The 66310-nt window shown below is 70.9% G+C and overlaps 4 protein-coding genes across 7 annotated transcripts; 2 read left to right on the forward strand and 2 right to left on the reverse strand.

The window, feature by feature from the left end:
- Positions 1 to 254: 254 nt before the first annotated feature.
- Positions 255 to 25823, reverse strand: SEZ6L2 (seizure related 6 homolog like 2). Its single transcript, XM_089778991.1, has 18 exons — positions 25634 to 25823; positions 23346 to 23537; positions 22743 to 23036; positions 22460 to 22593; positions 21945 to 22137; positions 21097 to 21282; positions 14970 to 15138; positions 14475 to 14638; positions 13880 to 14074; positions 11808 to 11946; positions 9984 to 10180; positions 9636 to 9830; positions 8746 to 8937; positions 8335 to 8526; positions 8185 to 8223; positions 7260 to 7377; positions 6914 to 7016; positions 255 to 1922 (listed from the first exon to the last, which is right to left on the reverse strand). Exons 1-18 carry the CDS (start codon positions 25698 to 25700, stop codon positions 1893 to 1895), a joined length of 2799 nt encoding a protein of 932 aa, XP_089635117.1. The 5' UTR covers positions 25701 to 25823; the 3' UTR covers positions 255 to 1892.
- On the forward strand, positions 13964 to 36341 carry ASPHD1 (aspartate beta-hydroxylase domain containing 1). Of its 2 annotated transcripts, none has more exons than XR_016349766.1 (3): positions 13964 to 14102; positions 34183 to 34296; positions 35879 to 35904. XR_016349766.1 is itself a non-coding variant. In XM_089779084.1 (3 exons), the coding sequence occupies exons 1-3, from the start codon at positions 33350 to 33352 to the stop codon at positions 35986 to 35988; spliced, it is 933 nt and encodes a 310-aa protein (XP_089635210.1). In that variant the 5' UTR covers positions 33266 to 33349; the 3' UTR covers positions 35989 to 36341. The 2 variants fall into 2 exon arrangements, 1 of the variants encoding a protein (XP_089635210.1); XM_089779084.1 differs by lacking the exon at positions 13964 to 14102 and adding an exon at positions 33266 to 34058 and having other exon boundaries at positions 35879 to 36341.
- A 150-nt stretch (positions 36342 to 36491) lies between these two features.
- Positions 36492 to 41822, reverse strand: KCTD13 (potassium channel tetramerization domain containing 13). Of its 3 annotated transcripts, none has more exons than XM_089779068.1 (7): positions 41678 to 41822; positions 40677 to 40938; positions 40221 to 40390; positions 39407 to 39496; positions 39179 to 39231; positions 38611 to 38806; positions 36492 to 38010 (listed from the first exon to the last, which is right to left on the reverse strand). In XM_089779068.1, the coding sequence occupies exons 1-7, from the start codon at positions 41726 to 41728 to the stop codon at positions 37771 to 37773; spliced, it is 1062 nt and encodes a 353-aa protein (XP_089635194.1). In that variant the 5' UTR covers positions 41729 to 41822; the 3' UTR covers positions 36492 to 37770. The 3 variants fall into 3 exon arrangements, with proteins under 3 accessions (XP_089635194.1, XP_089635193.1, XP_089635195.1); XM_089779067.1 differs by having other exon boundaries at positions 41568 to 41726; XM_089779069.1 differs by lacking the exon at positions 41678 to 41822 and adding an exon at positions 41068 to 41528.
- A 5992-nt stretch (positions 41823 to 47814) lies between these two features.
- LOC149524446 (uncharacterized) lies at positions 47815 to 51698 on the forward strand. The gene is made up of 4 exons (XM_089779081.1): positions 47815 to 48164; positions 49905 to 50702; positions 50933 to 50965; positions 51390 to 51698. Exons 1-4 carry the CDS (start codon positions 48035 to 48037, stop codon positions 51437 to 51439), a joined length of 1011 nt encoding a protein of 336 aa, XP_089635207.1. The 5' UTR covers positions 47815 to 48034; the 3' UTR covers positions 51440 to 51698.
- The last annotated feature ends 14612 nt before the right edge of the window (positions 51699 to 66310 follow it).

Consider the following 66310-nt stretch of genomic DNA (forward strand, 5'->3'; position numbering starts at 1 on the left):
TGGGGGGAGCAGGGAGGGAGAGGGCCTGGCTCTGGGCCCCTCCCCCAAGCTGGGCTGCCCTGGCTGCCCCAGGTCCCTGTGGTGCCCAGTCTGTGCTGTGCTGGGTCCCTGGGAGCCAGTGATTCCCCCCCCCCGTGCTCCCTGCCAGCTGGGAGCCCCCCGGCTGTGGGTGGGGGCAGGGCCCCAGGGCTCCCCCGTGCGTGGCCGGGGCCACCGGCTCCGCCACAGGCACCCGCAGACGCAGACGCCGCGGCTTTTACAAACGGTGCAGTTTTATTTATTGCTCCAAAATAAAAGCAAATGGAAACCGGACAAGCGGGGGGGGAGGGGGTGGAAACGGGGCGGGGGCAGGACTCCCCCGGAAGTGCCCCCCGGGGCCTGGGTGTGTTGGGGAAAAGCAGATCCCCCACACTGGGGTGAAGGGCAGGTAAAGGGGCATGGGAGAGGAATATGCATCCCCCTCCATTACTCCTTAAAGGCAATGTCACTGTCTCCCACCTCTCCTGGTGGCCATGCCCCTTTAAGAACAAACCAGAGAGGGATGTACCCATCCCCTTAAGCACCACAAAGATGGGCAAAGGTTGGCTATCATCCCTTTAAGGACACATGTCCTCCAGTTCTTTATCCTTAAAGGGGTGAGTAAAGAAGTAATTACCCTCACCTGGACAGTCTTAATCTCCTCCTGCCTTTTACTCTTTAAAGGGGAAGAGTTCGTGTTTTACCCTTAAAGGGATGGCGTTTAACTCTGGGGCCTCCTCTCTCTGTTTGGACTCATTTTACTCTTAAAGGGAATGGTTAAGAATGGTGTGTGGCCTTAAAGGAGTACGGAGGAAAGAAATGCCCTCCTGCCTTATACTTAAAGGGACGGGTTGCCCCTGCATCTCTGCCTGAAGGGAGGCGTGGGGGTTATTCCAGCCCTTGCAGACCTACAGCCAAGGACTAAAATCCAGCTGTTTGAGCCTTGCGGGGTCGCCAGGGTACGGGCTGGCATGGGCGTGTCCTTAAAGGGATCCATTCAAGGGCACAACCGCACAGCCCTACACCCAGCTGGCCAGAATATATCGCCTCCTGCATTTAATTTCCTTAAAGGGATCGGCTCGGGAACAACCCACCTCGGCCCTTGCACACCCTGAAAGGGATACTGTTCACCATGGGACCGTCTTTATCGGTCCTAGGGATCCCGCCAAGGAGCAAGGGGGGAATTTTTGCTGCCCTCTTCCTTAGAAGGGAAAGGCTAGAAAACAAGGTGGGAGCATGGGGAGAGGCCTGGGGTGTTACTGGGCGGTCTCTCAGGAGGTCTAGTAGATGCTCCAAAGCTCTGCATGCTAATATATTATTGTAGGGTCTCCTGCCAACCACAAGGCAGCTACCTGCCCTTCCTTACTACAGGACCCCATGAGCTGCAGGCCTTTGTGCATTGGTTGGCTTATGTTATTGTAGGGTCTCCAGAGAAATCCAGGTTTTTAGTGTAGGATCTCCTGAGAGCCACGGGGCTGTGGGCACAGGGCTGGGATTGTAGGGTCTCCAGTGACGTCCAGTTCTTTTCGGAGCATCGGCAGGTCGCACCACCCAAGCAAGGGGCTGGCGTGGAGGGACGGCGGGACAGGCCCCCCATTGCCAGCCACGGCTGAGCAAATAAATAACTAGATAGAAAACTGGGGTCGGGTTATAAATTAATGAACTAATTACGGAAGCAGAAAAGTGTGAGCGTTGGCACATGGACCGGGGTATGTACAAAGTGGGGGAAGGGCTGGGGGGAGCAAGGCATTCTGGGATGGTTGTGAGCAGAGAGATGGGACATGGCCCCTCCCTCACGTGCTGCTGCCCCCCCCGTCGGCTCGTCATTTCTGCAAGGCGCCCCCCCCCCCCGGCCTGGACAAGACGCGGCCCCTTCAGATGGAGACTTCGTATTCCCTGGTGTCCTGGGGACATAGACGGGAGAACCAGCATCACTTTGGGGTGCAGAACCCCCGCTCCTAACCTGCCCGCCGGCCAATAGCTCCCCCCCTGGCACCCCCCGGCTCCCAACCCCCCCGGCACCCCCCCACTCCCAACCCCCCCCCCGCCAATAGCCCCCCCCACCCCCCCGCTCCCAACCCCCCCCCGGCCCCTCCCTCCCCCCCCCCCGGCGCCCCCCCCTGGCCCCCCCTGCTCCCCCCCCCCCGGCTCCCTCCCGCTCCCAACCCCCCCCGGCCAATAGCTCCCCCCCTGGCACCCTCCCGCTCCCAACCCCCCCCGGCCAATAGCCCCCCCCACCCCCCTGCTCCCAACCCGCCCCCCGGCCAATAGCTCCCCCTCAACCCGCCCCCGGCCAATAGCTCCCCCCCCGGCTCCCTCCCGCTCCCAACCCCCCCCGGCCAATAGCCCCCCCCCCCCCTGCTCTCCCCCTCAACCCGCCCCCCGGCCAATAGCCCCCCCCCGGCTCCCTCCCGCTCCCAACCCCCCCCGGCCAATAGCTCCCCCCCTGGCACCCTCCCGCTCCCAACCCCCCCCGGCCAATAGCCCCCCCCCCCCGCTCCCACCCCCCCCCGGCCCTCCCCCCCGGCCCCCCCCCCCCCCCCCCCGCCAATAGCCCCCCCCCCGCTCCCTCCCGCCCCCCGGCCAACCCCCCCCCCGCCCCCCGGCCAATAGCTCCCCCCCTACCCGCACTCCCCCGCCCCCAACCCCCCCCCGGCTCCCTCCCGCTCCCAACCCCCCCCGGCCAATAGCCCCCCCCCCCGCTCCCACCCCCCTGCCCCCCCCCCCCCTGCCCAACCCGCCCCCCGGCCAATAGCCCCCCCCCGGCTCCCTCCCGCTCCCAACCCCCCCAGCCAATAGCTCCCCCCCTGGCACCCTCCCGCTCCCAACCCCCCCCAGCCCAGCCCCCCCCACCCCCCTGCTCCCAACCCGCCCCCCGGCCAATAGCCCCCTCCCGGCTCCCTCCCGCTCCCCCCCCCCCCCCGGCCAACCCCCCCCCCCCCCCGGCCAACCCCCCCTGGCCAGCCCCCCCCCCCCCTGCTCCCAGCCCCCCGGCCACTCCCCCCCCGCTCCCAACCCCCCCGGCACCCCCCCACCCCCCTCCCGGCTCCCAACCCCCCTGGCCAATAGGCCCCCCCCCACCCCCTGCTCCCAACCTGCTCCCTGGCCAATAGCTCCCCCTCAACCCGCCCCCGGCCAATAGCTCCCCCCCGGCTCCCTCCCGCTCCCAACCCCCCCCCCCAGCCAATAGCTCCCCCCCGGCACCCTCCCGCTCCCAACCCGCCCCCAAGCCAATAGCTCCCCCCCGGCTCCCTCCCGCTCCCAACCCCCCCCCCCAGCCAATAGCTCCCCCCCGGCACCCTCCCGCTCCCAACCCCCCCCCCCCAGCCAATAGCTCCCCCCCGGCACCCCCTCCCGCTCCCAACCCGCCCCCAAGCCAATAGCTCCCCCAGGTCCCCTGCTCCCAAACCCACCCCCCAGCCAATAGCTCCCCCCCCCGGCACCCCTCCTGCTCCCAACTCGCCCCCCCAGCCAATAGCTCCCCCCGGAACCTCTCCCGCTCCCAACCCACCCCCCAGCCAATAGCCCCTCCCAACCCCCCCGGCCAATAGCTCCCCCCCCAGCGCCTCCCTGCTCCCAACCCACCCCCTAGTGAACAGCTGCCCCCTATTGCCCTCCCCCCCCACACCTCCACCTGATCCCAACATACCTTCCCCCCAGCCCTGGTGAATAGCTCTCCCCAGACAGCACCCTGCCCACACTCACCTCCCCTTCCTGGACAGCAGCCCCTGCCCCTGGCTGCGGGGATATGGGGATACAGTTGGGAAGGGGCACTGGGAGGTTGTAGGGAGGAGGGGCCCAGCAGCAGGGGGCTGCAGAGGTGGCAGCTGGGCTCAGTGGGGGAAGCTACAGATATGTAACTCCTGGCATTGGGGTGGGGCTGCGGCGGTGCAGTGGGGGAGGGGCCCGGCGTGGGGGGCTGCAGCGGTGCAGTGGGGGAGGGGCCCGGCGTGGGGGGCTGCAGCGGTGCACTGGGGAAGGGGCCTGTTGGGGCGTGGGGGGCTGCGGCGGTGCAGTGGGGGAGGGGCCCGGCGTGGGGGGCTGCAGCGGTGCAGTGGGGGAGGGGCCCGGCGTGGGGGGCTGCAGCGGTGCAGTGGGGGAGGGGCCCGGCGTGGGGGGCTGCAGCGGTGCAGTGGGGGAGGGGCCCGGCGTGGGGGGCTGCAGCGGTGCAGTGGGGGAGGGGCCCGGCGTGGGGGGCTGCAGCGGTGCACTGGGGAAGGGGCCTGTTGGGGCATGGGGGGCTGCGGCGGTGCAGTGGGGGAGGGGCCCGGCGTGGGGGGCTGCGGCGGTGCACTGGGGAAGGGGCCTGTTGGGGCATGGGGGGCTGCGGCGGTGCAGTGGGGGAGGGGCCCGGCATGGGGGGCTGCGGCGGTGCAGTGGGGAAGGGGCCTGTTGGGGCATGGGGGCTGCGGCGGTGCAGTGGGGGAGGGGTCCGGCGTGGGGGGCTGCAGCGGTGCAGTGGGGGAGGGGCCCGGCGTGGGGGGCTGCAGCGGTGCAGTGGGGGAGGGGCCCGGCGTGGGGGGCTGCAGCGGTGCACTGGGGAAGGGGCAGTGGGGGAGGGGCCCGGCGTGGGGGGCTGCGGCGGTGCAGTGGGGGAGGGGCCCGGCGTGGGGGGCTGCGGCGGGGCAGTGGGGAAGGGGCCTGTTGGGGCATGGGGGGCTGCGGCGGTGCAGTGGGGGAGGGGCCCGGCGTGGGGGGCTGCGGCGGTGCACTGGGGAAGGGGCGTGGGGGGGGGGCTGCGGCGGTGCAGTGGGGGAGGGGCGGGGCAGTGGGGGAGGGGCCCGGCGTGGGGGGCTGCGGCGGTGCAGTGGGGGAGGGGCCCGGCGTGGGGGGCTGCGGCGGGGCAGTGGGGGAGGGGCCCGGCGTGGGGGGCTGCGGCGGGGCAGTGGGGGAGGGGCCCGGCGTGGGGGGTTGCGGCGGGGCAGTGGGGGAGGGGCCCGGCGTGGGGGGCTGCGGCGGGGCAGTGGGGGAGGGGCCCGGCGTGGGGGGCTGCGGCGGGGCAGTGGGGGAGGGGCCCGGCGTGGGGGGCTGCGGCGGGGCAGTGGGGGAGGGGCCCGGCGTGGGGGGCTGCGGCGGGGCAGTGGGGGAGGGGCCCGGCGTGGGGGGCTGCGGCGGGGCAGTGGGGGAGGGGCCCGGCGTGGGGGGCTGCGGCGGGGCAGTGGGGGAGGGGCCCGGCGTGGGGGGTTGCGGCGGGGCAGTGGGGGAGGGGCCCGGCGTGGGGGGCTGCGGCGGTGCAGTGGGGGAGGGGCCCGGCGTGGGGGGCTGCGGCGGGGCAGTGGGGGAGGGGCCCGGCGTGGGGGGCTGCGGCGGGGCAGTGGGGGAGGGGCCCGGCGTGGGGGGCTGCGGCGGGGCAGTGGGGGAGGGGCCCGGCGTGGGGGGCTGCGGCGGGGCAGTGGGGGAGGGGCCCGGCGTGGGGGGCTGCGGCGGTGCAGTGGGGGAGGGGCCCGGCGTGGGGGGCTGCGGCGGTGCAGTGGGGGAGGGGCCCGGCGTGGGGGGCTGGGGCGGGGGCAGTGGGGGAGGGGCCCGGCGTGGGGGGTTGGGGGAGGGGGGAGGGGCGGCGGGGGGCTGCAATGGGGGAGGGGGAGGGGCCCGGCGTGGGGGGCTGCGGCGGTGCAGTGGGGGGGGCTGGGGGGCTGGGCGGGGCAGTGGGGGAGGGGCCCGGCGTGGGGGGCTGCGGCGGGGCAGTGGGGGAGGGGCCCGGCGTGGGGGGCTGCGGCGGGGCAGTGGGGGAGGGGCCCGGCGTGGGGGGCTGCGGCGGTGCAGTGGGGGAGGGGCCCGGCGTGGGGGGCTGCGGCGGGGGGGGCAGCGGGGGAGGGGCCCGGCGTGGGGGGCTGCGGCGGGGCAGCGGGGGAGGGGCCCGGCGTGGGGGGCTGCGGCGGGGCAGCGGGGGAGGGGCCCGGCGTGGGGGGCTGCGGCGGGGCAGCGGGGGAGGGGCCCGGCGTGGGGGGCTGCGGCGGTGCAGTGGGGGAGGGGCCCGGCGTGGGGGGCTGCGGCGGGGCAGTGGGGGAGGGGCCCGGCGTGGGGGGCTGCGGCGGGGCAGTGGGGGAGGGGCCCGGCGTGGGGGGCTGCGGCGGTGCAATGGGGGGGGGACCGGCGTGGGGGGCTGCGGCGGGGCAGTGGGGGAGGGGCCCGGCGTGGGGGGCTGCGGCGGGGCAGTGGGGGAGGGGCCCGGCGTGGGGGGCTGCGGCGGGGCAGGGGGGGAGGGGCCCGGCGTGGGGGGCTGCGGCGGGGCAGCGGGGGAGGGGCCCGGCGTGGGGGGTTGCGGCGGGGCAGCGGGGGAGGGGCCCGGCGTGGGGGGTTGCGGCGGGGCAGCGGGGGAGGGGCCCGGCGTGGGGGGCTGCGGCGGGGCAGCGGGGGAGGGGCCCGGCGTGGGGGGCTGCGGCGGGGCAGCGGGGGAGGGGCCCGGCGTGGGGGGCTGCGGCGGGGCAGCGGGGGAGGGGCCCGGCGTGGGGGGCTGCGGCGGTGCAATGGGGGAGGGGACCGGCGTGGGGGGCTGCGGCGGGGCAGTGGGGGAGGGGCCCGGCGTGGGGGGCTGCGGCGGGGCAGTGGGGGAGGGGCCCGGCGTGGGGGGCTGCGGCGGGGCAGTGGGGGAGGGGCCCGGCGTGGGGGGTTGCGGCGGGGCAGTGGGGGAGGGGCCCGGCGTGGGGGGCTGCGGCGGTGCAGTGGGGGAGGGGCCCGGCGTGGGGGGCTGCGGCGGGGCAGTGGGGGAGGGGCCCGGCGTGGGGGGCTGCGGCGGGGCAGTGGGGGAGGGGCCCGGCGTGGGGGGCTGCGGCGGGGCAGTGGGGGAGGGGCCCGGCGTGGGGGGCTGCGGCGGGGCAGTGGGGGGGGGCGGGGGGGGGCCCGGGGCAGTGGGGGAGGGGCCCGTTGGGGCATGGGGGGCGGGGGCCCAGCTCACCCCAGCCTCGTAGAGCGGGTTGCTGAAGTCGGACTCCACGGTGATGGGCCGGTAGCTGTGGGCGCTGGAGAAGGAGAAGCCGAACAGGGACTTGCCCTGGAACCTGGCACCGGGAAGGGGGAGGGGTGAGAACACCACAAGGCCCCGCCCCCTGTGACCAGGTCCCGCCCCTTTACTCCTCTAAGCTCCGCCCCCACTGAGCACCATGCCCACTGGTGGCTCTTGGCCCTGCCTCCCAGTGGCCACCCTGCCCCTCTAACATACCCAAGCCCCACCCCAGCTGTCAAAGGCTGACTCCCATTGGCCAACCTGCCCCTTTCAAAGGCTCTCATTGGCTGTGGCTTACTTGGTGTAATAGACGTAAATGCCGCCAATCAGGAGAATGACCAGGATGATTGGCAGGAAGATTGCCAGAGCGATGTTACCCCCTTCCATCTGGTGGGAGGGGTCTGTCGTCTGGGTGACTGTGAGACAGGAAGCCAATCAGAACAGACAAAACCTATGACATCACAGCATCCTTACCCCTCCCTTTCCTGCAGCACCCCCTAGTGCCACACTAGGGTAGCACTGAGAGCCAGGGGACTCTCTGTCGCCCCTCTGCCCCACGGTGCCCCTAGTGTTTTCTCTGCCCCACAGCACCCCCTACTGATCCCTCCCCCCATGGTGCCCCCTAGAGTGCCCTCTGCCCCACAGCGCCCCCTATTAATCCCTCCTTCTCACAGTGCCCCTTACTGACCCCTTCACAGCGCCCCCTGCTGACTCCTCCACCCCACGGCGCCCCCTATTAACTTTACAGTGCCCCTCCTGACCCCTCCGCCCCACGGCATCCCCAATTAACCTTACAGTGTCCCTACTGACCCCTCTGCCCCACGGCGCCCCTTACTGACTCCTCTGCCCCACGGCACCCCCGATTAACCTTACAGTGCCCCTACTGACCCCTCCGCCCCATGGTGACCCCTAGAGTGCCCTCTGCACTAGGGTGCCCCCTACTGACCCTACAGTGCACTCTGCCACGACACTCCTACTGCACCCTCCACCCCATGGCACCCCCTACTAACCCTACAGTGCCCCCACTGTGCCCTCCGCCTCATAGCACCCCCTACATATCCTTCTGCCCCATGGCACCTCCTACTGAGCTCCTCACCACATGATACCCCCTACTGAGTCCCCTGCCCTATGGCGCTCCCCACCCCATTGCATCCCCACTGACCACTCTGCCCCACAGCACCACCTACTGAGCCCTTTGTGCATGTAATGTAAACAACCCCGACCTTCCAGTTTCCGGTCGTCCAGTAACTCCTCGTATGCCACTGAGAACAGAGCAGAGAGAAAGCCTCAGAAGAGACCCCGGAGGGGCTGGGCCGGCAGGGGCTGCAGGCGGACGTGAGGGGCACCGAACTGGGCAGAGCAGGGAACGGTACCTTTGCAGAGGGGCGGCTGGCTGGTCCACTGGGAGGGGTGCCCTGGGATGCAGGTGATGGTCACCTCCCCGATGAGCTCAAAGCCCTCGTAGCAGAAGAAGCGCAGCGACTCACCCGCCTGGTAGTGATGCTTGTAGAGCGTCTGGTAGCCATTCTCGGGCACACCGGGGTTCAGACATGGCTCGTACTTCACTGCAAGAGACAGAGCCCTCAACACGGCCCCCAGCCCCGCCAGTGCCCCCCACTCCCGCCCCGCAGCCCCTGCCGGCCCTGTCCCCCCCCGCCCCACTGATGCCCCCCATTCGCCCCGCAGCCCCCACCGGCCTGGCCCTGTCCCCCCCAGCCCCACCGGTGCCCCCCACTCCCGCCCCACAGCCCCTGCCAGCACAGCCCCGCAACAGCCTGACTCACAGACACACTTGGGAACACGATCACTCCATTTGGGGGTCCCTGTGTCACGGTTGTAGCAGGTCAGGGTGCTGCTTCCCTCCACCACGTAGCCCTCGTGGCAGAAATACTGGACATGGGAGCCGATGGAAAAGCGTCGGTCTGAGACACTTCGCTTCCCATTGGCAATCTCGCCTGGGTCAGCACAGTTCACAACTGGAAGGGGGAGCAAAAGGTTATGAGACACCCAGGCACATAACAGAGTTCCTCCAAGTCAGCCGCTACCATGGAGTAAAGCACTAAACTGGTGGCAGCGGTGGGATACCTTCCTCCACCAGCCACAGCAGGGGACCTTGTAAGGAAGGGATCCTTTTTTGATGCCGTGGTGAGAGCCAACCGAGAAGCTTGATTCTGAGCTTCTGAGAAGAGAGGGGCAGGTCCCTCCCTCCTGCTCCAATAGCATGGGCTCTCCCCACTGACAGGGTGAACCCTAAGATGAGTCTTGGCAATGGGAGTGGACTCCCCCTTTTCAGGCACCTTGGTACCAAGCCCAGGCCTGAAGCAGCTGAAGGCTTGGCGGCTGCAGTGGGGTGCCCTGCTGTGCTATTTGTGGTCGCAGGGGGGTGGCTGGCTATGCCCCATCAGCAGTGGCAATACCAGACAGTTTTACTGGCGATTGCTGTGGAATACCAGGCACAAAGCAGAGCGGACGGCAGTGGCAGGTGGATCATGGAGAGAAGTTGGGAGATAGGAATGGGAGAGACAGAAGGATACCAGGCCATGCCATTGGTGGGAGAGATGGGATGCAGTGGTGGAATGCCTTGCTGCACTGTTGGTGTCAGCGCTGGGATCCAAAGGCAGATACAAAGGACTAAGGGTTGGGGGGGGCAGGGCTGGGGGTTGGGGTCACTCACTCTTCTGACAGGTGGGAGGGCTGTTGCTCCAGGCCAGATCCCACTGGCAAGTGAGGATGTCGGAGCCCACGATGTCATACCCTGGCTCGCACTGGTAAGTGAGCACTGTGCCCCGGATGGCGGCCGCGTGCGAAGCTGTGCGCCACCCAAACTCCACCTCAGGCAGCTCCGGGCACGTGTCATTCCGGGGCACCTCTGTGGGTGCAGAGGAGGGGGGCTTAGGTTTCCCTTCCTGTCCCCCGCTCCAGCCTTGGCCTCCCCTCAGCTCCCACCCCTCTTCTGCAGATGCTTCTGAACTTCCCCCAGGCCTCCCAGCCCTGCCCCAGCTGAGCCCGTGTCCCCGCCTACCGGAGAAGCGGATGAGGAAGCCCTGGCTGAGGCCAAAGAGCGGGTTGCTGGGGTCCGACTGGAACTGCAGCGTGGCGGCGCTGGCCGAGGTGTAGAGGCGGAAGCGGGGATGGGCGCCCATGTACTGCCCCAGCACGCGGCCCGTCAGGTCCTCGCCGTCCAGCACCGTCAGCACATCGCTCTTCCGGATGTTCAGGCTGTGCTGGGCCGGGGGGGGGTGGAGCAGGGGGCAGGGGAGCGAGGGGGGTTGTGGAGCCGGGGGGGCAGAGGTGCGAGGGGGGTTGTGGAGCCGGGGGGAGGGGAGCGAGGGGGTTGTGGAGCCAGGGGGAGGGGAGCGAGGGGGGTTGTGGAGCCGGGGGGAGGGGAGCGAGGGGGTTGTGGAGCAGGGGAAGGGGAGCGAGGGGGGTTGTGGAGCCAGGGGGAGGGGAGTGAGGGGGTTGTGGAGCAGGGGAAGGGGAGCGAGGGGGGTTGTGGAGCCGGGGGGAGGGGAGCGAGGGGGTTGTGGAGCAGGGGGGAGGGGAGCGAGGGGGTTGTGGAGCAGGGGAAGGGGAGCGAGGGGGTTGTGGAGCCGGGGGGAGGGGAGCGAGGGGGTTGTGGAGCAGGGGAAGGGGAGCGAGGGGGGTTGTGGAGCCGGGGCCAGGGGAGTGAGGGGGGTTGTGGAGCCAGGGGGAGGGGAGCGAGGGGGTTGTGGAGCCGGGGGGGCAGAGGTGCGAGGGGAGTTGTGGAGCCGGGGGGAGGGGAGCGAGGGGGTTGTGGAGCCAGGGGGAGGGGAGCGAGGGGGGTTGTGGAGCCGGGGGGAGGGGAGTGAGGGGGTTGTGGAGCCAGGGGGAGGGGAGCGAGGGGGGTTGTGGAGCCGGGGGGAGGGGAGCGAGGGGGTTGTGGAGCAGGGGAAGGGGAGCGAGGGGGTTGTGGAGCCGGGGCCAGGGGAGTGAGGGGGGTTGTGGAGCCGGGGAAGGGGAGCGAGGGGGGTTGTGGAGCCGGGGGGGCAGAGGTGCGAGGGGGTTGTGGAGCCAGGGGGAGGGGAGCGAGGGGGTTGTGGAGCCGGGGGGGCAGAGGTGCGAGGGGGGTTGTGGAGCCAGGGGGAGGGGAGCGAGGGGGGTTGTGGAGCCGGGGGGAGGGGAGCGAGGGGGGTTGTGGAGCAGGGGAAGGGGAGCGAGGGGGTTGTGGAGCAGGGGAAGGGGAGCGAGGGGGTTGTGGAGCCGGGGGGAGGGGAGTGAGGGGGGTTGTGGAGCCGGGGAAGGGGAGCGAGGGGGTTGTGGAGCCGGGGGCAGGGGAGCGAGGGGGGTTGTGGAGCCGGGGGCAGGGGAGCGAGGGGGGTTGTGGAGCCGGGGGCAGGGGGCCATGGAGGGCATTGAGGTGAGGTTGGGGGCAGAAGAGGGATGGAGGGGGCAGAGACAGACACATGGCTCAGTGAACAAGGGGTCGGATCTGGGGGGAGGGGCAGCAGGAAGGCTCCCAGGGGTGGGGGACACTAAAGGGGGGTGAGCGCAGAGGGATGGGCAAGCCCCAGAGACCGCAGGATGCAACCGTTCGCTCCCCACACGCTCCCCATAGGGGCGACCCCCGAGCCAGCACAGGGGACACGGGGCTCAGGGTGCGGGCGAGGGGCACTGCAGAGGGCACTGGGGGGGCACGTGAAGGGGAGATGGGCTCCTGGGGGAGATGCCGCCGGGGGGCAGAAAAGGTCTGAGGAGAAAGGCTGGAAAGGGACCCAGAGGAGGGAAGGAGGTGGGCAGGGGGAGGTGTCCTAGTTGGTGGGAGCGGTGGGATGACAGGGGCAGAGCCAAGGGGAAGGAGGGCTGTGGGGGAGGGGACGCCACCTACATTTCTACATCCAGCAGGACGCGCTTCTCCTCCTGCACCCGAATATTCCAGACGCAGTCCTGGCCTTTGCCGTAGCTCTGGGGCCAGTCGGGGGAGAGCACCACGCCGGCCGGGTCGGACAGCTGCCCCCCACACAGCGCTGCGGAGAGCACCAGCGTCAAAGGGGGCCGCAGGTCGGGAGAGGGGCACCGTGGGGGAGGGCCCGTGGGGCGGGAGAGGGGCGCTGTGTGTGGCGGCACAGGTCGGGAGAGGGGCACCGTGGGGGAGGGCCCGTGGGGCGGGAGAGGGGCGCTGTGTGTGGCGGCACAGGTCGGGAGCAGGCACCATGGGGGAGAGACTGCGGGTTGGGGCGCCATGGGGAAGGGGCCGCAGGTCAGGAGCGGGGTGCCGTGGGGGAGGGGCTGCAGGTAGGGAGCAGGACACCTTGCGGGAGGGGCCACGGGTCAAGAGAGGGGCACCGTGGGGGAGGGGTTTTGGGTCGGGGCGCTGTAGGGGAGGAGCTGCAGGGTGGGAGCAGGGCGCTGTGGGGGAGGGGCCGCGGGTCGGGGTGTTGTGGGGGAGGAGCCGCGGGGCGGGAGCAGGGCGCTGTGGGGGAGGAGCCGCGGGTCGGGGCGCTGTGGGGGAGGGGCTATGGGGCTGGAGCAGGGCACCGTGGGGGAGGGGCCGCGGGTCGGGGCGCTGTGGGGGAGGAGCCGCGGGGCGGGAGCAGGGCGCTGTGGGGGAGGAGCCGCAGGTCGGGGCGCTGTGGGGGAGGGGCTATGGGGCTGGAGCAGGGCGCTGTGGGGGAGGGGCCGCGGGTCGGGGTGTTGTGGGGGAGGGGCTATGGGGCTGGAGCAGGGCACCGTGGGGGAGGGGCCGCGGGTCGGGGCGCCGAGGGGGAGGAGCCGCGGGGCGGGAGCGGGGCGCTGTGGGGGAGGAGCCGCGGGGCGGGAGCGGGGTGCCGTGGGGGCGGGGCCGCGGGTGGGGAGCGGGGCGCCGAGGGGGAGGAGCCGCGGGGCGGGAGCAGGGCGCCGAGGGGAGGAGCCGCGGGGCGGGAGGGGGGCGCCGTGGGGAGGAGCCGCGGGGCGGGAGCGGGGCGCCGAGGGGGCGGGGCCGCGGGGCGGGAGGGGGGCGCCGTGGGGGAGGAGCCGCGGGGCGGGAGCAGGGCGCTGTGGGGGAGGAGCCGCGGGGCGGGAGCAGGGCGCCGTGGGGGAGGAGCCGCGGGGCGGGAGCGGGGCGCCGAGGGGGAGGAGCCGCGGGGCGGGAGCGGGGTGCCGTGGGGGAGGAGCCGCGGGGCGGGAGCGGGGTGCCGTGGGGGAGGAGCCGCGGGGCGGGAGGGGGGCGCCGTGGGGGCGGGGCCGCGGGGCGGGAGCAGGGCGCCGAGGGGAGGAGCCGCGGGGCGGGAGCGGGGTGCCGTGGGGGAGGAGCCGCGGGGCGGGAGGGGGGCGCCGAGGGGGAGGAGCCGCGGGGCGGAAGCAGGGCGCCGAGGGGAGGAGCCGCGGGGCGGGAGCGGGGTGCCGTGGGGGAGGAGCCGCGGGGCGGGAGCGGGGCGCCGTGGGGGAGGAGCCGCGGGGCGGGAGGGGGGCGCCGTGGGGGAGGAGCCGCGGGGCGGGAGCGGGGCGCCGAGGGGGAGGAGCCGCGGGGCGGGAGCGGGGTGCCGTGGGGGAGGAGCCGCGGGGCGGAAGCAGGGCGCCGAGGGGAGGAGCCGCGGGGCGGGAGGGGGGCGCCGTGGGGGAGGAGCCGCGGGGCGGGAGCAGGGCGCCGAGGGGAGGAGCCGCGGGGCGGGAGCGGGGTGCCGTGGGGGAGGAGCCGCGGGGCGGGAGCAGGGCGCCGAGGGGAGGAGCCGCGGGGCGGGAGCGGGGTGCCGTGGGGGAGGAGCCGCGGGGCGGGAGCAGGGCGCCGAGGGGAGGAGCCGCGGGGCGGGAGCGGGGTGCCGTGGGGGAGGAGCCGCGGGGCGGGAGCGGGGTGCCGTGGGGGAGGAGCCGCGGGGCGGGAGCAGGGCGCCGAGGGGAGGAGCCGCGGGGCGGGAGCGGGGTGCCGTGGGGGCGGGGCCGCGGGTGGGGAGCAGGGAACAAGGGCAGCAGGGGCGGTACCTTTGCAGGTGGGCTCACTCTCGTTCCAGTGCGGGTCCGAGGGGTCGACGCACTCGATGGAGGCCGGGCCCTGCTCCAGCATGTACCCAGCGCTGCAGGCAAACTCCACCTGCGCCCCCACCCGGTACAGCGGGTCCGACGTGCTGAAGTTCCCATGCGCCAGGAAAGGCTCATAGCACCGGTCCTCATCAAAGGCTGCCACCCAGGGAAGCCAAGTCAGATAGTAAGCGGCTGTGGTGCCGGGCCTGGCCACGAGGGGGCGGCGTGGGGCTGTGGTGCCCGGCCTGGCCACGAGGGGGCGGCGTGGGGCTGTGGTGCCGGGCCTGGCCACGAGGGGGCGGCGTGGGGCTGTGGTGCCCGGCCTGGCCACGAGGGGGCGGCGTGGGGCTGTGGTGCCCGGCCTGGCCACGAGGGGGCGGCGTGGGGCTGTGGTGCCCGGCCTGGCCACGAGGGGGCGGCGTGGGGCTGTGGTGCCCGGCCTGGCCACGAGGGGGCGGCGTGGGGCTGTGGTGCCCGGCCTGGCCACGAGGGGGCGGCATGGGGCTGTGGTGCCCGGCCTGGCCACGAGGGGGCGGGGGGGGGGGCAGACTCTCACCCTCGAAGCGCAGCCCCAGGATGCGGGGGGCGCCGGGGCTCTCGGAGAGCAGCTCCAGGAAGAGGGACTGGGCGTCGCTCAGCAGGCCCCGCTCGGGCACGTCGTCCATGTCCGAGTCGTAGATCAGCGGGGAGAGCGCGCTGCTGCCGCTGCGGATCACCAGCCTGGGGGCGGGGCGGGTGAGGGGGGGCTCTGTGCCCCCCGCCCCGCCCCATCCCTGCTCGCTACCCTTCCTGTGCCCTGCCCCATGCCCACCTCATCCCTCCGGAGCCCCAAGCAGCCCCCATGCCCAGCCAGGCCCCTGGCACCCCCGCCCCCCGCGCGCCCAGGGTCCCCAGCCCCACTTACTGAGGGTGACACCCCCCCCCGCGCGCCCAGGGCCCCCAGCCCCACTTACTGAGGGTGACACCCCCCCCGCGCGCCCAGGGCCCCCAGCCCCACTTACTGAGGGTGACACCCCCCCCCCCCCCGCGCCCAGGGCCGCCAGCCCCTCACCGGTCGTTGTCCTCGTCCAGCGCCAGGCGCTCAAAATGCAGATGCAGCCGCTGCCCGTCGGGCGCCTCCAGGAGCCAGCGGCAAGTCAGGTTGGAGCCGCGTCCGCCCAGCCCCTCGGGGGCCACGATGCGCCCGCGGGAGGCGTTGCGCACCGTCCCCCCACAGGCCGCTGTGGGGAGGGCAGGGGTGAGGCACAGGGTGAGGGCGCCCCATAGGGCAGCCCCAACCCTGGCCCCTCGGCACCCTCCACAGGGCCCCCAAAGCACCCACCACACGCACCCGCCCCGGCCCCTCGACACCCTCCACAGGACCCCCAAAGCACCCACCACACACACCCGCCCCGGCCCCTGACACCCTCCACAGGACCCCCAAAGCACCCACCACACGCACCCGCCCCGGCCCCTCGACACCCTCCACAGGACCCCCAAAGCACCCACCAGACGCACCCGCCCCGTCCCCGGCCCCTCGACACCCTCCACAGGCCCCCCAAAGCACCCACCACACGCACCCGCCCCGTCCCCGTCCCCTCGACACCCTCCACAGGACCCCCAAAGCACCCACCACACACACCCGCCCCGGCCCCTGACACCCTCCACAGGACCCCCAAAGCACCCACCACACGCACCCGCCCCGGCCCCTCGACACCCTCCACAGGACCCCCAAAGCACCCACCACACACACCCGCCCCGGCCCCTGACACCCTCCACAGGACCCCCAAAGCACCCACCACACGCACCCGCCCCGGCCCCTGACACCCTCCACAGGGCCCCCAAAGCACCCACCACACGCACCCGCCCCGGCCCCTCGACACCCTCCACAGGACCCCCAAAGCACCCACCACACACACCCGCCCCGGCCCCTGACACCCTCCACAGGACCCCCAAAGCACCCACCACACGCACCCGCCCCGGCCCCTGACACCCTCCACAGGACCCCCAAAGCACCCACCACACACACCCGCCCCGGCCCCTGACACCCTCCACAGGACCCCCAAAGCACCCACCACACACACCCGCCCCGGCCCCTGACACCCTCCACAGGGCCCCCAAAGCACCCACCACACGCACCCGCCCCGGCCCCTCGACACCCTCCACAGGACCCCCAAAGCACCCACCACACACACCCGCCCCGGCCCCTGACACCCTCCACAGGACCCCCAAAGCACCCACCACACGCACCCGCCCCGGCCCCTGACACCCTCCACAGGACCCCCAAAGCACCCACCACATGCACCCGCCCCGTCCCCTGACACCCTCCACAGGACCCCCAAAGCACCCACCACACGCACCCGCCCCGGCCCCTGACACCCTCCACAGGGCCCCTAAAGCACCCACCACACGCACCCGCCCTGGCCCCTCGACACCCTCCACAGGACCCCCAAAGCACCCACCACACGCACCCGCCCCGGCCCCTGACACCCTCCACAGGACCCCCAAAGCACCCACCACACACACCCGCCCCGGCCCCTGACACCCTCCACAGGGCCCCCAAAGCACCCACCACACGCACCCGCCCCGGCCCCTCGACACCCTCCACAGGGCCCCCAAAGCACCCACCACACGCACCCGCCCCGGCCCCTCGACACCCTCCACAGGACCCCCAAAGCACCCACCACACACACCCGCCCCGGCCCCTGACACCCTCCACAGGACCCCCAAAGCACCCACCACACGCACCCGCCCCGGCCCCTGACACCCTCCACAGGACCCCCAAAGCACCCACCACACGCACCCGCCCCGTCCCCTGACACCCTCCACAGGACCCCCAAAGCACCCACCACACGCACCCGCCCCGGCCCCTGACACCCTCCACAGGGCCCCTAAAGCACCCACCACACGCACCCGCCCTGGCCCCTCGACACCCTCCACAGGACCCCCAAAGCACCCACCACACGCACCCGCCCCGGCCCCTGACACCCTCCACAGGACCCCCAAAGCACCCACCACACGCACCCGCCCCGGCCCCTGACACCCTCCACAGGACCCCCAAAGCACCCACCACACGCACCCGCCCTGGCCCCTCGACACCCTCCACAGGGCCCCTAAAGCACCCACCACACGCACCCGCCCTGGCCCCTCGACACCCTCCACAGGGCCCCAAAGCACCCACCACACGCACCCGCCCCGTCCCCGTCCCCTCGGCACCCTCCACAGGGCCCCAAAGCACCCACCACACGCACCCGCCCCGTCCCCGTCCCCTCGGCACCCTCCACAGGGCCCCAAAGCACCCACCACACGCACCCGCCCCGTCCCCTGACACCCTCCACAGGACCCCCAAAGCACCCACCACACACACCCGCCCCGGCCCCTGACACCCTCCACAGGGCCCCTAAAGCACCCACCACACGCACCCGCCCTGGCCCCTCGACACCCTCCACAGGACCCCCAAAGCACCCACCACACACACCCGCCCCGGCCCCTGACACCCTCCACAGGACCCCCAAAGCACCCACCACACGCACCCGCCCCGGCCCCTGACACCCTCCACAGGGCCCCTAAAGCACCCACCACACGCACCCGCCCCGTCCCCGTCCCCTCGACACCCTCCACAGGACCCCCAAAGCACCCACCACACGCACCCGCCCCGGCCCCTGACACCCTCCACAGGACCCCCAAAGCACCCACCACACGCACCCGCCCCGTCCCCTGACACCCTCCACAGGACCCCCAAAGCACCCACCACACGCACCCGCCCCGGCCCCTGACACCCTCCACAGGACCCCCAAAGCACCCACCACACGCACCCGCCCCGGCCCCTGACACCCTCCACAGGGCCCCTAAAGCACCCACCACACGCACCCGCCCTGGCCCCTCGACACCCTCCACAGGACCCCCAAAGCACCCACCACACGCACCCGCCCCGGCCCCTGACACCCTCCACAGGACCCCCAAAGCACCCACCACACGCACCCGCCCTGGCCCCTCGACACCCTCCACAGGGCCCCTAAAGCACCCACCAGACGCACCCGCCCCGTCCCCGTCCCCTCGACACCCTCTACAGGACCCCCAAAGCACCCACCACACACACCCGCCCCGTCCCCTCGACACCCTCCACAGGACCCCCAAAGCACCCACCACACACACCCGCCCCGTCCCCTCGACACCCTCCACAGGGCCCCCAAAGCACCCACCACACGCACCCGCCCTGGCCCCTCGACACCCTCCACAGGGCCCCAAAGCACCCACCACACGCACCCGCCCCGTCCCCGTCCCCTCGGCACCCTCCACAGGGCCCCAAAGCACCCACCACACGCACCCGCCCCGTCCCCGTCCCCTCGGCACCCTCCACAGGGCCCCAAAGCACCCACCACACGCACCCGCCCCGTCCCCTGACACCCTCCACAGGACCCCCAAAGCACCCACCACACACACCCGCCCCGGCCCCTGACACCCTCCACAGGGCCCCTAAAGCACCCACCACACGCACCCGCCCTGGCCCCTCGACACCCTCCACAGGACCCCCAAAGCACCCACCACACACACCCGCCCCGGCCCCTGACACCCTCCACAGGACCCCCAAAGCACCCACCACACGCACCCGCCCCGGCCCCTGGCACCCTCCACAGGGCCCCTAAAGCACCCACCACACGCACCCGCCCCGGCCCCTCGACACCCTCCACAGGACCCCCAAAGCACCCACCACACGCACCCGCCCCGGCCCCTGACACCCTCCACAGGGCCCCCAAAGCACCCACCACACGCACCCGCCCCGGCCCCTGACACCCTCCACAGGACCCCCAAAGCACCCACCACACACACCCGCCCCGGCCCCTGACACCCTCCACAGGACCCCCAAAGCACCCACCACACGCACCCGCCCCGGCCCCTGACACCCTCCACAGGACCCCCAAAGCACCCACCACACGCACCCGCCCCGGCCCCTCGACACCCTCCACAGGGCCCCCAAAGCACCCACCACACGCACCCGCCCTGTCCCCGGCCCCTCGACACCCTCCACAGGACCCCCAAAGCACCCACCACACGCACCCGCCCCGTCCCCATCCCCTCGACACCCTCCACAGGACCCCCAAAGCACCCACCACACGCACCCGCCCCGTCCCCGTCCCCTCGACACCCTCCACAGGGCCCCCAAAGCACCCACCACACGCACCCGCCCCGGCCCCGGCCCCTCGACACCCTCCACAGGACCCCCAAAGCACCCACCACACGCACCCGCCCCGGCCCCTGACACCCTCCACAGGACCCCCAAAGCACCCACCACACGCACCCGCCCCGGCCCCTGACACCCTCCACAGGACCCCCAAAGCACCCACCACACGCACCCGCCCCGTCCCCGGCCCCTCGACACCCTCCACAGGGCCCCTAAAGCACCCACCACACGCACCCGCCCCGTCCCCTGACACCCTCCACAGGGCCCCTAAAGCACCCACCACACGCACCCGCCCCGGCCCCTCGACACCCTCCACAGGGCCCCTAAAGCACCCACCACACGCACCCGCCCCCGTCCCCTCGACACCCTCCACAGGGCCCCAAAGCACCCACCACACGCACCCGCCCCGTCCCCGTCCCCTCGGCACCCTCCACAGGGCCCCAAAGCACCCACCACACGCACCCGCCCCATCCCCGGCCCCTCAATACCCTCCACAGGGCCCCCAAAGCACCCACCACACGCACCCGCCCCGTCCCCGTCCCCTCGACACCCTCTACAGGGCCCCTAAAGCACCCACCACACGCACCCGCCCCGTCCCCGTCCCCTCGACACCCTCTACAGGGCCCCTAAAGCACCCACCACACGCACCCGCCCCGGCCCCGGCCCCTCGACACCCTCCACAGGACCCCCAAAGCACCCACCACACGCACCCGCCCCGTCCCCGGCCCTTCCACACCCTCCACAGGACCCCCAAAGCACCCACCACACGCACCCGCCCCGTCCCCGGCCCCTCGACACCCTCCACAGGACCCCCAAAGCATCCACCACACGCACCCGCCCCGTCCCCGTCCCCTCGACACCCTCTACAGGACCCCCAAAGCACCCACCACACGCACCCGCCCCGTCCCCTGACACCCTCCACAGGACCCCCAAAGCACCCACCACACGCACCCGCCCCGTCCCCGGCCCCTCGACACCCTCCACAGGACCCCCAAAGCACCCACCACACGCACCCGCCCCGTCCCCGTCCCCTCGACACCCTCCACAGGGCCCCCAAAGCACCCACCACACGCACCCGCCCCGTCCCCGTCCCCTCGACGCCCTCCACAGGACCCCCAAAGCACCCACCACACGCACCCGCCCCGTCCCCTGACACCCTCCACAGGACCCCCAAAGCACCCACCACACGCACCCGCCCCGTCCCCGGCCCCTCGACACCCTCCACAGGACCCCCAAAGCACCCACCACACGCACCCGCCCCGGCCCCTCGACACCCTCCACAGGGCCCCAAAGCACCCACCACACGCACCCGCCCCGTCCCCGTCCCCTCGACACCCTCCACAGGACCCCCAAAGCACCCACCACACGCACCCGCCCCGTCCCCTGACACCCTCCACAGGGCCCCCAAAGCACCCACCACACGCACCCGCCCCGTCCCCGGCCCCTCGACACCCTCCACAGGGCCCCCAAAGCACCCACCACACGCACCCGCCCCGTCCCCGGCCCCTCGACACCCTCCACAGGGCCCCCAAAGCACCCACCACATGCACCCGCCCCGTCCCCGGCCCCTCGACACCCTCCACAGGACCCCCAAAGCACCCACCACACGCACCCGCCCCGTCCCCTCGACACCCTCCACAGGGCCCCAAAGCACCCACCACACGCACCCGCCCCGTCCCCTCGACACCCTCCACAGGACCCCCAAAGCACCCACCACACGCACCCGCCCCGTCCCCATCCCCTCGACACCCTCCACAGGACCCCCAAAGCACCCACCACACGCACCCGCCCCGTCCCCATCCCCTCGACACCCTCCACAGGACCCCCAAAGCACCCACCACATGCACCCGCCCCGTCCCCATCCCCTCGACACCCTCCACAGGACCCCCAAAGCACCCACCACACGCACCCGCCCCGTCCCCATCCCCTCGACACCCTCTACAGGACCCCCAAAGCACCCACCACACACATCTCCTCCCCCCACATCTGCCCCAGGCCCAGCCCAGGCCTGGCTCACCCACGCAGGTGGGGCTGGCGCTGCTCCAGCGAGGGCGGCTCACATTGAGGCAGATCAGGGTCTCCTCCCCTCGCAGATGGAAGCCCAGGTCACACTTAAAGGTGGCGGCGCCACCCGGATGCAGGTCGGAGACGGTCACGTCGCCATTCTCCGGCCGGCTGGGGAAGCCGCAGCTCAGCAGAAAAGCTGGGGAGGGAGACACAGGAGTGAAAGGAACAAAACCCAGCCCAAGCAATTTGTGTCTGGAGGACAAAAACAGAAATCAAATAACTGCCTGGAGGACAAAAAAAATACTCTGGGGCTGCCCAGTCAAGGGCAGCTGGAGTCTCGTTTTTTGCTTTGCTTCTTAAAGGGATGGTGCGTCTCGCTGGGTCTTGCCAAGGCAGGGGAAAAAGAACTTTTCCTGCATTCAGCCCATTGCAACTCGCTCCTCCCTTCACAGGGAAAATACGTTGGTTCCTCCTGCCCCCCAGCGCTTAAAGGGACTTTGGAAATGTCTCCCTTTCCCCTCTTAAAGGGACGGGAAGCCAGCGGCCTTTCCACCCCATAACCATTGGCCTCTTAAAGGGATGGGACATGGAACCAGGACTTGCCCACCTCTGCCACTCTGATGGGATGCACCATCCCCTTTAAGGCCAGGGGCCCTTACACCCCTTTGCCTCTTAAAGGGATGGCAGCCAATGTAGAGTCCCGCTTGCTCAGGGACAGAGGACAGGCCCCACGGCCCACCCCGCAAAGGGGCAGGGAGGCGCCTACTTCCCCCTCTTAAAGAGGTGGGGGACAAAGTCCACCCCCACTGTTAAAGGGAAGTGGAAAGTGTCCCCTCCCCTTAAAGGGGCGGCCCGTACCCTGGTAGTGGAACTTGAAGACGCTGGGGGCGGTAGCGTGGAAGCTCTGGAAGTGGATCAGCACCTCATTGGTCGGGCTGCGGATCACCTGCCCCTCCACCATCAGGGACTGGTTGGCCAGCACGACCGGCTTCTCCCCGCCCAGCCCCTCCACGGTGATGGAGTCGTCCTTGGACAGGTTCAGGGTCTGCACCTGGGCACAGACGGGGTCAGGATCCGGGTGCCCCAGGGCCCCTCTTTGCCCCCAGACCAGCTCCCTCTCACCCCTGCCCCGGCCTGCCAGTCCCATCCCCTCGGCACCCTCCACAGGACCCCCAAAGCACCCACCACACGCACCCGCCCCGTCCCCTCGGCACCCACCACATGCACCCACCCCATCCCCGTCCCCTCGGCACCCGGCCAGCCCCTCCTGCCCCCCGCTGGTCCCCCAGCTCCCTCCCTCCACACTGCCCCAGACCAGTCCCCCCTTCCCACCAAATCAGCCTCCCAGCCCCTCCCCTTCCCTGCCCCCATACCTGCACCTCCACCCCGTAGCCCACGTAGACCCGGATGGTGTAGGTACAGTCCAGCGCCCCATAGAATGCGCCCCCCACATAATCAGGAGACTCCACGTCGCCCTCCACATCTGCGACATTGCTATTGCAGAGGACTGTGGGAAGGGGAAACTGAGTCAGAGAACCCGGAACCCATCCCCCCAGGCCAGCCAGGTTCTCCCTGGGGCAGATCAGAGCCGGCATCCCGCAGAGGGCACTGGCCCCATCTCCCATCCCCCAAAGCCCCCAGACGCAGGCTCCGTACCGGGCGTGTGCACCGTGGTGATGGTCGTCGTAGTGATGAGCGTTGTCGTGGTTTCCTCATCGCTCTCGGGGCTGTAGGTCGTCATGGCGACGGGGCCTCCTTCGTCGCCCCTCGCAGGAGGTGGCAGCAGGCGCGGGGGGGCCGCGGTGGAGCCCGGGGGGGTGGTGAGGAAGGCGGGGGCCCCAGGGGCAGTGGGCAGGGGGGGTAGCACGGCTGTGGTGAGCGGCGAGCTGGCATCCGTGCCGATGAGCCCCGAGTCCAGGCGCTGGGGGGGCGGCGAGGGGGAGGGGCTGCCTGGGGGCAGAGGAGGACAGGCAGTGAGAGCGGTCCTGCCCCCCACTTACCTCCCGCGGCCCCCCAGCACCCCACCAAGCCCCCCATCCCGTCCATCTCCAGCCCTCCTGAGCCCCCAGCCCCATTGGCCTTGGCATGTGCCCCTCCCCCACCCTCCTTCTCCCCATTCACCCCACACACGTTCCCCCAGGCCCCCTAATGCCCCATCCCTCCCCTCTTCCTTGCTCCCTGCCCTGGCACAGTCCAGACCCCTCACAACGGCCCCTGCCCCTGCCCCCCAAGCCGCTACCAGAACAGGGGGGAGCTCACCAGGGATGGTCTCGGCCTGCCCCAGAAACTCCTTCTTCAATAGGACCCCCTGCAGCAGCTCGGACAGACCCTCAGGGACCCCAGGGGGAGGCCCGGAGCCCCCCAGGGCTGAGCTGCCAGCTGGCATCCTTGGCGACAGGGCCTCCAGCTGTGGGGCAGGCGTGACAGGAACCTCATCCTTCAGCGGCAGCCCTGTGAGAAGTGAGGGGTTAAATCAGAGAGCCCCCCCAGCCCTGCCCCCAGCCCTGCCAGTGCCCCCCACACCCACCCCACAGCCCCTGCCCCCAGCCCTGCCAGTGCCCCCCACACCCACCCCACAGCCCCTGCTCCCAGCCCTGCCAGTGCCCCCCACAGTCCCTGCTCCCAGCCCCGCCAGTGCCCCTCACTCCCGCCCACAGCCCCTGCCCCTAGCCCTGCCCCCCAGCCCTGCTGGTGCCCCTCACTCCCAATCCACAGCCCCTGCCAGCCTGGGGCACTCTGGAGCTGAAGGCTGGGCTGGCAGGGGCTGTGGGGCAAGAGTGAGGGGCACTGGCGGGGCTGGGAGCAGGGCTGCAGGGCGGGAGTGAGGAGCACCAGCAGGGCTGGGGGCAGGGCCAGGGGGTGGAGTGGGGGCACCGGCGGGGCTGGGGGCAGGGCGGAGGTCGGGGTGGGGGCACCGGCGGGGCGGGGGGCAGGGCCGGGGGGCGAGGTGGGGGCACCGGCGGGGCTGGGGGCAGGGCCGGGGGGCGAGGTGGGGGCACCGGCGGGGCTGGGGGCAGGGCGGAGGTCGGGGTGGGGGCACCGGCGGGGCGGGGGGCAGGGTGGGGGCACCGGCGGGGCGGGGGGCAGGGCCGGGGGGCGAGGTGGGGGCACCGGCGGGGCTGGGGGCAGGGCCGGGGGGCGAGGTGGGGGCACCGGCGGGGCTGGGGGCAGGGCCGGGGGGCGAGGTGGGGGCACCGGCGGGGCTGGGGGCAGGGCCGGGGGGCGAGGTGGGGGCACCGGCGGGGCTGGGGGCAGGGCGGAGGTCGGGGTGGGGGCACCGGCGGGGCTGGGGGCAGGGCCGGGGGGCGGGGTGGGGGCACCGGCGGGGCTGGGGGCAGGGCCAGGGGGTGGAGTGGGGGCACCGGCGGGGCTGGGGGCAGGGCGGAGGTCGGGGTGGGGGCACCGGCGGGGCTGGGGGCAGGGCGGGGTGGGGACACCGGCGGGGCTGGGGGCAGGGCCGGGGGGCGAGGTGGGGGCACCGGCGGGGCTGGGGGCAGGGCCGGGGTGGGGGCACCGGCGGGGCGGGGGCCAGGGGGCGGAGTGGGGGCACCGGCGGGGCTGGGGGCAGGGCGGAGGTCGGGGTGGGGGCACCGGCGGGGCTGGGGGCAGGGCCGGGGGGCGAGGTGGGGGCACCGGCGGGGCTGGGCTGTGTCTGGTCCCACGTGCCCGGCTGGCACTGATGTGACGAGCGGGGCTGTGACAGCCGAAGGCCGCGGGGCGCAGGCGGGTGACAGGCCTGGGCAGCTGGTGGCCAGACGCTAATTGCTCTGAATGTGGCCGTTTAGAGGATGCGGCTCCGTGCCCGGCCCCGGCACCAAGGCACAGGGCAGCCCCCCCGCCCCCGCGCCAAGCAGGCCCTGGAGCCCATGACCCCGGGAAGGGGAGCTGGGAGTCCAGAGAAATTGCTGGGAAAGTGGGGGGCAAAGCGGCCGGCCGGGGGCTGGGCACCGGGGTTCATGCCCCAGGATTAAGGGCGTCAGACACACACCCCGTCCAGCCCCTGCTCCTAATGCCCTTGGGTCTCACGAGTGTGTCCGCTGTCAGCTCCCCCCCCCCCCGCCCAGAGCACCCCCCAGGGCCCCTCCCCCTGCCCACAGCACCCTCCGAGACCTCCCTCAGGGCCCCTCCCCCCGCCCAGAGCACCCCCCAGGGCCCCTCCCCCAGCCCAGAGCATCCCCCAGATCCTCCACTCCGGGCCCCTCCCCCCGCCCAGAGCACCCCCCAGACCCTCCACTCCGGGCCCCTCCCCCCGCCCAGAGCACCCTCCAGTCCCCGCTCAGGGCCCCTCCCCCCGCCCAGAGCACCCCTCAGGGCCCCTCCCCCCACCCACAGCATCCCCCCAGATCCTCCACTCCGGGCACCTCCCCCCGCCCAGAGCACCCCCCAGTCCTCCTTCAGGGCCCCTCCCCCGCCCAGCCAGCCCGGAGTGGGTCAGGGACCCAGCACCCCAAAGAGCCCCAGATGCCTGCTGCCTGCCTCCCCCGCCCCAGCACCCCCATTCCGCGCGCTCGCGGCCCCCGCCCCCCAATCCGGCCCCCGCCCCTCACCTGGCAGCCCAGGGACCCAGCCCAGCAGCAGCAGCAGGAGGGAGGCGACGCGCCCCCGGCAGCCCATGGCGGGTCCCTCAGCTCGGACCGCGGAGCCTTCGCTGGCGCGGGCTGCGGCGGTGCGGGAGCGGTGCGGGGCCGGGCCGGGTCTGCTGCAGCCTGCGCCGCCCTCCGGCTCTGCCCCCCCCCGCTCTGCGCACCCCGGCTCTGCCCCCCCCCGCTCTGCGCACCCCGGCTCTGCCCCCCCTCCCTCTGTTCCCCACGCCGGCTCTGCCCCCCCTCCGCTCTGTTCCCCACGCCGGCTCTGCCCCCCCCCCGCTCTGCGCACCCCGGCTCTGCCCCCCCTCCCTCTGTTCCCCACGCCGGCTCTGCCCCCCCCCGCTCTGCGCACCCCGGCTCTGCCCCCCCTCCCTCTGTTCCCCACGCCGGCTCTGCCCCCCCCCTCCGCTCTGCGCACCCCGGCTCTGCCCCCCCTCCCTCTGTTCCCCACGCCGGCTCTGCCCCCCCCCCGCTCTGCGCACCCCGGCTCTACCCCCCCTCTGCCTCCCGCTTTACCACCCTGTTGACCCCCGACTCTGCCCCTCCCCCCCACTAGGCGCAGATGGGGCGGGTGACGGCCCGGAGCTCGGTTCCCCGCCCTCGGCCCCGGAGTCCCCGCTCCCCCGGCCCCCTGCGCTCCCGGCCCGGAGCCCTCTGCGGCTGCAGGAGAAACGCGCCCCTGCCCGCAGCCCCGCTACTGCGGCTAATGCAGGGAGCCCCCCCCTCTAGGGGCACCCCCGGCCCGGCCCCCTGACCCTGCCCGGCCCCCCCCCCGCACTTAGCCCCCCCGCGGCATGGCCCGGTCCCCCTTGGCACTGCACCTGCCCTCCCCCCCCAGCCTGGCCCCTCCCGGCTCCCCCTGGAACCGCCCAGCCCCCCTGGCATGGCACAGCCCCCCCAGCACCAGCCGGCCCCCTTGGCCCTGCCCAGCCCCCCTTTGGCATAGGCCAGCCCCCTGGAAATGCCCATCCCCCTGTTGGAACCACCCAGCCCCCTGGCACTTCCCAGCTCATTTGGCACCTCCCAGACCCCTGCCAACCGGGTCACCACCCACCCCCCTCTGGCACCACCTGGCCCTCCCAGCTCTGCCTCCCCCCCCCCCCCCCGCACTGCTCCGCTCCCTGCCAAGAATGCACATGCTGCCTGCAGCAGGGCTGGCAAAACGCACCCCACACGTGGGCCTTGAGGGGGCCTGGGGCCCCTTTGCAGCTCCCGCCTCGGAGCAGCCCCAAGAACAGCCGCCCCGTCTCGCCTCTTGTCCCCTGCACCCCACCTGTCCCGTTCACACACCCCAAGGCCAGCCCCGTGCCCCAGGTGTCCTGTGATCTCTCAAGAGAGGGGTCCCTAATACCCCCCCCCCCAAGGCCTGGCCCTTGAGATCCCGCAAGTGACACCTCAAAGCCCTGCTGCCCCCCAACCCTGACCCCTCTGCCGGAGACATTTGGCTGGGGGGTCCCGGGATCCCTCCACCCTGGGCTACGTGGCTGGAGCATCTCTGGGCCACCCGGGTGAAGGACTTTGCCCTGTCCTGTCCCCAGCAGTCGCCGGCAGAGACCCATCTGGCCCCTGCATTGTTGGCAAACCACAGCCAACGCGCCGTCCACGGCCCAGGTCCACCAGCACTTGTTGGCCCCTAACTCCCCTGGACTTCACGAAGCCAAGGCTGGAGCACTACTGGGGTTCTCACCAGCCGCATGTGGCCAACTCCTCGTGCCCGTTCCGGGGGCCCGTCCGCCACTCGGTTTGGGGTGACTCCGTCCAATCCCTCCTGGATGGCCCTTGGCCCTCCACACAGCAGTTTGCATCCAGCACCAAGCTCATACTCACCCCCAGACCTGGGGCAGGCCGGGAGGCACGAGCGCCATGCTGAGGGCTGGCAAAACTCGGTGCCTCGCTGGGGGCATCTCCCCGGGGAAGATCCAGTTTGAGTCTGAAGCTTTTTTCCCCTCTCAATGTTATTTCCCGGCTGGTGGGACCATGATCTGGGGGATGTTCCACGTTCCCGGGCACAAGACATGGCGGGGGGGTAACCGAAGACGGTTTTGCATCTGGAGAACGCAGGGAACAGTGGCCCCTGCACCCGAGGCACCGACCTTCCAGCCAGCGTGTCTCCTGCGGGCATGGCTGGAAATCAGTACTTACCGGACACAATCGAAGCCTCCCCGCTTCGCGCAGCCTGGCTCCTGCCACCCGGGACAAGCGGTAGGAAGGGTCTACAGCTCTGTGGGGGCTGGACCTCCCCCATTAGGCAATTACCTTCATTTTCTGCCTCTTCCTTTGCTCCCAGTGCCCCTGCAGGGCCACAAACACACTCCCGTTCCGCGTACATGGGGCCAGGCAGTGAATTGGGCCAACTTGACCTTGCTGCATAAACCAAGCTGGAATAAAAGCAGGGGATTGTAGGTGCTTTACTTAATCCACTTCAGTTCACACCTCTAGACTATCTAGTGATGAAAAAACTGCATCGTGATTCACTGTTTACACTAGTAAACAAGAAAAGAAGTGCATCGATTTAAATATTTTTGACATCTGGCATGTAAATATCTTGCCACTCTAAGTACAACTGTGCCATGCAAACACCTGTTCTCACTGTCAGGTGACACTGTGCACAAGAAGCAGACAGCAAAATGTAAACACACCTGTTTGCCTGTACCATTGGCTGATCAGGGCATAGGACTGAGTGGACTTGGAGGCTCTTAAGTGCTGCAGTGATTTGTTTTAGAAAGCAGCAGTGATGAAAGGGGGGGAAAAATCCACACTTGTAAGTTGCCCTTCCATGATTGTGTTATGGTGCTTTTAAGAAGTGCATCACAAAATGCAACTTCTTTTGTTTCTCATTGTACAGTGGAACTATTTGTAACTGGAATCATAACATGGAGTGTGCACAGTACACGGTGTTCGGTCTCATAACTGCAACCAATATCTTTGAAAGTGTAGAAAAGCATCCAAACATATTTAATGGAAGTCCATCGGTTTTCCATTGTTCCTCAGTGCGACTAACATGGCAACTCATCGGGATTAATTTGTAGAGCTCATTGTGAGTTAACAGGGATTAATCAACAGCCTCAGTTCCTTGGGATTCATTTGCCTGGCTGGCCCCCTGCAGACTAGGCCCCAGCATAGTTTGACAATCGACTAGAATCACTTGAAGCAGTCCCAGAAGTAGCCGGCAAAGTTCCTCTGTGGGGTGACTGGTTAGAGTCACAGTTGCAAACACAAGCAGCAGCTCCAAGGCAGCAACCCCAAGAAGGGCGACCTCCCCTTTGTGCCAAGGGCAGAGGGTGCCAGATCCGGGAGGTTCCTGGACTTCTTGTAGAGCCGTGCTCCTCTGCCGTCCTGATGTAGGTCACATGTAGGCAAGTCTCGTTGCTTCCTCAAAGGTCGAATGCAGGGGCCAGACCCCTTGGCCAGCACAGAGCCAGTCTGGGGCCGCAGGTTGGAGCAGGCTTTGTCGTGGGCTCGGTAACGTTCCTGGGAGAGCTCGATTACTGGTTAGCACACCTGGCAGTTGGCCGGCCGGGCGGTATGAGATCGCGCCGGGCGTGCGTGGCGGGAAGTGGCTGAGGGAGGGCGCCCCTAGGGTGACCCGCCCTGGGTCTCTGACTTCACCAGTTCTCCTCCGGGAAGCCGTTTCCTTTGTGCCGCAAGGCTGATTCTGTGGCGTGGGCGGGCTCCTCAGAGCGAAGGGCAGAGCAGATCCCAATGCCGCCCAGCTGATTAGCAGAGTGCCCCCAGCACCCAGGGCCAGCAGCGTGTTTCTACAGGTGGTGCACACCTGCACATGCCTTGGTGCACGTGACAAAATGTATTCCGCACACAGCTGGAAAAGCTGAGGGGGGACATTGGCGAGGGGGCTGCTCTTTAGGGTCGGGCCCCTGCTAGAATTGCACCCAGTGGCCGGGAGGCGACAGGGTGTGATTTGCTCTTGGCAGCAAGCTGGGGAGCGTGGGAAGGTGTCTGGCTGTGGCCCAGCCCCCGGGGGAGCTGGGCACACTGAGGGCGCGTGGGCAGGCGGCAGGGCAGCGGGGAATGGGCTGGAGGAGCCCAGGCGAGCGAGCGCTCCGGATCGGTCCCCACAGGCACAAGGTGGCCGCGCTGCAGGGCCCTGCTGGGTGGGGGGGCCACAGAGCCCTTGCCAGGGCCCGGTTGAGCTGCTCTCCCAGTGGGGCGGGGCCGGCGTCCCCTCTCATCTGCTCCAGCCCTGTGCAGAATAAAGGTTGTTGTGCGCACCGAGGCGCATGCAGACGGGCACCCCAGTGCAAACACAGGCTGGCGCAGGGGCGTCGCTGATGGATCAGACTCCCCTGGGTGGCCACCACTTGCCAGCTCCCACGGAGCCCTGGCAGGGGCCAGGCCCCCCAGTAATGCTCCAGCCACTCTCAGGGCCTGAGCTCGGAAGTGGTCTGGGGGCGGAGAGGCAGGATGGATCGTCCCAGCCCATCAGACCAAACCTGCAGAGACGGGGCTGGGGGTGGCGATAGGGACCAGGGCATTGGGGACGAGTGCACAGGGATCTGGGGGGCTAGGAATGGAGGGGGTGGGGGAGTGCAGGGACCAGGGCATTGGGGACGAGTGCACAGGGATCTGGGGGGCTAGGAATGGAGGGGGTGGGGGAGTGCAGGGACCAGGGCATTGGGGACGAGTGCACAGGGATCTGGGGGTCTAGGAGCGGAGGGGGCGGGGGAGTGCAGGGACCAGGGCATTGGGGACGAGTGCACAGGGATCTGGGGGGCTAGGAGCGGAGGGGGCGGGGGAGTGCAGGGACCAGGGCATTGGGGACGAGTGCACAAGGATCTGGGGGTCTAGGAATGGAGGGGGCGGGGAGTGCAGGGACCAGGGCATTGGGGACGAGTGCACAGGGATCTGGGGGGCTAGGAGCGGAGGGGGCGGGGGAGTGCAGGGACCAGGGCATTGGGGACGAGTGCACAAGGATCTGGGGGTCTAGGAATGGAGGGGGCGGGGAGTGCAGGGACCAGGGCATTGGGGACGAGTGCACAGGGATCTGGGGGGCTAGGAGCGGAGGGGGCGGGGAGTGCAGGGACCAGGGCATTGGGGACGAGTGCACAAGGATCTGGGGGGCTAGGAGCGGAGGGGGCGGGGAGTGCAGGGACCAGGGCATTGGGGACGAGTGCACAAGGATCTGGGGGGCTAGGAGCGGAGGGGGCGGGGAGTGCAGGGACCAGGGCATTGGGGACGAGTGCACAGGGATCTGGGGGGCTAGGAATGGAGGGGGCGGGGAGTGCAGGGACCAGGGCATTGGGGACGAGTGCACAGGGATCTGGGGGTCTAGGAATGGAGGGGGCGGGGAGTGCAGGGACCAGGGCATTGGGGACGAGTGCACAAGGATCTGGGGGGCTAGGAGCGGAGGGGGCGGGGGAGTGCAGGGACCAGGGCATTGGGGACGAGTGCACAAGGATCTGGGGGGCTAGGAGCGGAGGGGGCGGGGAGTGCAGGGACCAGGGCATTGGGGACGAGTGCACAGGGATCTGGGGGTCTAGGAATGGAGGGGGCGGGGAGTGCAGGGACCAGGGCATTGGGGACGAGTGCACAGGGATCTGGGGGGCTAGGAATGGAGGGGGCGGGGAGTGCAGGGACCAGGGCATTGGGGACGAGTGCACAGGGATCTGGGGGGCTAGGAATGGAGGGGGCGGGGAGTGCAGGGACCAGGGCATTGGGGACGAGTGCACAGGGATCTGGGGGGCTAGGAGCGGAGGGGGCGGGGAGTGCAGGGACCAGGGCATTGGGGACGAGTGCACAGGGATCTGGGGGGCTAGGAGCGGAGGGGGCGGGGAGTGCAGGGACCAGGGCATTGGGGACGAGTGCACAGGGATCTGGGGGGCTAGGAGCGGAGGGGGCGGGGGAGTGCAGGGACCAGGGCATTGGGGACGAGTGCACAGGGATCTGGGGGGCTAGGAGCGGAGGGGGCGGGGAGTGCAGGGACCAGGGCATTGGGGACGAGTGCACAGGGATCTGGGGGGCTAGGAATGGAGGGGGCGGGGAGTGCAGGGACCAGGGCATTGGGGACGAGTGCACAGGGATCTGGGGGGCTAGGAGCGGAGGGGGCGGGGGAGTGCAGGGACCAGGGCATTGGGGACGAGTGCACAGGGATCTGGGGGGCTAGGAATGGAGGGGGCGGGGAGTGCAGGGACCAGGGCATTGGGGACGAGTGCACAGGGATCTGGGGGGCTAGGAGCGGAGGGGGCGGGGAGTGCAGGGACCAGGGCATTGGGGACGAGTGCACAGGGATCTGGGGGGCTAGGAGCGGAGGGGGCGGGGGAGTGCAGGGACCAGGGCATTGGGGACGAGTGCACAGGGATCTGGGGGGCTAGGAGCGGAGGGGGCGGGGGAGTGCAGGGACCAGGGCATTGGGGACGAGTGCACAGGGATCTGGGGGGCTAGGAGCGGAGGGGGCGGGGGAGTGCAGGGACCAGGAGAGGCTAGGAAATGAGGGGGTGGGGGGGCAGGGGCAGGGAGTAAGAGATGGGTGGGGGGTACAGGGGTAGGGGGTAGGAGATGAGGGGGTGCAGGGGCGGGAGCAGGGGGTAGGAGATGAGGGGCGGAGGGGTGCAGGCGCAGGGACAGTCAGATTAACGCGGGGGGGCGGTGCGGGGGGGGCGGCCCCGCTGTTTACGTCACTCCGTGCAGCGGGGGGGGGGGGGGGGAGCGGGCAGCGGTGGAAGGATCCAGCCGGAGCTGAAGCAGATTCAGCGGCAGCAGCATCCTCCGGCCGGGTCGGGAGCATCGGGGGAGGGGCAGGAGGCACCGAGGGGGGGGTGAGGAGGGGAGGGCAGGAGGCACCGAGGGGGGGGTGAGGAGGGGAGGGGCAGGAGGCACCGAGGGGGGGGTGAGGAGGGGAGGGGCAGGAGGCACCGAGGGGGGGGTGAGGAGGGGAGGGCAGGAGGCACCGAGGAGGGGGGCGAAGAGGGGAGGGGCAGGAGGCACCGAGGGGGGGGGGTGAGGAGGGGAGGGCAGGAGGCACCGAGGGGGGGGTGAGGAGGGGAGGGGCAGGAGGCACCGAGGGGGGGGTGAGGAGGGGAGGGGCAGGAGGCACCGAGGGGGGGGTGAGGAGGGGAGGGCAGGAGGCACCGAGGGGGGGGTGAGGAGGGGAGGGGCAGGAGGCACCGAGGGGGGGGTGAGGAGGGGAGGGCAGGAGGCACCGAGGGGGGGGTGAGGAGGGGAGGGGCAGGAGGCACCGAGGGGGGGGTGAGGAGGGGAGGGCAGGAGGCACCGAGGGGGGGTGAGGAGGGGAGGGGCAGGAGGCACCGAGGGGGGGGTGAGGAGGGGAGGGCAGGAGGCACCGAGGGGGGGTGAGGAGGGGAGGGGCAGGAGGCACCGAGGGGGGGGTGAGGAGGGGAGGGCAGGAGGCACCGAGGGGGGGTGAGGAGGGGAGGGGCAGGAGGCACCGAGGGGGGGGTGAGGAGGGGAGGGGCAGGAGGCACCGAGGGGGGGGTGAGGAGGGGAGGGCAGGAGGCACCGAGGGGGGGGTGAGGAGGGGAGGGCAGGAGGCACCGAGGGGGGGTGAGGAGGGGAGGGGCAGGAGGCACCGAGGGGGGGTGAGGAGGGGAGGGCAGGAGGCACCGAGGGGGGGTGAGGAGGGGAGGGGCAGGAGGCACCGAGGGGGGGGTGAGGAGGGGAGGGCAGGAGGCACTGAGCAGGGGGGCGAGGAGAGGAGGGGCCATGCCAGGCTCCGGGGCACTGGATGGGTTTTTCTCTTCCCTGCTGCCAGCTGCGCCCCCGTGGCGCCCCGGCCCCGAGCCGGCCCTGGCGCTCCTGGCCTGGCTGGCCCTGCTCTTCGTCTGGTACTGCTACCGGGTGGGCAGCGAGCAGCCGCCGGCGGTGCCGCCAGGGGGGCCGGCAGGTGGGGGGCACCCAGCCCCCAGCCTGCCCCCTGGGGACGGGCGCCTGCCCCGCAGCCTGCGGGCCTACGCCAAGCGCTACTCCTGGGCGGGCATGGGGCGGCTGCACAAGGCCCTGCGGGAGCAGCCGGGGCCGCGCCCGAGCCAGCGCCCGGCCATCCAGAGCCCCCGCGTCTTCCACCTGCCGGAGCTGCCCTCGGCCCCCTTCTTCCCGCGAGACGCCCAGCGCCACGACGTGGAGCTGCTGGAACGCGCCTGCCCGGCCCTGCGGCTCGAGTACCAGGGCGTGGCCGGGAGCACCCAGCGGGGCTGGACGCCCGGGCCCTGCCAGCGCTTCTACCTCTACCGCCAGGGCGTGTGCCAGCCCCCCAACTGCCGCGCCTGCCCCCGCACCTACCGCGCCCTGGCCGCCCTGCGCACCTTCATGGGCGCCAACCGCTTCGGCAGCGCCTGCTTCAGCAGCCTGCCCCCCGGCACCGGCCTGCCCCCGCGCTACGGGCCCGCCAACGTCCGGCTGCGCTGCCACCTGGGTACGGGACGGGGTGGGAAATGGGGCTGCCCCTTCCAGAGGGCCCAGCTCTAACCCAGCCCCAGGCTGGGGCCTGCGACTGGCTCGGAGGATGCAGAACCAACGTGGGCCCGTTCCCATTGCAGGGCTGAAGGTGCCCCCAGGCTGTGAGCTGGTGGTGGGGGGCGAGCCCCAGTGCTGGTCGGAGGGACACTGCCTCCTGCTGGACGACTCCTTCCTGCACACGACCTCCCATAATGGTAAGAGAATGGCTGGAGGGAGCGGCACTGGTGGAGGTGGGGGGAGTCCAGGGCAGAGGGCAAGGGCTGCGGGGCAGGACTGGCCCGGCAGGGGCTGTGGGGTGGGAGTGAGGGGCACCGGCAGGACTAGGGGGGCAGGGCTGGCCCAGCAGGGGCTGTGGGGCGGGAGTGGGGGGCACCGGCAGGACTGGGGGGGCAGGGTTGGCCCAGCAGGGGCTGTGGGGTGGGAGTGAGGAGCACCAGCAGGGCTGGGGGCAGGGCTGGCCTGGAGAGGGGCTGTGGGGCGGGAGTGGGGGGCACCGGCAGGGCTGGGGGCAGGGCTGGCCTGGAGAGGGGCTGAGGGGCGGGAGTGGGGGGCACCGGCAGGGCTGGAGGACAGGGCTGGGCGGTGGCACTGGCCTGGGCCAGCAGGGCTGGAGTAAGGCTGTTAAGGACTAGTCGACAAGTCAATCCCCACCCCACCCCCATTTGAGGCAGCGAAGCTGGGGGAAGAGAGGGTGCTTCGAAGCAGCAGGGCTGCACAGAGGCCGTACCCGGGCTCCACGCGGCGCTGCCCCTTTGAAATGCCGGGGCGGCACCACACAGCTGATCCCGGGCTCCAGCGCGGTATTTCAAAGCGCCAGGACCGGCCCAAGAGTTTGCGGGGCCCAAGGCGGCATGGCGTGGTTGGCTGCATCGTGTCACGTGGTCCGCGTGGCTGGGCGGCTCCCAGCCAGGCGCCAGGCAGCACGGGGCCCAAGGCAACTGCTTGCTCTCCTTGCCCTGAGACCGGGCCTGCTAAGCGCACAGAGGCCCGGGCTCTGCAAGCCATTTCAAAGCCTCAGTGCAGCATGGAGCCCGGAGCTGGCAGGCTCCATGTGGGCACTTCCGCCTTGAAACGCACAAGAGCCCTCGCTGGGGACTCTTGTACATTTCAAAGGCGGCGCCCAGCTGCAGCCCGGGGCCAGCTGGAAGTCCCCTGGCTCTGGACTCCACTCGGGGGCTTCTGCTCTGAAATTCACAACCACCCTTGGGGCTCTTGAGCATTTCAAAGGGTAAGTGCCCTTGTGCAGCCTGGCGTCAGCAGGACGCCCCCTGGGCCCGGGCTGCATGCGGAGCTCCACCTCCTCCTCTGAAACGTACAAGCCCAGGGGACCCGTGTACACTTCAGAGGAGGAATGAGGACATGCCCATCGACTAGTCCATGGAAATTCCAGCCACTACTCAACTGGTAAATTACTCCTTAGTCAATCTCCTTTGGCTGGCAGAGCCCAGGGCTGGGCCGCCAGGGGCTGTGGGTCGGGAGTGAGGGGCACCAGCAGAGCTGGGGGCAGGGAGGGTCTGGGTTGGCAGGGGCTGTGGGATGAGAATGAGGGGCACAGCAGGGCTGGGGGCAGGGCTGGACGGGCAGGGAGTGAGGGGCACAGCAGGGCTGGGGGCAGGGCTGGACGGGCAGGGAGTGAGGGGCACAGCAGGGCTGGACGGGCAGGGAGTACGGGTCGGGAGTGAGGGGCACAGCAGGGCTGGGGGAGCCTAGGGCTAGGGTGCCAGGGGGACGGTTGCTGGGCGTGGGAAGCACCTCTGAGCCTGGCATCTCTTGCAGGCTCCCCCGAGGACGGGCCCTGTGTGCTGTTCATCGTGGATCTGTGGCACCCCAACGTGGCTGGGGCTGAACGCCAGGCACTGGATTACATCTTTGCCCCTAGCCCATAGAGCTGGGCTAGGTGGCAGATCCATGGCGGGTCTGTGCCTACAGGACAGATGGGCAGGGCTGGAGCCAGACCCATCCCCAGCGTCTTCTGCAGCTCGTGCCTTGCCAGCCCCACTGAATTGTTCCTAACAGCCCTGGGCACTGCTGGCTCCCATCCAGCCCTGAGCAGGGCCCCACATGGCTCGTGCGTCCCAGTCTTAGCCCCTGATGTGTCCAGCTTTCTTGGTCCCCTGTTGTTTGAACCCGAACGCTGCAAGGCCCCGAGCCCTGGTTAAAACACTCTGCGCCTGCCGTGTCAGTGCGTAGCACGGCTCTACAGCCCCCACCCGCCCAAGAGCCAGGCCTGGCGGCTGGGCACTGCCCGGCTCTCCCAAATTAGCCAGAAATGGAGCCCAGGATGTGCCTGGCGGTGCTGCCTCCCATCCAGCCCCAGGGCGGGGACACAGGGCTGTTCCCACCTGGCCCCGAGAGCTCCCGCGGGGGGCGCCACAACCAAGAGAGGACGTCTCCCAGGAACCTTTATTACAATAATTTAATAGAAAAGCAAAAACCTCGTTACAATAAATAATTCCAACCTGACAAACAAGAATGGAGACCGTGGGGGGCAGGCGAGGGGGGGCCCTGGGAGCCCGACCCCTTTGTCCCACTACGGTTTCTACGGGGTGGGGGGGGAGAGAGGTTTGGAACGACCCAGTTGGGGGGAGGAGCAGGGGCAGCCCATTGTATTTTTATGGGGCTTGATGTTTGGAACATCCTATTCTCTTTGGAGCATCCCATTCTACTCTGTAAGGGAAGGGGACTGGAACATGCCATTTTACTGGCAGGTTGGAATGTTCCATTTTATTTTGAGAGGATGGGGCTTGGAGCACCCCACTGTATTTATTTGGAGGCATGGTGGAACATCCCATTGTAGCTTGTACCCAATTAGATTGGTTGATTTAAAGGTTACTGAGGGGAGGGGTCTGTGCCTCCCATTTTATTGGGAGGTTGGATCAAAAATGGAATATTCCATTGTATTTGACCAAGGGGAGAAGAGAATGGTGCAAATTGTGTTTTTCTGAGGAAGGGGAGGGAGGGGGGTGCTGTAGGCTGGCACATACCATAAGGAGCATGGAGGGAGGTGAATCTATTTAAAGGACAGTAGCAGGGTTGTACCACGTAACAAACAGGGGCCAGACTAGAGAAGGGACGTGAAATCTGGTAGGCTGGAACGTACCAAGGACAGTTCTGAGGCTAGTACTTGGGGGTCACTCCCCTAGCCCCAGAAACAAAGGGAAGGGGACAGGTAGCAAAACTCCTGCAGTGGCCCCTGCTGCAAGAGGCCAGGACTGGACTAGCCCAGCCCACAGTTCCACTCAGCCAGAACCCCCATCAGCCAGCACTGGCCTCTCAGCCCCAGGATCCCGGCCTGACCTGCAGTGCCGGGCTGAGCTATGACACAGGTATCTAGGCTGGCTGAACAGACTCCACACACCCACAGAAGGAACCAGGCTTGTTAAACATGAATGTTGGTACCTAGATGATTAGAAGCAGGAGGGACCCCTCCCAGGAACTGCCTCCTACCTCCCTGTGCAGTGCAGGGGGTTACCCAGGTCTCTACCGCAGAGCTGGCAAACCTGAGAAGGGGTCAAGGATCAGAGCTCCCAAAGAGTGGACGGGGTCAAGGGAGAACCCAGAAAGGTCAAGAGTCAGAGGTCAAAAGATAAAAACGTGACAGGTCAGAGAGGCAGCAGGGGGCACCTCCACCGTTTGGCACCTGGACGAGGCTGCAGGGGCGGAGAGGCTCAGTCCTTGAACACGGCTTGGTGGCCATGGGGGCGCTCGTCATGCATGATGTGGCGCCGAACGTGGATGCGCCGGACCCGGTGCTCCCGCCCATCCTCCTCGTCTGCCCGGTGGGAGCCGCCCCCGCCTCCAGCCGCCCCACCCGTAGCTTCCAAGAGCGCCTTGTCGGGGACCCGCGGTGTCTCGTAGATCAGGATGTTCAGTGTCTCCTCAAAGATCCGCGCCTCAGGGAACTCCACCTGTGGGGGGTCAGAGGTCAGGCTCGGGTCAGGGGCGGGGCTTCCTCACAAGCCACTCCCCCACAGCCTCAAAGTGTGCATGAGGCTTTGGAAGTTACCAAACCTCAGGGTAGGTGGGGAGAGAAAAGTCATATGTTGTCTTGGAATATCCCAAGTGTAACGTTGAAAAGGGCAGGAGAAATGGGCTGTCTATGGAACATACCAAGAAAAACCCACAGGCAAAGGGGAACCATCTGGCGACATTAGACTGTACCAAGTGCCCAGGTGACCACGCACATGCCTTGGATGACACCAAGTTTGATTAGGAGGAGAGGGGGGCGGTACTCACATTGTGTTGGCCCATACCAAGTGCACATGTCACTTGAGAAGAAGGGGCTGCTCAGGTGCCGTTGGATCATACCAAATATGAAGGTGACAAGGGGTGCTGGACCACACCAAGAGTCCTTGTGCTAGCAGAGAGGGGCCACCCACATTTCCTAGGAACATACCATGTGCTAACATTATAAGAGAGATTCACCTACATCCTCGGAACAGACCAGTGTGCTAGGAAGGGAGGGAATTTTCTCATGGAATGTACCAAGTGAAAGGGCCCATGGATACCTTGGTCTGCTTCTTCTCGGTGGCGTAGACGATGGACGTGCAGCAGACCTCGGCGATCTTGCGCCCCTGCCCGTAGAAGGACCAGCAGCAGATCTCGTCCCCCAGCACGTCCTTGATGAACAGGACCCGCCCATTGAAGCGCAGTGCCAGCTTGTCAAACAGCTCAATGTTCTTCAGCAGGTTGTCGTCCGAGTTACTGTGGGTAAGAAACCCCATAGGTGGGGGCTCCTGGCTCCTCCAGCCCAGCAGGGCAAAGCCTGGCCAATGGGGCACGTGGGGTTTTCGGCTCCTTCAGCTCAGCAGGGAGTGCTATGGGGCAGGACAGAGTGCTGACTGTGGGGGAGCTCTTGGTTACTCCAGCCCCAGTTCTCCCAGCAGGGGGCGCTGTGGGGAGGGGGCAGGCCCCTGTCGGGGGGGGGGGGGGGGGGAAACCACAGGGAGGAATATCCCAGGTACTCCAGTAAGGAGGAGGTAGAGTAATGGTGGGAGGCGGGGCTCCCAGCTACTCCAGTCCCAGCCTCTCCCAGCAGGCAGCGCTGTGGGCAGCAGGCCAGGAGCACTGGATTACCTGGTATACGAATACTTGTTGTTACTTCTGTTATGCAACAATTTCACCACTGGCTGGAAAAAAGCCGTGAGAGACAGGAGATGAGGCTGGATTCGTAGGAGCCACTCAACATAACTTAGCAGCAAAGGGGAGGGAGGAGGCAGAGAAGGGGGTATAAGTGCAGGTGATGGCTCTGGGGGCTGGGACTCTGGACAGGCCTGTGAGGGGGTCCCCACCCGCCCATCTCACCTTGGAGCAGCTGGAGATGAGTTGCTGCTCCTCCTTGGGGGATGTCACCATGGGGATGAGACACAGGGGGTCACAAACATCACTCTTTTGCTAGGAAGAGCAAAGATCAGCAGGTTACTGCAGACTCCTGGAACCCACAACCCCCTTAGTGCCCTGTTCCCAGGTAGCCCTGCAGACACAGCAGGAGAATCCCAGAGCCCTCTATGCCCCACCCCCGGTTATTAGGGATGTTAAATATTGGTTAATTGAGTAGCTGAGTAACCTCATGAATTCTTATCGGTTACTCGACTATTTGATAATCCCTGGGGGTGAGGCTGGCAGCCAGTGCGCTCCAGCACCAGTCCTGAGGCAGCACTGCAGGGTGTCTCTGTATCAGGAGCGGCAGTGGGGGGTGCCAGGCAGGAGCTGGTCTGCAAGGGGAGCCAGTTTGAAAACCAGCCCCCCTCGCGGATGGGCTGCCTGTTGCCCCACGCTGCTGCCTCTGATACAGCAGCATGTGGGGTGGCAGCAGCCCCTGTCGGGGGAGGGGCTGAGCCCCTGGATCTGGTGCAAGCCAGAACTGAGCTGGGCTGCCTGCCCGCCTGGCTCCTAATACACTTTAATGCAGAGCCACAGCAGGGACAGGTCTCGGAACTGGCGGAAGAGCCGGGCTGCTGGCCACCCTGTTAAAAACGGTACTGGTGGGGGAGGGGAGAATGCGTGTAGTCTGTAGCATTAACCAACAAGCTTTTGCTTATTGGTTAATCAACTAAACTCTATTACATCCCTACCAGATAACCCCATTTCAGTCCAAGAGCAGGCGGGGGGTCCCTACCTGCAGGGCGAGCTGGCAATCCTCCACCAGCCCCTGGATGAGGTAGTACCGTGCCTCACACAGCACCTCCTCCAGCTCCCGCTGCGACTCGGGCAGGGAGACCGTGCCGTCCCGCAGGTAGTTGAGGATAGTGCCAAAGTGACGCCCGCTGCGGTCGATAAGGATCCAACCTGAGGAGACAAACAGACAAAAGGATGTAGGACATCTCTCAGCAGGGGGTGCTGTGCAGGATGGGGCACTGGCTGGGGAGGATGCTCCCGACTACTCCAACCATGCCCTCTCCCAGCAGGGGGCGCTGTGGGACGGTAGCAGGGCACCGCCTGTGGGAGGGCTCCTGGTTACTCCAGTCACAGCCTTGCCCAGCAGAGGGCAAGGTAGGGAGGCGGGGGAGAGCACTCAGCTACTCCAGCCCTGGCATCCCCCGGCAGGGAGCGCTGTGGGAAGTGGAGCAGGTACCTTCGCTGTCAGTGAGCACCTCCATTCTACCGCTGAACATGGCCTTGAGCATAGTGTCCTGCTTGGTGAGAGTCTGCACCGTGGTGTAGTGAAGGGACCCGCCCACGTTCAACTTGACATACTTGCTGCTGGGGTTCAGAGGTTTTAGGTCGAAGGTCACCCCCTCTGCTCCCCCTGTGGGCTGGTGGTGCGTGGGCACCACAGGAGCGCAGGCCTCAGGGGCCAGGAGCGGGGCTGTCGTGGCCTCAGCCGACATCTCCACCTGCAGCAGAGAGGAAAAGAGGAAGGGGGATGAATCAGGGTCCTCTCCCCATTAATGCTCCTATGTCCGGCTTAGCTCACGTGGCAGCTGTCTTGACCTCGGTTAGGCCATGTCTACACTAGCACTTACTCTTGTCGCTCAAGGGTGTGAAACCACCCAGCAGATCCGGAGTGACAGAAGTTCTGTCGTCACAGGCATGCGGGTACCCAGCGCTAAGCTGGCAGCGGGCACGCTGCCCAGAAACCGGGACTGCTGCTGGATGAGCCGCTGCTGTGTCGCTGGCAGAGCTCTCCCCCATCCGCCTCATGCGGCTCCACGCGCTGCGCTGCGCGGCCACGGATCAGCTGTGCTGCCTGCCATGGAGACGTGGCCTCTCCGCAGTGCCCCCTGCCCGGACCCTCTCAGCGCCCCTGGCCCAGGGGTCGGGAGCCACTGACCCACAGGAAACCTGGGGGCTGCCCCAAGGGAGAAGACACGTGGCCTGCCCGGAGGCAGAGACTCGCCAGAGCCAAGGGGCCTGGGCTCCCGGGCCTGACCCGCCACACCCCGGGGTGCAGGCAAGAGGGGAGGGCTAGACCGTGCCCCGCCCCCCTCCTGCCCCCGCCCCGCCCCGCCCCCCAGCCTCTCACCTGCGCCGCGCGCCCCACGAGATGGGTGGAGCGACTCCCGGCCCCGCCCCGCCCCGCCCCGCCGATCGCTCCAGGCCCCGCGCTCCGCGCCGCCCGCCCGGCACATTCACCCTGGCCCCGCCACGTGATCCTCCGCCGACCCGGAACCCCCACCCCTGCATCACATGACCGCCCCGCGCCAGCCCAGAATGCGGCCACGTGACCGACCCGCCCAACCCAGCCTCCCGTCACGTGACCGCACGCTGTCAGCCCGCTTCGGCCCCGCCCCTTCTGCGCCAAGATGGGCACGTGACTCGGCCCTTTTCCCCGCCGGCCGCCGTCACGTGGCCACGGGCCCTCCCCCTCTGCGCGCTCTGGCAACCTGGGTGGCTCGTGTCGGCAGCCACGTGCCATTGGGCAGCAGCGCCCCCCCCCCGCGCTGTGTGCGCCTCTGCCCCCCCCCGCCCGGCCCCTCCCCCCCGCGCTGTGTGCGCCTCTGCCCCCCCCGCCCGACCCCCCCCCGCGCTGTGTGCGCCTCTGCCCCCCCCCCGCCCGACCCCCCCCCCCGCGCTGTGTGCGCCTCTGCCCCCCCCTCGTGCGCCCCCCCGCGCTGTGTGCGCCTCTGCCCCCCCCTCGTGCGCCCCCCCCGCGCTGTGTGCGCCTCTGCCCCCCCCCCGCCCGGCCCCTCCCCCCCGCGCTGTGTGCGCCTCTGCCCCCCTCGTGCGCCCCCCCCCCCGCGCTGTGTGCGCCTCTGCCCCCCCCGCCCGGCCCCTCCCCCCAGCGCTGTGTGCGCCCCTCCCCCCAGCGCTGTGTGCGCCTCTGCCCCCCCCCCGCCCGGCCCCTCCCCCCCGCGCTGTGTGCGCCTCTGCCCCCCCCCCGCCCGGCCCCTCCCCCCCGCGCTGTGTGCGCCTCTGCCCCCCCCGCCCGGCCCCTCCCCCCAGCGCTGTGTGCGCCTCTGCCCCCCTCCTCGCGCGCCCCCCCCCGCGCTGTGTGCGCCTCTGCCCCCCCCGCCCGGCCCCCCCCCGCGCTGTGTGCGCCTCTGCCCCCCCCCCGCCCCCGCCCCTCCCCCCCCCGCGCTGTGTGCGCCTCTGCCCCCCACCGCCCAACCCCTCCCCCCAGTGCTGTGTGCGCCTCTGCCCCCCACCGCCCAGCCCCTCCCCACCAGTGCTGTGTGCGCCTGTGCCCCCCACCGCCCAGCCCCCTCCCCCCAGCGCTGTGTGTGCCTCTGCCCCCCCGCCCAGCCCCTTCCCTCCAGCACTGTGTGTGCCTCTGCCCCCCCCCCCCGCCCAGCCCCCTCCCCCCAGCGCTGTGTGCGCCTTTGCCCCCCCGCCCAGCCTCTCCCCCCAGCGCTGTGTGCGCCTCTGCCCCCCACCGCCCAGCCTCTCCCCCCAGCGCTGTGTGCGCCTCTGCCCCCCACCGCCCAGCCTCTCCCCCCAGCGCTGTGTGCGCCTTTGCCCCCCACCGCCCAGCCTCTCCCCCCAGCGCTGTGTGCGCCTCTGCCCCCCACCGCCCAGCCTCTCCCCCCAGCGCTGTGTGCGCCTCTGCCCCTTACTGCCCTCCCGCTCCCCCACAGCGCTGTGTGCGCCTCTCTCCCCCACCAGTATCACTGTCCCGACACCTAACTTCACGGGGAGAGAGGCCGGGCCGGCCAGAGGAAATGCAGGGAGAGTCGCCGGCCTGGCTAGAGGAGAGACGCAGGGAGAGATGCCAGCCCGGCCGGACCAGAGACGCAGGGAGAGACGCCGGCCCGGCCTGTGGAGAGGCACAGAGACACCCGGAGAGATGCCGGCTGATGAGAGCCTGTCGCGGGTCAGGTTCCTACCTACACACAGTCCCCCCTACCCAGCACAGCAAGTTACAGCCTGTGAAGTGCCCTTGGGAACTAGGGACCTGAAAGCCCCAAGAACCAGTTCACCGGTTAAACGCTAGGTTCGCCAAACATTTAACTGGTGAACCAACTAAACGGGGAACCTGTTCCTACTCCCGCTTGGGACTAGCTGCCGGCTCCTGGCCGGACTCCCAGCTGACAGCCACCGGTGCTGTCTGGTCCAGCAACATCCAGGGGCCTGCCGGACTATGGGTGTTGCTGGAAAAGACAGGTTCAACATGTAGTGCTTAACTCACATGTCTGTGTAACCCACTGGTGAGTGCATGGGTGACAGGTGAAAGCCCAGCTGGGGAAGGCAAAATCTAGCCCCGCCCCTGCTGCCTTAGGCCCTGCCCCTGGAGCCAAGCCCTGCCTGATCCTTCCTGGCCACATGGAGAGGCAGGGCTGCTGTCCTGCACCACCAGCCCGGCCCTCCCCTTTAATCCCCTTGACATCTGTTGGGAGGCCAATACAGCAGGACACAGGCAATCCAGGAAGGTTTTGGAGAATGTTGGGGATAACTTCTTGGTACAAGTGGTGAAGGATCCGACCAGGGGCCGTGCGCAGCTTGACCTGCTCACAAACAGGGAGGAACTAGCAGGGGACGTAGAGGTGGGTGACAACCTGGGAAGCAGCGATCATGAGATGGTCAATTTCAGGATCCTGACCAAAGGAAGAAAAGAGAGTAGTAAAATACACACCTTGGACTTCAGAATAACAGACTTTGAATCCCTCAAAGATCTAATGTTAGCATCCCAGGGGATTCTGCCCATGAAGGGGAAAGGAGCCCAGGAGAGCTGGCCATATTTTAAAGAAGCCTTATTGAAGACACAGAAAGAAACCATCCCGACGCGTAGCAAGAGAAGCAAACCTGGTAGGAGACCGGACTGGCTTCCAGGGGAAATCCTTGGTGAACTTAAGCACAAAAAGGAAGCTTACAAAAAGTGGAAACTTGGACAAATGACCAGGGAGGAGTTTAAAGGTCTAGCTCGAGAATGCCGGGGGGTTATCAGGAAGGCGAAAGCGCAAATGGAATTGCGACAGGCTAAGGATGTGAAGGAAAACAAGAAAGGTTTCTACAGGCATGTTAACAACAAGAAGGTTATCAGAGAGGGTGTGCGGCCCCTAATGGATGAGGGCGGTAACCTAGTGACAGATGATGTGGGGAAAGCTGAAGTACCTAATTCTTTCTTTGCCTCTGTCTTCACGGACAAGGTCAGTTCCCAGGCCAATGCGCCAAGTGACGCAATATGGGACAAAGGTGGACAGCCCTTGGTGGGGAAAGAACATGTTAGGAACTATTTAGAAAAGCTAAACGTACATAAATCCATTGGTCCGGACTTAATGCATCCGAGGGTACTGAGGGATTTGGCAAATGTCATTGAGGAGCCTTGGCCATTATCTCTGGAAAGTCATGGAGATCGGAAGAGATCGCGGATGACTGGAAAAAGGCAAATGTAGTGCCCATCTTTAAGAAAGGGAAGAAGGACGATCCAGGGAACTATAGGCCGGTCAGTCTTACCTCGGTTCCTGGAAAAATCATGGAGGGTATCTTTAAGGAATCCATTTTGAGGCACTTGGAAGAGAGGAAAGTGATCAGGAATAGTCAGCATGGACTCACAAAGGGCAAGACTTGCCTGACCAATCTGATTAGCTTTCTATGATGAGGTAACTGGCTCTGTGGATGTGGGGAAGTCAGTGGATGTGATATACCTTGACTGTAGCAAGGCTTTTGATACGTCTCCCACAACATTCTTGCCAGCAAGTTGAGGGAATGTGAATTGGATAAATGGACGGTAAGATGGATAGGAAGCTGGCTGGAAGGCGGGCCCAGCGGGTAGTGATCAATGGCTTGATGTCAGGATGGGGGTCGGTTTCTAGTGCAGTGTCCCAAGGTTCAGTTCTGGAACCGGTTTTGTTCAATATCTTTATTAATGATCTGGCTGAGGGGATGGATTGCACCCTCAGCAAGTTTGCAGATGACACTAAGCTGGGGGGAGAGGTAGACATGTTGGACGGAAGGGTTAGAGTCCAGAGTAACTTAGACCAATTGAACGATTGGGCCACAAGAAATCTGATGGGGTTCATCAAGGACAGCTGTAGAGTCCTGCCCTTGGGACAGAGGAATCCCAAGCACTGTTACAGGCTGGGGACCATCTGGCTAAGTAGCAGTTCTGCAGGAAAGGACCTGGGGGTTACAGTGGGGCTACGTCTACGCTGGCATGATTTTCCGAAAATGCTTGTAACGGAAAAGTTTTCCGTTAAAAGCATTTTCGGAAAAGCACGTCTAGATTGGCAGGGTGCTTTCCCGCAAAAGCACTTTTTGCAGAAAAGCGTCCGTGGCCAATCTAGACATGGTTTTGCCCGAACGGGAGCAGCATAGTATTTCCGCAAAAGCACTGACAATCTTACATGAGATCAGCAGTGCTTTTCCGGAAATTCAAGCGGCCAGTGTAGACAGCTGGCAAGTTTTTCCGCAAAAGCAGGTGATTTTGTGGAAAAACTTGCCAGTCTAGACACAGCCTGGATGAAAAGCTGGATAGGTGTCAGCAGGGCGCCCTTGTAGCCAGGAAGGCTAATGGCATATTAGGGTGCATTAAAAGGAGCATTGCTAGTCTATCCAGAGATGTGATTATTCCTCTTTACTTGGCTCTGGTGAGGCCACATCTGGAGTACTATGTGCAGTTCTGGGCCCCCAATTACAGGAAGGATGTGGATGTATTGGAGAGGGTCCAGCGGACGGCAACCAAAATGATTAGGGGCTGGAGCACATGACGTATGAGGAGAGGCTGAGGGATTTGGGTCTGTTCAGTCTGCAGAAGCGAAGAGTGAGGGGGGATTTGAGAGCAGCCTTCAACTTCCTGAAGGGAGGTTCCAAGGAGGCTGGAGAGAGGCTGTTCTCAGTGGTGACAGATGCAGAACAAGGAGCAATGGGCTCAAGTTGCGGTGGGAGAGGTCCAGGTTGGATATTAGGAAAAACTATTTCACTAGGCGGGTGGTGAAGCACTGGGCTGGGTTACCTAGGGAGGAGGTGGAGTCTCCATCCCTAGACGTGTTAAAGTCTCGGCTTGACAAAGCCCTGGCCGGGTTGGTTTAGTTGGGATGGTCCTGCCTAGAGCTGGGGGCTTGACCTGATGGCTCCTGAGGGCTCTTCCAGATCTAGCATTATATGAGAGGCGCACACAGTACCACGGGGGAGGGGCTGGGCTGCCGGGGCAGAGGTGCACACAGCGCTGTGGGGGGGAGGGCAGTGGGGCCAGAGGCGCACACAGCACTGGGGGGAGGGGCCAGGTGGGGGGCAAAGGTGCACACAGCGCTGGGCGAGGGGCTGGGCGGGGGGGCAGAGGCACACACAGCGCGGGGGGGAGGGGCTGCGCGGGGGGGCAGAGGCGCACACAGCGCTTGGGGAGGGGCGGGGGGGCAGAGGCGCACACATCGCGGGGGGAGGGGCTGGGCAGGGGGGCAGAGGCACACACAGTGCGGGGGGAGGGGCGCACGGGGGGGCTGGGCAGGGGGAGGGGCAGAGGCGCACACAGCGCTGGGGGGAGGGGCCAGGCGGGGGGGGCAGAGGCGCACACAGCGCTGGGGGGAGAGGCTGGGCGGTGGGGGGCAAAGGCGCACACAGCGCTGGGGGGAGAGGCTGGGCGGTGGGGGGCAGAGGCGCGCACAGCGCTGGGGGGAGAGGCTTGGCGGGGGGGCAAAGGCGCACACAGCGCTGGGGGGAGGGGCCGGGCGGTGGGGGGCAGAGGCGCACACAGCGCGGGGGGGAGGGGCCGGGCGGGGGGGGCAGAGGCGCACACAGCGCGGGGGGGAGGGGCCGGGCGGGGGGGCAGAGGCGCACACAGCGCGGGGGGGAGGGGCCGGGCGGGGGGGGCAGAGGCGCACACAGCGCGGGGGGGGGAGGGGCCGGGCGGGGGGGGCAGAGGCGCACACAGCGCGGGGCGGGGGCGCACGAGGGGGGGGCAGAGGCGCACACAGCGCGGGGGGGGGGCCGGGCGGGGGGGCAGAGGCGCACACAGCGCGGGGGGGCGCACGAGGGGGGGGGGCAGAGGCGCACACAGCGCGGGGGGGGGGGGCGGGCGGGGGGGGCAGAGGCGCACACAGCGCGGGGGGGGGGGTCGGGGCGGGGGGGGCAGAGGCGCACACAGCGCGGGGGGGAGGGGCCGGGCGGGGGGGGGCAGAGGCGCACACAGCGCGGGGGGGGGGGCGCTGCTGCCCAATGGCACGTGGCTGCCGACACGAGCCACCCAGGTTGCCAGAGCGCGCAGAGGGGGAGGGCCCGTGGCCACGTGACGGCGGCCGGCGGGGAAAAGGGCCGAGTCACGTGCCCATCTTGGCGCAGAAGGGGCGGGGCCGAAGCGGGCTGACAGCGTGCGGTCACGTGACGGGAGGCTGGGTTGGGCGGGTCGGTCACGTGGCCGCATTCTGGGCTGGCGCGGGGCGGTCATGTGATGCAGGGGTGGGGGTTCCGGGTCGGCGGAGGATCACGTGGCGGGGCCAGGGTGAATGTGCCGGGCGGGCGGCGCGGAGCGCGGGGCCTGGAGCGATCGGCGGGGCCGGACCCCCCGCGCGGCCGGGGCGCGCGCAGCTTCCGGGGTGACTCGTGGCGGGGGCGGGGGCCATGCAGCGGGGGGAGCTGGGCACCGACGAGAACCGGGATCCGGAGCCGGAGCCGCGGCTGCTGGGGCTGAAGAAGGAGAAGAGCCGGGCCGAGGGGCAGCTGCACAACCTGACCAACCGCATCCCGCCAGGTGGGCCCCCCCCGGGCCCCCGCCTCTGGGCCCCGCCCCGCCCCCCCCGGGCGCCCCCCGCCCCCCCCCCGCCTCTGGGCCCCGCCCCGCTCCCCCCCGGGCCCCCCCCCGCCTCCCCCCCGCCTCTGGGCCCCGCCCGGCCCCCCCCCCGCCTCCCCCCCGCCTCTGGGCCCCGCCCCCCCCGGCCCCCCCCCGCCTCGGCCCCCCCCGCCTCTGGGCCCCGCCCCGCCCCCCCCGGGCCCCCCCGCCCGGCCCCCCGGGCCCCCCCCGCCTCCCCCCCGCCTCTGGGCCCCGCCCCCCCCCGGACCCCCCCCCGCCTCGGGCCCCCCCCCGCCCGGCCCTCGGGGCCCGCCTCTGCCCCCCCCGCCCTGGTCCCGGCCCCCTCCCCGCCTCTGGCCCCATCGCCTCTGGCCGGCCCCCTGGCCCCCCCCGCCCGGCCCCCTGGCCCCCCCGCCTCCGGGCCCCCCCTCCGCCCGACCCCCGGGGCACACGTGTGGCCCCCCCGTCTCCGGGACCCCCCCCCCGCCTGACCCCCCCCGCCGGCTCCTGGCGGCCCCCCCCCCGGCTCCCGGGGCCCGCCTCTGGCCCCCCCCGACCCTCTGGGCCCGCCTCTGGCCCCCCTCCCGCCCGACCCTGCCTCTGGGCCCGACCCCTGGGGCCCACCTCTGGGCCCTCTGCCTCTGGGCCCCCCTGGGGTCTGCCTCTGGGCCCCCCGCCTCTGGGCCGTGGGGCCCGCCCCCCTGCCCTACCCCCGGGGCTCGCCCCCCCCGCCCTGCCCCCAGGGCCCGGTCTCCTGGCGCGCCCCCCCCCCCCCCCCGCTGCCTCTGGCTCTCCGGCCCCCGGGGCCCCACCTCTGTGCCCCCCCCGATCCGCACCCGGGCTGTACCTACGTGCCCCTGCCCGATGTCTCCCCACCCAGGCTCCACCTCTGTGCCCCCACGCGACTCCCATTTGGACCCCACCTCTGTGTCCCTGCCCAACACCCCCCTGCCCGACCCCCGGGGCCCTTCCTCTGTGCCCCTGCCCGATCCCCCTCCCCCTACCCGTGCCCCCGGGTCCTGCCTCTGTCCCCCCACTTGATCTGCAGGTACTGCCTCTGTATCTCCAGTTGAGCAGAACCTCCTTCTCCCCCCGCCCCCGTGGCCCTGGGTACTGCCTGTGGATCCCCCTGCTGAGACACCCCCCCATGTGTCCCCAGTTTGGTAAAGGGGGCCTGGTGATTCCCAAGCTTTGGGGGCTGGCAGGGTTCCGGGCTCTCTGTGCCAGTGGTGGTGTCTGGCTGCTCCCATGGTTTGTGTAACCCTCCCACCGCCAGCACGCACATCAGGTACCCAGCGGAGAGTCGGGGCGTCTGCTGTGGGGCCCAGTGAGGCGCTAGACGGGCGCCCCGGGGAGCGGGAGGAGAGGCTGGGGGAGCCGGCAGAGCCCGATGTTCCTTTGCCGGGCAGCCTGCGGGGTTTGAGGCCCTTGAGTGGCCCCCCAGAGGTGTGCGAGCGTCTGGGGTGTTAGGGCTCGGAGCCCGCTTGTGCCTAGGTGATGGGAGAGCGAGGCCTGGATGGGGGAACCCAGGCGTCCTGTATCCCTCACCAGCCCCCGCTGCCTTCCCAGAGCCGGAGAGAACCCAGGCGTCCGGGCTCCCAGCTCCAGCAGCAAAGGGATGGAGCCGGGGCCCTGAGGGCTGGTGGGGGGTGGGCACAGACTCCACCCAGCTGTCCTGCTCATCCCCTCTGCTCCTTGCAGGCCCCTGGGAATCCAACGGCCACGGCCCAGAGGCTGCCGAGGGAGGAGCCCCCCTGAGTCCCTCCAACACCCTCAACATCCGCAACCTGCAGCTGTCGGAGCGTGAGGTGGGGCCACCCGCCCCCCACCGGTACCCTCACCGCTACCACCCCCACCCCCGGCCCTTCCACGCCACCCACCGCAGGAGCTACCGCCCCGGAGCCAAGGAGTGGGGGCCCAGCACCAACGGGCACGGCCCTGGGGACGGGCGGGGGGGATGGGCTGCCCGGCGGCGCCCTTTCCCTGAGCCCCCCTGCAGCCCTGAGCCTGCCGCCCAAGCCAGCGGCCATTCCGCCACTCCGGAAGTTGCGGAGAAGGTGCCGGAGCCATGGGCCCTGTTCCGCCCGCCCCCAGCGTTCCCAGTGGACAGCAGCCGCGCCCGCACCCTGCCCAAGATCAGCTATGCCAGCAAGCTGAAGGAGAATCTGGAGCGCCAGCCAGCCCACGTGCCAGCCTCGGCCCTCCGCACGGCTGGCCCGCTGCCCAACTGCACCCCTCCCCCGCCTGCTGAGCCCCACCTGGGTGCCATCTTCCAGAACGAGTGGGGGCTGTCCTTCATCAACGAGCCAGGCGCTGGCCAGACTGGGGACAAGCCCCTGCCCCTGGGCCCCGAGGAAACATCCAGCATGTCAGCTCTGGGACTGCAGGGGCCTGGCGACCCTGCCGAGGGGCCTTTGGCCGCTGCCGGGCAGAGCACAGACTGCTGGGAACAGATGAGCCACAAGGACTGGGAGGAGGCATGTGACTATCACACAGAAGGTGAGTGCTGACTTGGGGCGCTGGCAGGCTGGGGGGGAGGTAGGAAGTCCAGCTGTAGGCTTTCAAGACCCACTGCGTTGAGGGCACAGTGGTGGGAGGGGAGGAGTAACGTGTGTTCCTCTGTGGTCTCAAGTGTGGGGCCTGATGAACGTGGGGCCCTGCCCCTTACTGTACAGGGTTCCTGGGTTTGACGGTCCTGCTATAATTTCCTCTCCCTTCTGTCTCCGCAGCATGGGATCATATATGGAAGTTGCATAGACAAGGTAAGTGCCCTGGTGCCCTAGCCCTGCGCAAGAGGGAGGGGTGTGATCTGCAGTAGTGGCCCCTATTGACGGGCTGTGGCGCTCCTGAGTGGGGGGTGGGGCTGGGGTGCAGCCAGCTGCTCTTGTTCTCGCTAATTTTGTTTGTTCCTAGTTTCCAGGATGTCCAGTGGCAGGGAGTTCCACAGGCCCACCCTGCCTCTACATTCAAAAGAGCTTTCCCTTTTGAGCTTGGCTGAATTTGCCTCCCTTCAGTCCATGATGGGAAATGGGAGGGAAAAGAAAGCACCCAGGGTCCTGTTCCGCCCCCCTCTTCCCAGCACTCCTGCACCCAGGTCCCTCTGCAGGTCTCGGCGGTTACCGTGGGATGGCAAGTGCTGTGCCCCAGGCCTTCCTAACCCTGTGTTCTGCTCTTCCTCTCCTGCAGCTCCTGGCAGAGTCACCGTCTATGTTGACCCCCTGGATGGAAAGGGTTAAATTGGGGGGCCTCCTTGGGGACGGGATGTTGCTGTGAGCCAGGCAGGGGAGGGACAGGACCCTCCCATGAAGACTCAACTCACCCCTGCTGGGCACAGCCAGGAGCGGGGGGAGGGGGAGATGGGTGGCAGACCACAGGCTGGGGTCTCGTGGCCCCTTCTGGCTTGGCCATGGTTTGAATTTCCCTCCTCCTCCCGTTTTCATTCCATCCCTGCTCAGCGGTAGCGGATTAAAGGCAAAACCAGTTTATTTAAATTCACCCCCTAGCGGTCTGGTTCTTTGACCTCTGCAGAGCCCTGCCCAGGAGCTATTCCCGCCTGAGGTGGCCCTGAGACACTGCCAGCTGTAGCCTGCTAGTCCTAATGCAGCCGTCCCCAACCTCCTGGAGCTGCCGGGGGCGGGCGGCTCATGCGCGGGTGCCCCGGGGTGGGGCCGCCCATACACTGCGTGCCCGGTGCCAGTGCCACCCACGCGCCGCACTCCCGGGGCCGGTACCTCTCCTCCGCCACACGCCCAGGGGTGAGACTGCCCATATGCCCGGTGCCAGTGCCACCCACGCGCCGCACTCCCGGGGCCGGTACCTCTCCTCCGCCACACGCCCAGGGGTGAGACTGCCCATATGCCCGGTGCCAGTGCCACCCACGCGCCGCACTCCCGGGGCCGGTACCTCTCCTCCGCCACAGGCCCAGGGGTGAGACTGCCCATATGCCCGGTGCCAGTGCCACCCACGCGCCGCACTCCCGGGGCCGGTACCTCTCCTCCGCCACACGCCCAGGGGTGAGACTGCCCATATGCCCAGTGCCAGTGCCACCCACGCGCCGCACTCCCGGGGCCGGTACTTCTCCTCCGCCACACGCCCAGGGGTGAGACTGCCCATATGCCCAGTGCGAGTGCCACCCACGCGCTGCACTCCCGGGGCCGGTACTTCTCCTCCGCCACACGCCCAGGGGTGAGACTGCCCATATGCCCAGTGCCAGTGCCACCCACGCGCCGCACTCCCGGGGCCGGTACTTCTCCTCCGCCACACGCCCAGGGGTGAGACTGCCCATATGCCCAGTGCGAGTGCCACCCACGCGCCGCACTCCCGGGGCCGGTACTTCGCCTCCGCCACACGCCCAGGGGTGAGACTGCCCATATGCCCGGTGCCAGTGCCACCCAATCCTGCGTGCCCGGGGCAGGGATACCCATACGCGGCGCGCCCGGTGCCACCCACGTGCCGCACTCCCGGGGCGGGGATACCCATACGCGGCGCGCCCGGTGCCAGTGCCACCCACGCGCCGCACTGCCGGGGCCGGTACCTCTCCTCGGCCACACGCCCAGGGGTGAGACTGCCCATATACCCAGTGCCAGTGCCACCCATGTGCTGCACTCCTGGGGCGGGTACCTCTTCTCTGCCACACGCCCAGGGGTGAGACTGCCCATATGCCCGGTGCCACCCAATCCTGTGCTGCGTGCCCGGGGCGGGGAGACCCATACGCGGCGCGCCCAGAGCCACCCACGCGCCGCACTCCCCGGGCGGGGACACCCATACGCGGCGCGCCCAGTGCCACCCATGCGCCGCACTCCCAGAGCCACCCACGCGCCGCACTCCCAGGATGGGGATACCCATACACGACGCGCCCGGTACCACCCATGCGCCGCACTCCCAGAGCCACCCACGCGCCGCACTCCCGGGGTGGGGATACCCATACACGACGCGCCCGGTACCACCCACGCGCCGCACTCCCGGGGCGGGGAGACCCATACGCGGCGCGCCCAGAGCCACCCACGCGCCGCACTCCCGGGGCGGGGAGACCCATACGCGGCGCGCCCAGAGCCACCCACGCGCCGCACTCCCGGGGCGGGGAGACGCATACGCGGCGCGCCCGGTGCCACCCACGCGCCGCACTCCCGGGACGGGGAGACGCATACGCGGCGCGCCCAGAGCCACCCACGCGCCGCACTCCCGGGGCGGGGAGACCCATACGCGGCGCGCCCGGTGCCACCCACGCGCCGCACTCCCGGGGCGGGGAGACCCATACGCGGCGCGCCCAGAGCCACCCACGCGCCGCACTCCCGGGACGGGGAGACGCATACGCGGCGTGCCCAGAGCCACCCACGCGACGCACTCCCGGGGCGGGGAGACCCATACGCGGCGCGCCCAGAGCCACCCACGCGCCGCACTCCCGGGGCGGGGAGACCCATACGCGGCGCGCCCAGAGCCACCCACGCGCCGCACTCCCGGGGCGGGGAGACCCATACGCGGCGCGCCCAGAGCCACCCACGCGACGCACTCCCGGGGCGGGGAGACGCATACGCGGCGCGCCCAGTGCCACCCATGCGCCGCACTCCCGGGGCGGGGAGACCCATACGCGGCGCGCCCAGAGCCACCCACGCGCCGCACTCCCGGGGCGGGGAGACCCATACGCGGCGCGCCCAGAGCCACCCACGCGACGCACTCCCGGGGCGGGGAGACCCATACGCGGCGCGCCCGGTGCCACCCACGCGCCGCACTCCCGGGACGGGGAGACGCATACGCGGCGCGCCCAGAGCCACCCACGCGACGCACTCCCGGGGCGGGGAGACCCATACGCGGCGCGCCCAGAGCCACCCACGCGCCGCACTCCCGGGGCGGGGAGACCCATACGCGGCGCGCCCGGTGCCACCCACGCGCCGCACTCCCGGGACGGGGAGACGCATACGCGGCGCGCCCAGAGCCACCCACGCGACGCACTCCCGGGGCGGGGAGACCCATACGCGGCGCGCCCAGAGCCACCCACGCGCCGCACTCCCGGGGCGGGGAGACCCATACGCGGCGCGCCCAGAGCCACCCACGCGCCGCACTCCCGGGGCTGGAACAGCCCATGCACTGCATACCCGGGGGCAGGGCTGCCCATGCTGGGTGCCCGGGGCTTACGCCACCCCTGTGCCACGTGCCCGGCGGCAGAGCCAGCCCTGATTACGCTCCCACGCTGCACCGTGCCCCTCCCTGCTGTGTCCCGGGGCACTGGGGAGGGGCCCGGCTGCACTGCCCCTCCCACGCTGCACCATGCCCCTCCCTGCTGTGTCCCGGGGCACTGGGGGGGGGGGAGCCCGGCTGCACTGCCCCTCCCACGCTGCACCATGCCCCTCCCTGCTGTGTCCTGGGGCACTGGGGGGGGGCCCGGCTGCACTGCCCCTCCCACGCTGCACCGTGCCCCTCCCTGCTGTGTCCCGGGGCACTGGGGGGGGAGCCCGGCTGCACTGCCCCTCCCACGCTGCACCGTGCCCCTCCCTGCTGTGTCCCGGGGCACTGGGGGGGGGGGCCAGGCTGCACTGCCCCTCCCACGCTGCACCGTGCCCCTCCCTGCTGTGTCCCGGGGCACTGGGGGGGGAGCCCGGCTGCACTGCCCCTCCCACGCTGCACCGTGCCCCTCCCTGCTGTGTCCCGGGGCACTGGGGGGGGGAGCCCGGCTGCACTGCCCCTCCCACGCTGCACCGTGCCCCTCCCTGCTGTGTCCCGGGGCACTGGGGGGGGGGGAGCCCGGCTGCACTGCCCCTCCCACGCTGCACCGTGCCCCTCCCTGCTGTGTCCCGGGGCACTGGGGGGGAGCCCGGCTGCACTGCCCCTCCCACGCTGCACCGTGCCCCTCCCTGCTGTGTCCCGGGGCACTGGGGGGGGGCCCGGCTGCACTGCCCCTCCCACGCTGCACCGTGCCCCTCCCTGCTGTGTCCCGGGCACTGGGGGGGGGGGGCGCCGGCTGCACTGCCCCTCCCACGCTGCACCGTGCCCCTCCCTGCTGTGTCCCGGGGCACTGGGGGGGGGGCCCGGCTGCACTGCCCCTCCCACGCTGCACCGTGCCCCTCCCTGCTGTGTCCGGGGCACTGGGGGGGGGGGGCCCCGGCTGCACTGCCCCTCCCACGCTGCACCGTGCCCCTCCCTGCTGTGTGCCGGGGCACTGGGGGGGGCCCGGCTGCACTGCCCCTCCCACGCTGCACCGTGCCCCTCCCTGCTGTGTCCCGGGGCACTGGGGGGGGGGCCAGGCTGCACTGCCCCTCCCACGCTGCACCGTGCCCCTCCCTGCTGTGTCCCGGGGCACTGGGGGGGGGGGCCAGGCTGCACTGCCCCTCCCACGCTGCACCGTGCCCCTCCCTGCTGTGTCCCGGGGCACTGGGGGGGGAGCCCGGCTGCACTGCCCCTCCCACGCTGCACCGTGCCCCTCCCTGCTGTGTCCCGGGGCACTGGGGGGGGGAGCCCGGCTGCACTGCCCCTCCCACGCTGCACCGTGCCCCTCCCTGCTGTGTGCCGGGGCACTGGGGGGGCCCGGCTGCACTGCCCCTCCCACGCTGCACCGTGCCCCTCCCTGCTGTGTCCCGGGGCACTGGGGGGGGGGCCGGCTGCACTGCCCCTCCCACGCTGCACCGTGCCCCTCCCTGCTGTGTCCCGGGGCACTGGGGGGGAGCCCGGCTGCACTGCCCCTCCCACGCTGCACCGTGCCCCTCCCTGCTGTGTCCCGGGGCACTGGGGGGGGGGGAGCCCGGCTGCACTGCCCCTCCCACGCTGCACCGTGCCCCTCCCTGCTGTGTCCCCGGGCACTGGGGGGGGGGGGCCCGGCTGCACTGCCCCTCCCACGCTGCACCGTGCCCCTCCCTGCTGTGTGCCGGGGCACTGGGGGGGGCCCGGCTGCACTGCCCCTCCCACGCTGCACCGTGCCCCTCCCTGCTGTGTGCCGGGGCACTGGGGGGGGCCCGGCTGCACTGCCCCTCCCACGCTGCACCGTGCCCCTCCCTGCTGTGTCCCGGGGCACTGGGGGGGGGGAGCCTGGCTGCACTGCCCCTCCCACGCTGCACCGTGCCCCTCCCTGCTGTGTGCCGGGGCACTGGGGGGGGGGAGCCTGGCTGCACTGCCCCTCCCACGCTGCACCGTACCCCTCCCTGCTGTGTCCCGGGGCACTGGGGGGGGCCCGGCTGCACTGCCCCTCCCACGCTGCACCGTGCCCCTCCCTGCTGTGTGCCGGGGCACTGGGGGGAGCCCGGCTGCACTGCCCCTCCCACGCTGCACCGTGCCCCTCCCTGCTGTGTGCCGGGCACTGGGGGGGGGCCCGGCTGCACTGCCCCTCCCACGCTGCACCGTGCCCCTCCCTGCTGTGTCCCGGGGCACTGGGGGGGGGGGCCCGGCTGCACTGCCCCTCCCACGCTGCACCGTGCCCCTCCCTGCTGTGTGCCGGGGCACTGGGGGGGGGCCCGGCTGCACTACCCCTCCCACGCTGCACCGTGCCCCTCCCTGCTGTGTCCCGGGCACTGGGGGGGGGGAGCCTGGCTGCACTGCCCCTCCCACGCTGCACCGTGCCCCTCCCTGCTGTGTCCCGGGGCACTGGGGGGGGGGGCCCGGCTGCACTGCCCCTCCCACGCTGCACCGTGCCCCTCCCTGCTGTGTCCCGGGGCACTGGGGGGGGGGGGCCCGGCTGCACTGCCCCTCCCACGCTGCACCGTGCCCCTCCCTGCTGTGTCCCGGGGCACTGGGGGTGGGGGCCGGCTGCACTGCCCCTCCCACGCTGCACCGTGCCCCTCCCTGCTGTGTGCCGGGGCACTGGGGGGGGCGGCTGCACTGCCCCTCCCACGCTGCACCGTGCCCCTCCCTGCTGTGTCCCGGGCACTGGGGGGGGGAGCCCGGCTGCACTGCCCCTCCCACGCTGCACCGTGCCCCTCCCTGCTGTGTCCCGGGCACTGGGGGGGGGCCGGCTGCACTGCCCCTCCCACGCTGCACCGTGCCCCTCCCTGCTGTGTCCCGGGGCACTGGGGGGGGGCCCGGCTGCACTGCCCCTTCCACGCTGCACCGTGCCCCTCCCTGCTGTGTCCCGGGCACTGGGGGGGGGGGAGCCCGGCTGCACTGCCCCTCCCACGCTGCACCGTGCCCCTCCCTGCTGTGTGCCGGGGCACTGGGGGTGGGGAGCCCGGCTGCACTGCCCCTCCCACGCTGCACCGTGCCCCTCCCTGCTGTGTCCCGGGGCACTGGGGGGGGGCCCGGCTGCACTGCCCCTCCCACGCTGCACCGTGCCCCTCCCTGCTGTGTCCCGGGGCACTGGGGGGGGCCCGGCTGCACTGCCCCTCCCACGCTGCACCGTGCCCCTCCCTGCTGTGTCCCGGGCACTGGGGGGGGGGGAGCCCGGCTGCACTGCCCCTCCCACGCTGCACCGTGCCCCTCCCTGCTGTGTGCCGGAGCACTGGGGGGGGGCCCGGCTGCACTGCCCCTCCCACGCTGCACCGTGCCCCTCCCTGCTGTGTCCCGGGCACTGGGGGGGGGGAGCCCGGCTGCACTGCCCCTCCCACGCTGCACCGTGCCCCTCCCTGCTGTGTGCCGGAGCACTGGGGGGGGGCCCGGCTGCACTGCCCCTCCCACGCTGCACCGTGCCCCTCCCTGCTGTGTCCCGGGGCACTGGGGGGGGAGCCCGGCTGCACTGCCCCTCCCACGCTGCACCGTGCCCCTCCCTGCTGTGTCCCGGGGCACTGGGGGGGGGAGCCCGGCTGCACTGCCCCTCCCACGCTGCACCGTGCCCCTCCCTGCTGTGTCCCGGGGCACTGGGGGGGGGGAGCCCGGCTGCACTGCCCCTCCCACGCTGCACCGTGCCCCTCCCTGCTGTGTCCCGGGGCACTGGGGGGAGCCCGGCTGCACTGCCCCTCCCTGCTGTGTCCCGGGGCACTGGGGGGGGGGGCCCGGCTGCACTGCCCCTCCCACGCTGCACCGTGCCCCTCCCTGCTGTGTCCCGGGGCACTGGGGGGGGGCCGGCTGCACTGCCCCTCCCACGCTGCACCGTGCCCCTCCCTGCTGTGTCCCGGGGCACTGGGGGGGGGGGGGGCCCGGCTGCACTGCCCCTCCCACGCTGCACCGTGCCCCTCCCTGCTGTGTGCCGGGGCACTGGGGGGGCCCGGCTGCACTGCCCCTCCCACGCTGCACCGTGCCCCTCCCTGCTGTGTCCCGGGGCACTGGGGGGGGGGCCAGGCTGCACTGCCCCTCCCACGCTGCACCGTGCCCCTCCCTGCTGTGTCCCGGGGCACTGGGGGGGGGGGGCCAGGCTGCACTGCCCCTCCCACGCTGCACCGTGCCCCTCCCTGCTGTGTCCCGGGGCACTGGGGGGGGAGCCCGGCTGCACTGCCCCTCCCACGCTGCACCGTGCCCCTCCCTGCTGTGTCCCGGGGCACTGGGGGGGGGAGCCCGGCTGCACTGCCCCTCCCACGCTGCACCGTGCCCCTCCCTGCTGTGTGCCGGGGCACTGGGGGGGCCCGGCTGCACTGCCCCTCCCACGCTGCACCGTGCCCCTCCCTGCTGTGTCCCGGGCACTGGGGGGGGGCCGGCTGCACTGCCCCTCCCACGCTGCACCGTGCCCCTCCCTGCTGTGTCCCGGGCACTGGGGGGGGAGCCCGGCTGCACTGCCCCTCCCACGCTGCACCGTGCCCCTCCCTGCTGTGTCCCGGGGCACTGGGGGGGGGGAGCCCGGCTGCACTGCCCCTCCCACGCTGCACCGTGCCCTCCCTGCTGTGTCCCCGGGCACTGGGGGGGGGGGGCCCGGCTGCACTGCCCCTCCCACGCTGCACCGTGCCCCTCCCTGCTGTGTGCCGGGGCACTGGGGGGGCCCGGCTGCACTGCCCCTCCCACGCTGCACCGTGCCCCTCCCTGCTGTGTGCCGGGGCACTGGGGGGGGCCCGGCTGCACTGCCCCTCCCACGCTGCACCGTGCCCCTCCCTGCTGTGTCCGGGGCACTGGGGGGGGGGAGCCTGGCTGCACTGCCCCTCCCACGCTGCACCGTGCCCCTCCCTGCTGTGTGCCGGGCACTGGGGGGGGGGAGCCTGGCTGCACTGCCCCTCCCACGCTGCACCGTACCCCTCCCTGCTGTGTCCCGGGGCACTGGGGGGGGCCCGGCTGCACTGCCCCTCCCACGCTGCACCGTGCCCCTCCCTGCTGTGTCCCGGGGCACTGGGGGGGGGCCTGGCTGCACTGCCCCTCCCACGCTGCACCGTGCCCCTCCCTGCTGTGTCCGGGGCACTGGGGGGGGGCCCGGCTGCACTGCCCCTCCCACGCTGCACCGTGCCCCTCCCTGCTGTGTCCCGGGGCACTGGGGGGGGGGGCCCGGCTGCACTGCCCCTCCCACGCTGCACCGTGCCCCTCCCTGCTGTGTGCCGGGCACTGGGGGGGGGCCCGGCTGCACTGCCCCTCCCACGCTGCACCGTGCCCCTCCCTGCTGTGTCCCGGGGCACTGGGGGGGGGAGCCTGGCTGCACTGCCCCTCCCACGCTGCACCGTGCCCCTCCCTGCTGTGTCCCGGGGCACTGGGGGGGGGGGGGCCCGGCTGCACTGCCCCTCCCACGCTGCACCGTGCCCCTCCCTGCTGTGTCCCGGGGCACTGGGGGTGGGGGCCGGCTGCACTGCCCCTCCCACGCTGCACCGTGCCCCTCCCTGCTGTGTCCCGGGCACTGGGGGGGGGGGGCCCGGCTGCACTGCCCCTCCCACGCTGCACCGTGCCCCTCCCTGCTGTGTCCCGGGGCACTGGGGGTGGGGGCCGGCTGCACTGCCCCTCCCACGCTGCACCGTGCTCCTCCCTGCTGTGTGCCGGGCACTGGGGGGGGGCGGCTGCACTGCCCCTCCCACGCTGCACCGTGCCCCTCCCTGCTGTGTCCCGGGCACTGGGGGGGGGCCGGCTGCACTGCCCCTCCCACGCTGCACCGTGCCCCTCCCTGCTGTGTCCCGGGGCACTGGGGGGGGGCCCGGCTGCACTGCCCCTTCCACGCTGCACCGTGCCCCTCCCTGCTGTGTGCCGGGGCACTGGGGGGGGCCCGGCTGCACTGCCCCTCCCACGCTGCACCGTGCCCCTCCCTGCTGTGTCCCGGGGCACTGGGGGGGGCCCGGCTGCACTGCCCCTCCCACGCTGCACCGTGCCCCTCCCTGCTGTGTCCCGGGCACTGGGGGGGGGGAGCCCGGCTGCACTGCCCCTCCCACGCTGCACCGTGCCCCTCCCTGCTGTGTGCCGGGGCACTGGGGGTGGGGAGCCCGGCTGCACTGCCCCTCCCACGCTGCACCGTGCCCCTCCCTGCTGTGTCCCGGGGCACTGGGGGGGGGGCCCGGCTGCACTGCCCCTCCCACGCTGCACCGTGCCCCTCCCTGCTGTGTCCCGGGCACTGGGGGGGGGCCCGGCTGCACTGCCCCTCCCACGCTGCACCGTGCCCCTCCCTGCTGTGTCCCGGGCACTGGGGGGGGGGAGCCCGGCTGCACTGCCCCTCCCACGCTGCACCGTGCCCCTCCCTGCTGTGTGCCGGGGCACTGGGGGTGGGGAGCCCGGCTGCACTGCCCCTCCCACGCTGCACCGTGCCCCTCCCTGCTGTGTCCCGGGGCACTGGGGGGGGGGCCCGGCTGCACTGCCCCTCCCACGCTGCACCGTGCCCCTCCCTGCTGTGTCCCGGGCACTGGGGGGGGGCCCGGCTGCACTGCCTCTCCCACGCTGCACCGTGCCCCTCCCTGCTGTGTCCCGGGGCACTGGGGGGGGGCCGGCTGCACTGCCCCTCCCACGCTGCACCGTGCCCCTCCCTGCTGTGTCCCGGGGCACTGGGGGGGGCCCGGCTGCACTGCCCCTCCCACGCTGCACCGTGCCCCTCCCTGCTGTGTGCTGGGGCACTGGGGGGGGGGGCGGCTGCACTGCCCCTCCCACGCTGCACCGTGCCCCTCCCTGCTGTGTGCCGGGGCACTGGGGGGGGCCCGGCTGCACTGCCCCTCCCACGCTGCACCGTGCCCCTCCCTGCTGTGTCCCGGGGCACTGGGGGGGGGGGGGGCCAGGCTGCACTGCCCCTCCCACGCTGCACCGTGCCCCTCCCTGCTGTGTGCCGGGGCACTGGGGGGGGGCCCGGCTGCACTGCCCCTCCCACGCTGCACCGTGCCCCTCCCTGCTGTGTGCTGGGGCACTGGGGGGGGGGGGCGGCTGCACTGCCCCTCCCACGCTGCACCGTGCCCCTCCCTGCTGTGTGCCGGGGCACTGGGGGGGGGGGCGGCTGCACTGCCCCTCCCACGCTGCACCGTGCCCCTCCCTGCTGTGTCCCGGGGCACTGGGGGGGGGGAGCCCGGCTGCACTGCCCCTCCCACGCTGCACCGTGCCCCTCCCTGCTGTGTGCCGGGGCACTGGGGGGGGGGAGCCCGGCTGCACTGCCCCTCCCACGCTGCACCGTGCCCCTCCCTGCTGTGTCCCGGGGCACTGGGGGGGGCCCGGCTGCACTGCCCCTCCCACGCTGCACCGTGCCCCTCCCTGCTGTGTGCCGGGGCACTGGGGGGGGGGAGCCCGGCTGCACTGCCCCTCCCACGCTGCACCGTGCCCCTCCCTGCTGTGTGCCGGGGCACTGGGGGGGGGCCTGGCTGCACTGCCCCTCCCACGCTGCACCGTGCCCCTCCCTGCTGTGTCCCGGGGCACTGGGGGGGGGGGGCCCGGCTGCACTGCCCCTCCCACGCTGCACCGTGCCCCTCCCTGCTGTGTGCTGGGGCACTGGGGGGGAGCCAGGCTGCACTGCCCCTCCCACGCTGCACCGTGCCCCTCCCTGCTGTGTCCCGGGGCACTGGGGGGAGCCCGGCTGCACTGCCCCTCCCACGCTGCATCGTGCCCCTCCCTGCTGTGTCCCGGGGCACTGGGGGGGGAGCCCGGCTGCACTGCCCCTCCCACGCTGCACCGTGCCCCTCCCTGCTGTGTCCCGGGGCACTGGGGGGGGGGCCGGCTGCACTGCCCCTCCCACGCTGCACCGTGCCCCTCCCTGCTGTGTCCCGGGGCACTGGGGGGGGGCCCGGCTGCACTGCCCCTCCCACGCTGCACCGTGCCCCTCCCTGCTGTGTGCCGGGGCACTGGGGGGGGCCCGGCTGCACTGCCCCTCCCACGCTGCACCGTGCCCCTCCCTGCTGTGTCCCGGGGCACTGGGGGGGGCCCGGCTGCACTGCCCCTCCCACGCTGCACCGTGCCCCTCCCTGCTGTGTCCCGGGGCACTGGGGGGAGCCCGGCTGCACTGCCCCTCCCACGCTGCACCGTGCCCCTCCCTGCTGTGTCCCGGGGCACTGGGGGGGGGCCCGGCTGCACTGCCCCTCCCACGCTGCACCGTGCCCCTCCCTGCTGTGTCCCGGGGCACTGGGGGGAGCCCGGCTGCACTGCCCCTCCCACGCTGCACCGTGCCCCTCCCTGCTGTGTGCCGGGGCACTGGGGGAGGCCCGGCTGCACTGCCCCTCCCACGCTGCACCGTGCCCCTCCCTGCTGTGTGCCGGGGCACTGGGGGGGGGGCCTGGCTGCACTGCCCCTCCCACGCTGCACCGTGCCCCTCCCTGCTGTGTCCCGGGGCACTGGGGGGGGGCCCGGCTGCACTGCCCCTCCCACGCTGCACCGTGCCCCTCCATGCTGTGTCCCGGGGCACTGGGGGGGGGGCCCGGCTGCACTGCCCCTCCCACGCTGCACCGTGCCCCTCCCTGCTGTGTCCCGGGGCACTGGGGGGGGGGAGCCCGGCTGCACTGCCCCTCCCACGCTGCACCGTGCCCCTCCCTGCTGTGTCCCGGGGCACTGGGGGGGGGCCCGGCTGCACTGCCCCTCCCACGCTGCACCGTGCCCCTCCCTGCTGTGTCCCGGGGCACTGGGGGGGGGCCCGGCTGCACTGCCCCTCCCACGCTGCACCGTGCCCCTCCCTGCTGTGTCCCGGGGCACTGGGGGGGGGGGGCCCGGCTGCACTGCCCCTCCCACGCTGCACCGTGCCCCTCCCTGCTGTGTCCCGGGCACTGGGGGGAGCCCGGCTGCACTGCCCCTCCCACGCTGCACCGTGCCCCTCCCTGCTGTGTGCCGGGACACTGGGGGGGGGGAGCCCGGCTGCACTGCCCCTCCCACGCTGCACCGTGCCCCTCCCTGCTGTGTCCCGGGGCACTGGGGGGGGGGCCTGGCTGCACTGCCCCTCCCACGCTGCACCGTGCCCCTCCCTGCTGTGTGCCGAGGCACTGGGGGGGGCCCGGCTGCACTGCCCCTCCCACGCTGCACCGTGCCCCTCCCTGCTGTGTCCCGGGGCACTGGGGGGGGGCCCGGCTGCACTGCCCCTCCCACGCTGCATCGTGCCCCTCCCTGCTGTGTCCCGGGGCACTGGGGGGGGGGGCCGGCTGCACTGCCCCTCCCACGCTGCACCGTGCCCTCCCTGCTGTGTCCCGGGGCACTGGGGGGGGGCCCGGCTGCACTGCCCCTCCCACGCTGCACCGTGCCCCTCCCTGCTGTGTGCCGGGGCACTGGGGGGGGGGCCAAGCTGCACTGCCCCTCCCACGCTGCACCGTGCCCCTCCCTGCTGTGTCCCGGGGCACTGGGGGGGGGGCCGGCTGCACTGCCCCTCCCACGCTGCACCGTGCCCCTCCCTGCTGTGTCCCGGGGCACTGGGGGGGGGGCCCGGCTGCACTGCCCCTCCCACGCTGCACCGTGCCCCTCCCTGCTGTGTCCCGGGGCACTGGGGGGGGGGCCGGCTGCACTGCCCCTCCCACGCTGCACCGTGCCCCTCCCTGCTGTGTCCCGGGGCACTGGGGGTGGGGGCCCGGCTGCACTGCCCCTCCCACGCTGCACCGTGCCCCTCCCTGCTGTGTCCCGGGGCACTGGGGGGGGGCCCGGCTGCACTGCCCCTCCCACGCTGCACCGTGCCCCTCCCTGCTGTGTCCCGGGGCACTGGGGGGGGGAGCCCGGCTGCACTGCCCCTCCCACGCTGCACCGTGCCCCTCCCTGCTGTGTGCCGGGGCACTGGGGGGGGGCCGGCTGCACTGCCCCGCCCACGCTGCACCGTGCCTCTCCCTGCTGTGTCCTGGGGCACTGGGGGGGGGGCCGGCTGCACTGCCCCTCCCACGCTGCACCGTGCCTCTCCCTGCTGTGTCCTGGGGCACTGGGGGGGGGGCCGGCTGCACTGCCCCTCCCACGCTGCACCGTGCCCCTCCCTGCTGTGTGCCGGGGCACTGGGGGGGGGCCTGGCTGCACTGCCCCTCCCACGCTGCACCGTGCCCCTCCCTGCTGTGTGCCGGGGCACTGGGGGGGGGGGGGCCCGGCTGCACTGCCCCTCCCACGCTGCACCGTGCCCCTCCCTGCTGTGTGCCGGGGCACTGGGGGGGGGGCGGCTGCACTGCCCCTCCCACGCTGCACCGTGCCCCTCCCTGCTGTGTCCCGGGGCACTGGGGGGGGGAGCCCGGCTGCACTGCCCCTCCCACGCTGCACCGTGCCCCTCCCTGCTGTGTCCCGGGGCACTGGGGGGGGGCGGCTGCACTGCCCCTCCCACGCTGCACCGTGCCCCTCCCTGCTGTGTGCCGGGGCACTGGGGGGGCCCGGCTGCACTGCCCCTCCCACGCTGCACCGTGCCCCTCCCTGCTGTGTGCCGGGGCACTGGGGGGGGGGCCCGGCTGCACTGCCCCTCCCACGCTGCACCGTGCCCCTCCCTGCTGTGTCCCGGGGCACTGGGGGGGGGGAGCCCGGCTGCACTGCCCCTCCCACGCTGCACCGTGCCCCTCCCTGCTGTGTCCCGGGGCACTGGGGGGGGGGGGGCCCGGCTGCACTGCCCCTCCCACGCTGCACCGTGCCCCTCCCTGCTGTGTGCCGGGGCACTGGGGGGGGCCCGGCTGCACTGCCCCTCCCACGCTGCACCGTGCCCCTCCCTGCTGTGTCCCGGGGCACTGGGGGGGGCCCGGCTGCACTGCCCCTCCCACGCTGCACCGTGCCCCTCCCTGCTGTGTCCCGGGGCACTGGGGGGGGCCGGCTGCACTGCCCCTCCCACGCTGCACCGTGCCCCTCCCTGCTGTGTCCCGGGGCACTGGGGGGGGGGGGCCCGGCTGCACTGCCCCTCCCACGCTGCACCGTGCCCCTCCCTGCTGTGTGCCGGGGCACTGGGGGGGAGCCAGGCTGCACTGCCCCTCCCACGCTGCACCGTGCCCCTCCCTGCTGTGTCCCGGGGCACTGGGGGGGAGCCAGGCTGCACTGCCCCTCCCACGCTGCACCGTGCCCCTCCCTGCTGTGTGCCGGGGCACTGGGGGGGGGGCCCGGCTGCACTGCCCCTCCCACGCTGCACCGTGCCCCTCCCTGCTGTGTCCCGGGGCACTGGGGGGGGGCGGCTGCACTGCCCCTCCCACGCTGCACCGTGCCCCTCCCTGCTGTGTCCCGGGGCACTGGGGGGGGGGCGGCGGCTGCACTGCCCCTCCCACGCTGCACCGTGCCCCTCCCTCCTGTGTGCCGGGGCACTGGGGGGGGCCCGGCTGCACTGCCCCTCCCACGCTGCACCGTGCCCCTCCCTGCTGTGTCCCGGGGCACTGGGGGGGGGGCCCGGCTGCACTGCCCCTCCCACGCTGCACCGTGCCCCTCCCTGCTGTGTCCCGGGGCACTGGGGGGGGGGGCCCGGCTGCACTGCCCCTCCCACGCTGCACCGTGCCCCTCCCTGCTGTGTCCCGGGGCACTGGGGGGGGGGGCCAGGCTGCACTGCCCCTCCCACGCTGCACCGTGCCCCTCCCTGCTGTGTGCCGGGGCACTGGGGGGGGGGAGCCCGGCTGCACTGCCCCTCCCACGCTGCACCGTGCCCCTCCCTGCTGTGTGCCGGGGCACTGGGGGGGGGCCCGGCTGCACTGCCCCTCCCACGCTGCACCGTGCCCCTCCCTGCTGTGTCCCGGGGCACTGGGGGGGGGGGCGGCTGCACTGCCCCTCCCACGCTGCACCGTGCCCCTCCCTGCTGTGTGCCGGGGCACTGGGGGGGGGCCCGGCTGCACTGCCCCTCCCACGCTGCACCGTGCCCCTCCCTGCTGTGTCCCGGGGCACTGGGGGGGGGCCCGGCTGCACTGCCCCTCCCACGCTGCACCGTGCCCCTCCCTGCTGTGTCCCGGGGCACTGGGGGGGGCCCGGCTGCACTGCCCCTC

This window comes from Pelodiscus sinensis, chromosome 5 (genome assembly GCF_052426305.1).
Source record: "Pelodiscus sinensis isolate ZL-2025 chromosome 5, ASM5242630v1, whole genome shotgun sequence".
Classification (NCBI taxonomy): domain Eukaryota; kingdom Metazoa; phylum Chordata; order Testudines; family Trionychidae; genus Pelodiscus; species Pelodiscus sinensis.

Bases quoted from the DNA above. Each gene is read 5' to 3' on its own strand.
- ASPHD1 (XM_089779084.1), top strand. From the start codon at position 33,350: ATGCCAGGCTCCGGGGCACTGGATGGGTTTTTCTCTTCCCTGCTGCCA. The intron at 34,059-34,182 runs GTACGGGACGGG...TTCCCATTGCAG, and splicing joins CCGGCTGCGCTGCCACCTGG to GGCTGAAGGTGCCCCCAGGC. The intron at 34,297-35,878 runs GTAAGAGAATGG...CATCTCTTGCAG, and splicing joins GCACACGACCTCCCATAATG to GCTCCCCCGAGGACGGGCCC.
- SEZ6L2 (XM_089778991.1), bottom strand. From the start codon at position 25,700: ATGGGCTGCCGGGGGCGCGTCGCCTCCCTCCTGCTGCTGCTGCTGGGC. The intron at 15,139-21,096 runs GTGAGCCAGGCC...CCCTCCCCACAG, and splicing joins CGCCAGCCCCACCTGCGTGG to CGGCCTGTGGGGGGACGGTG. The intron at 14,075-14,474 runs GTGAGAGTCTGC...CCTGGGTGGCAG, and splicing joins CCTGGGGCTGCGCTTCGAGG to CCTTTGATGAGGACCGGTGC.
- KCTD13 (XM_089779068.1), bottom strand. From the start codon at position 41,728: ATGCAGGGGTGGGGGTTCCGGGTCGGCGGAGGATCACGTGGCGGGGCC. The intron at 39,232-39,406 runs GTGAGATGGGCG...GCTTTTTTCCAG, and splicing joins TCATCTCCAGCTGCTCCAAG to CCAGTGGTGAAATTGTTGCA. The intron at 38,807-39,178 runs GTAATCCAGTGC...TCTTACCCACAG, and splicing joins AACAAGTATTCGTATACCAG to TAACTCGGACGACAACCTGC.
- LOC149524446 (XM_089779081.1), top strand. From the start codon at position 48,035: ATGCAGCGGGGGGAGCTGGGCACCGACGAGAACCGGGATCCGGAGCCG. The intron at 48,165-49,904 runs GTGGGCCCCCCC...TGCTCCTTGCAG, and splicing joins GACCAACCGCATCCCGCCAG to GCCCCTGGGAATCCAACGGC. The intron at 50,703-50,932 runs GTGAGTGCTGAC...CTGTCTCCGCAG, and splicing joins ATGTGACTATCACACAGAAG to CATGGGATCATATATGGAAG.